The sequence below is a fragment of the Amborella trichopoda genome, chromosome 4 (assembly GCF_054954075.1).
Source record: "Amborella trichopoda isolate Santa Cruz 75 chromosome 4, AtrichopodaSantaCruz75HAP2 v2.0, whole genome shotgun sequence".
In the NCBI taxonomy this organism is placed as follows: domain Eukaryota; kingdom Viridiplantae; phylum Streptophyta; class Magnoliopsida; order Amborellales; family Amborellaceae; genus Amborella; species Amborella trichopoda.
The window spans coordinates 16,611,575-16,683,663 of NC_142339.1; the positions used below are offsets into that span (position 1 = coordinate 16,611,575).

A 72,089-nucleotide genomic window follows, 5' to 3' on the forward strand; every position below is an offset into this window, starting at 1 on the left:
AGATGTTACGACAGGGGGCGTTTCGGTGCTTACCTTATCGTTTTAGGGTTTGGAACACACCCGGGTAGTGTGCCCTCTTAGAACAATTACAAAGCCCTCTGGTTATCTACTAGCGCTGTTTGGACACAGACTCTCCTTAGGCTTTTCAACTTGTTGCTTTATTCTCTCTCGCTAGAAACTGCAATACAGACTTGGTTGTACTCCTCTATAGTGGCTCGCTCACATGAGGGCTGGCTGATGAAAGGAGGGGATAACGGAGAGAGGTGATGAAGATGCCCCTCTTCTTGCGAACGTTGTAGGCTCGGGTGATTAATGTAATCAAAGGATTAGAACCCTCTTGATTTTTTGACTCAGAAAGACTCCTCCCGAGTGACTGAGGGAGAGAGCGTAAGCGTCTCCCATAACTTAACTCGACTGTACAAAGAGGAAGTTAGAGCGATGATCTGAGGGTTGCAATCCTTAGGTTGACTTTGAGAGGCATTGGGTCAAGCATACATAGGATAGCAGGGTGCTATACGTCACTACAGGTATTACGGCATTTAAGCTAGAGATGAGTGGGGAGAGAGACGCGGCCGTGCATTCTTCGCTGACATGAGTTACTGGATGAAGCAAGTAACAAGTGAAGAGAGACAAGAAAGAAAGAAGAGGGAGAGAGGGTTTTGAGCCACGTGGTTAGCAAAGGCTAGGGATAGTTTCTCTCTTTGAAAATTTTCTCTCTCTTTGGAGCTAGATCCAAGGGTTAGGAGCAAAAAGACAAGTAGAAACGAGCTTAATGACTATATTTCATTAATGAATGATCCGGCCCTTTTACAATTGCCCTAGGTTTATATTTATAAAAGATCCACAAAACAGGGGTGGATGCTCAAAACTAAACCTAATTACAATTAAAAGAAATTACAATAAAATTCTGAATTTAAGAATAAAGACCAAAATGCCCCTAAAACGTTTTATACTAATGAGGAAACCATCCATCTCTGAGGGACCTTTCATCATTGCCAGATCTTGGAAGCTTTTGCAGATGACAATGATGGTGTTTGGGATGATCGATCATCATAGTCTTGATGCTTATTTGATTCTAAATATTTTGACGTCTTTTGATCATCTTACGGTAAAACTCTTTCATGAGCGGTTGAAACCTGGTTAGGTCGTGAACTTTCGGCCTTCGCTGCAATGCAATCTATGGTGTTTTGAGTCTTTATTTTTATTGTAGATTAAATATGAGACTTCCACAGTCGCTTTGCACCAATTTTATCCGTTTTGGTCCTTGCTTGAAGTACTTTCTGTTTTCGAGAAATCACCTGAAAAAGGGATTTCGGTAACCGTGAGATCTTATTTTCTTTCTTCCTTGTATTTTTTGGTTTATCTGACCTTGGATTGAATGTAACAATTATACCAGTTTGTAGCCCTTCCTGATACGGTCTCATCGGACCTATCTTTTTGAAGATCTGATTACAGTTCTCGAGTTTATTGCTTCACGGCGTTCGAGATGCCTTTTTCTTCACAAGCTCTGTTTTCCATGGTTTCGAGCTCATATTCTCTCTTGAAAAACTTTTATTCAGGGTCATGTGACGATGCGTGTCGTATATCAAAATGAGCAGGTCACCTATCTTGTGTCCGAATTTGAGCGTGATCCGACTTCAATCGAGCGATGTGTGGGTGTTTGAAAGTCATTCCGAGAGGTGAAGATCACGACCTCCATGATTGGGGACTGGTTTCGGTGAGGCCCCACCGCAATAGTACACGACTTTTACCCTTTCGAGGTAATTGAGGCCCAGTTCCTGCGATGTCTGATTGAGCCCAAATTGGTCCCTAAGGGTCTTTCGACGTTCTGGATGCAACGACGGTGGTTTGGTACTGTTTTGTATGGTCTCTTTGTGGTGTGATGGTACTTTTCCCATGGTTGCCTAGTGTTGGGCTTATTCTGCAGCCCTTGGACTGGTGGTGTCTTGGGCACCAGCAAGACTAGGTTGTCATTGGCTCTCTTCTTATTTGTGTCAGGGATGTCAGTACATCAAAAATGACATACAACAAGGAGACCCATTGTTGAAGTTGCAACAAAATAAATGGAAAAAGAGAAGATAAGAGAGAAATAAATCAACACATCATATATATAGTTCGGCAATGGTGCCTACATCCATGGAGGTTAAAACAGTATTTCATTGCTAGGGATTACTCTGGTTTACCAGAGATTTATAGAGTTACAACTCTTGTCTTTTAGGAAACAAATCCCATTACAATAGTAATCCCGCAAAATAGGAAGCTCAATATAAGAAACTTTAATATTTGTAATATATAAGATAGGAAACTCAATATCTGGTTTCTATAATTGTCAACACTTCCCCTCAAGTAGGTGCATAGATATCCAAGCAGCCCAACTTGGACAGTATCTGATGGAACTTTGTCTTTGTAATAGATTTAGTAAACATGTCTGCAAGTTGGTCTTCACTTCGAATAAAAGGAGTAAGAATAATGTTTTACTGAACCATTTCGCTCACAAAGTGACAATCAACTTCTATATGTTTGGTTCTATAATGAAAAACTGGATTTGATGCTATATGCATAGTTGTTTGATTATCAAACTTTTCCATTTGATTGACTATTGGGAATCCCATATCTCGAAGTAGGTATTTTAGCCATATCAATTCACTAGTAGTTGAAGTCGTGCTCTGTATTTGGCTTGTGCACTGGATCAAGCAACTACATTTTGAGTAACTAAGTTTCCTCCAACCAATGTACAATCGTCAATAGTGGACCTCCTATCAATTGAGCTACTTGCCTAGTCAACATCAGAATAATCAATAATATTAGTATGACTATTCGGTTTCATCCGAGCACCTCTGCCTAGTGACCACTTAAGATATCTTAGTAACCTTTTCCATATGACATGATCTAGGAGCATGCATAAATTGGCTCACAATGCTAACCACATACATTATATCTAGTCGAGTCACAATCAAATAAATTAATCTGCCAACAAGTCTTTGAAAAGGATCCACATCTTCAAGAAGTTTTCTATTTGTTGAATTAAGCTTGCAATTAATATCAACATGGGTGTCAACGGATTTGACTCCTAGTTTCCCAGTTTCTTTTAATAGGTATAAGATATATTTCCTTTGAGAAATGAAGAGTCCATTTTTTTTATTGTGCTACTTCAATGCTAAGAAAATACTTTAGTTGACCAAGGTCCTTGATGTTGAATTTCTTGTGAAGAAAATTTTTAAGCTTCATGATTCCTTCTTTATCATTTACCTACAACGATAATATCATCAATATAAATGAATATAACTGTTGTACCTGAAGTTCCCCTTTTTATGAACATCAAAGTATTTGCTGCGCTTCTAAGAAACTCGACACTCATCAAAGCTGAGCTGATTTGACATACCATGCCCAAGGTGATTGCTTAAATTCATACAAGGCATTCTTTAATTTACTACAATACCTTTCTCTTTTTCTTTTAAATGGCTTGGAAGAAGACTCATATAGACTTCTGCTTCAAGGTCACCATGTATGAAGGCATTTTTAACATCCATTTGATACAAATACCACCCACAATTAACTGTGATAGACAAATGGCAACTGGTGCAAACGTCTCTTTATAATCAACTTCATAAGTTTGGGTAAATCCTTTGGCTAAGTCTCTCAACAGACCCATCATTATTATATTTGATTTTAAAAGCCCATCTACATCCAATTGTTTTCTTCCATTTAGGTAACTTAACAATGTTTCAATTATGGTTTTTGTCAAGTGCCTAAAGTTCTTCTTTCATGGCTTTCCTCCATATAGATTGAGAAATGACATCTTGAAAATTAGTTGGCCCAGAATTATTAGAGATAGATATCAAAAAAGCAAAATAGACAAGAGAGATATTTTCATAGGAAATACGATTATGAAGATAAGAAACTACATGGTAAGTATAAAAATGTTGAAGTCTTGCGGAAGGTTGAGAGATACGAGAAGACCTGCGCAAGGGGATATCAAGTGGGGCCACGATGGAATCTTCTTCTTCTAAACTAGCTTAGTGAGTTTCAGAGGTATCTTCAACTTTGGCTTGTTCATCGTGACTTTCTTTAACTTTTGCTTTATCATCATGACTTATTCCTGGTGTGTTGGACACATCACTAGCACTAGTATTAGGCAAGGGCAAACAACCTCTTAAGCACTTCCCCTGAGTCCTATTTTTCAAACTACTCTCTAATGTGTCATGAAAATAGGACTCTATTTCAACAAATTTAACATCTTTGGAAATATGCATTTTTTTTAGTTATGGGATCATAGCATTTGTATCCCTTTTGAGTAGAGGAGTATAAAAAAAAAATACATCTACTGGAACGTTAAGCAAGTTTATCGCAGTTGTGTCCATCCACATGAACATAAGATATGCATCCAAATACACACAAATGGGACAAATCATTTTTTTTATTTATCAAAACTTCAAAGAGAGATTTATCCTTAAAAATTTTAGTCAGAAGTCTATTAATCAGATAACAAGTAGTTACAATAGCCTCAGACCAATAAATTTTTGGAATATGCATCTGAAACATCAAAGACCTTGCAGCTTCCAAAAGGTATTTATTTTTCCTTTCAGCAACTCCATTCTGCTGAGGTGTTCCAACACACGATGCTTCGTGTATAATGCCAAGATTATATAAATGCTCAGAAAAAGCGCCGTTCACATACTTTGTGTGATTATCCATTTGAACAATTCTAATCTTGCCATTATATTGAGTGGAAATTAGTTTGAAAGATTATTTGAACACAGGAAAAACTTCTTTTTTTTATTTCAATAAATATACCCAAGTAGCACAAGACCAATCATCAATCATAGTAATAAAATATTTAAAGCCAACATAAGAATCAATTGGGGCTGGTCAACACACCTCAGAATGTGTCAAATAAAATGGTTCATTCGAAACATGCATAGAAGACTGAAAATGAAGTTTTGTTTGTTTTGAGCATTTACAAACTTCACAAGAATGAGAGTTTAAAGATAGATATGGCATTAAGACTTTCAAAATTTTATCTGAAAGGTTTCTACATCTCCAATGTCACAATTTATTAATACCATAATTATCTTGACTGGCAACCAAAGCCTTATTCTCTTGATTGAATAAATATAGCCCATGAGATAATTTTTCTTCACCAATCTTCCTCCCCATGGCCTGGACTTGGAAATTCACAAAGTTGTGAGAAAAAATAACATTGCAATTCATACTTTGAGTAATTTTACTAGCAGACATCAAGTTAGAGGGAAAGGATGGTATAAACAGAACTTCAAAGTTTTGTAACTTAGAGAAGAAATTGGTATTACCAACACTATGAATAAGAATCAAAGAATCATTAACAATAGACACATGGTTCATATTTTCATTATTTTTGAAGTTAGATAGACACTGCAAGTCACTAGTCATATGATCTGTGGCCCCTGAGTCTATTATCCAAAGAAAAGTGTAACAGGAAGATATGAGAGTATAAAGGTTACCTGTATCTTGAAATAAAGAAGAAGGATCATGTGTAGCGGAAAAATCATTGTTGTTACTTGATTGTTGATAATGATCACAATTGCAGTGATGAGTTTGAGTGGTTGCAGTTAGAGCGGTAGATATGTGTGTTGTTTTATTACCATTATTTTGGGGCATTTTTGTTTCAGATTTCTTATTATTAGCAACCAAAAAAGGTTTCTTAATACTTTCTTTAAAGGTTTGAAATCAAGATAAGAACAAGAAACAGCTTTCGACCACACAAGAAAATTAAGTCCATTCAAAGAATCAATAGTAAGTTTAATATTGGATTTAAGTTCTGAATTTGCCATTACGAAGAGATAAAGAGAGCTAGGAGACTGACAAGATCAGGAAAAAACAATTAAAGAATAGAAGACGCCTCAATCAGAACCAACTGAAGTCCCCAATGAACACTATTGTTTCTCTCTCTAAAAATCGCCAAATTTGGTTTGCAAAGGGACGAAATTCTGAATTCCCCAATGGGAAAGTTCTAGAGAGAGAGAGGATGTGTGGGGATGTTCTAGAGAGAAAGAGGATTTGCGGTCATGGCTGTCATCGAAAAGGTTACAGAGGCGGCGAGCAACCTTCATGTGAGTGACTCTCACAAGGGGGTGAAGATCATGACTTCAACTATTGAAGTGAAAGATGAATCGAGAGGGTGACCTATTCAAAAAGCAAAGATCAAAATTTTTCTTAGGAAGACTGCAAATTTCAATGAATTGATAGCCCCTATAGTTTCAATAGTCAATGCAAACTCTCGTTGCAAATAATTTTGGAAAAATTACAAATAACCCCCAAGACTAGACTTTTTATGCAAGTTACCCACAACCAAACGTTTTTTCTCACTTTTTCCCCCAAAAGACACTTTTGTAGCAAATACCCCCTAGTAAAAAAAGTATATTTTTTTGACAAAAGTACCCTTGTTTGTACACAAAAATTTAATTTTGGCCGGACATTCATGTGGGCTTACATGGGCTGCCGAAACACTCTTTGACATTGTCGAAACCCGTCGAACTAAAAAAGCGCCAGACCGCTCTTTGACATTGGCGGAGCGCACTTTGGGCATGTTGCCGGATCGCACTTTGGGCATGTTGCCGGACCGCACTTTGAGCATGTTGCCGGATCGCACTTTGCCCATGTTGTCGGATCGCACTTTGCGCATGTTGCCGGACCGCACTTTGGGCATGTTGCCGGATCTCACTTTGTGCATGTTGCCGAACTGTATGGGCCTATTGCCTAGCTGCATAGGCCTATTATCGGACCGCTCTTTGGCAGTACCGGACTGCAAGGGCCTATTACTAGACCATTTTTTGTTAGTGTCGGACTGCCACTTTCACTGCTAGACCCTCCACTATTATTTACTAGACCGACATTACACTGTCGGACTGCCCTAAGAATATGTGGGACTGCCTTTTCGTGGGAAAGAGGAGTGAAAGGCGGGGTAAAATTAAGGGAGGGTAGTTTAGAAATTTTTTTAACTTTTTTTGAGTTGAGTGGGTATTTGCTAAGAAAGTCTATTTTGGGGTAAAGAGTGAGAAAAAAAATTTGGTTTGGGGTCACTTGCATAGAAAGTCTAGTATTGGAGGTTACTTGTAATTTTTCCAATAATTTTTGAATGGATGGTATGAGTTGCAAATAATTGTTGCATGTAATCGTTGAGAGGGGAAAAACATAGAAGGTGCAAACAAAGGCCAAAGGTTCAAGTGATACCATGTTGAACTTGCAACAAAATAAATAACCAAGAGAAGTTAAGAGAGAGATTGATCTACACATCATATATGTGGTTCAGCAATGGTGCCTACATCCACGGAAGGTAAACAAATATTTCATTCATAGGGATTACTTTGGTTTACCAGATATTTATAGAGTTACAACTCTTACATTTTAAAAAACAAATCTCATTATAATAGTAATTCCATAAAATAAAAATTCAATATAGGAAACTTTAATATTTTGTAATATACAAAATTAGAAACTTAATATATGGTTTCTATAACCGTCAACACCCATCTCCTTAAATTTAAATTTCATTTGATCCTTATTTTGATTTTTTCAATGTTCAATAATTCTTAGGCTTATCCTCTTAGGCTTACGATTATCACCAACATTTCATTCAACCAACCATGGTAAAAAATGATCAAAGGTAGAGTTTCATCAAATACACCATAGGTTTTGTATGATCCCATCACATGTGGTGAGAACTTCTTCACATCATACAACTACAATGAACAGTAGTGAGAACTTTTCACATGCTACAAGGAATTGGGCTTGGGTCAAGACGGTAGAGATTGGGTTTTCATACTATATCTTTAGTTCCATTCCTATATAACCTTGTTAAAAAAATAAAAAAAAAAGTAAACTTCTACACACCCAAATAGAAATTATGGTTAATACCAATGATTTAAAAATCCGTGAGTCGCAACGGACTCGCCCGAGTCAGCACGGTAATCGGTTACCCCGTGCCGATTTCAGTGTAAAACCGGGAATCGCCCGGTTTTAGAATAAATCGGCCGGTTCTGCATAGTGAACCACTTGTATGACGTCATACACGAGTAAAAGTTGCCCGTATGAAGTCACATGGCGAGCCATCACCCGTATGACGTCACATGGCAAGTCACATAACGAGTTAACAGGCGGCAAAATATAGATTTTCCATAGTTCACACGTGGAAGACCTCCTTCACCCACCGGGCAAATGTGGATGGCAACCTCGGGGACATGCCCGCAAACCTCAAGAAACTTACAAAGTAATTTATAGAAGCAAAACTAAAGCTTGCTGTTGGATGTGGGATAATTCCTACAGTGCATTAAATTACAACGGAATTTGGATAAGTATTATTAATGTAAAAAATAACCACACTCGTGCTGATGTGGCGGAGTGGTTATCACTTCTATGTTAAGCCTTCATGTTTCAAGTTTGATTCCGTCCGGATACATTTTATTTTATTTTATTTTTATTGACAATAAAAATAAGCAGAAAATAAATTTTTTTTTTAAAAATTATTATTTTTGAAATCTCTCTCTTTCTATTAAGAATCTTTTTTACTAAATTTATTCTATAAATTTTAAAAATTATAAATAAGCAGAAAATAATTTTTTTTAAAAAAAATTATTTTTTTTGAAATCTCTCTTTCTATTAACAATCTTTTTTACTAAATTTATTCTATAAATCTAAAAAATTATTTGTTTTAAAGAAATTTATTTCATTGACATCTCTCTCTTTCTATTAACAATCTCTTTATTAAATTTATTCTAGAAATTTAAAAAAAAAAAATTTTGAAAAATTAAAGTGTTTTTTCGAAAATTGGTATGTATTCTAATAATTTATGACTAAATTTTTATTTTATTTATTAACTTTTTGCATTATAAATCATGTAATTTATTATCTTTCTTACAATTCTCAATAATACATTTTAAATTAGATCGTATTACAAAATATTTTAGATTTGTTATTATTTGTATAATAAAATAATTATAAATTTAAATCAACAATTTTAATTTCAGCATATAACATTATAGTTAGTTAAGTTGTAATAAATTTGGATTACAGTTGGTTAGTTCGTAATAATTTGGGTATTTTTAAGGGATTAGGGCTTTCTACCAATTTGAGATTTTAATGGTCATTTTTTATCGATTAAATCTGCTCTTTATAGTAGTTCAAGTATGATTATATATTTTATCCATGATAATTATATAATTTCTTTTATGTGTGATGTAAATCTCTCTCTTTCTATTAACAATCTTTTTTACTAAATTTATTCTATAAATCTAAAAAATTATAAATAAGCAGAAAATATTTTTTTTTAAAAAAAGTATTTTTTTTTGAAATCTCTCTTTCTATTATCAATCTTTTTACTAAATTTATTCTATAAATCTAAAAAATTATTTTTTTTAAAGAAATTTATTCCATTTGAAATCTCTCTCTTTCTATTAACAATCTCTTTTACTAAATTTATTCTAGAAATCTAAAAAATAAAAATTTTGAAAAATTAAAGTGTTTTTTCGAAAATTGGTATGCATTTTAATAATTTTTGACTAAATTTTTATTTTATTAATTAATTTTTACATTATAAATCATGTAATTTATTATCTTTCTTACAGTTTTCAATAATACATTTTAAATTAGATCGTATTACAAAATATTTTAGATTTGTTATTATTTATATAATAAAATAATTATAAATTTAAATCAACAATTTTAAGTTCAGCATATAACATTATAGTTAGTAAGGTTGTAATAAATTTGGATTACAGTTGGTTAGTTAATTTGGGTATTTTTAGGGGATTAGGGCTTTATGCCAAATTGAGATTTTGATGCCCATTTTTTATCGATTAAATCTACTCTTTATAGTAGTCCATGTATGATTATATATTTTATCTATGATAATTATATGATTTTTTTTATGTGTAATGGCTAACATAAGTTTATACAGAGAAAAAACACATCAATATTTACAAAATGATGAAAAAAGTGAAAGTTAACAATGAATACCCTCATTTATTATTGGATTCCTAAAAGACAATATTTATAATTAATTTTAATAATGTTTTTGAATTTTTTTAGAGCTTAATTCGATCGAGTCGGCCGATTTTCGATCCGAATCGTCAATTCACTGATCCAGATGGGTTTTTGAAATGCCCGACTCGGAGCATAGATCTATTTTTTAAATCACTTATTAATAATGATGATAGACATGTAGCATGGTGCCTTGGCATCATCCATGGTTTCGTCCTTTCTAACCACTCGAAGTGGTTGGAATGGCGGGTCCGTCGTGGGCCGCTTGAGGCTCACTGTATTTGTAGAGGTTTTCCGTCCGTTGATGATTCCAAAGATGCGATTGCATCTCATTTGAAAATTTCGTCTCCGATCTTTTTTGATGACGATATCTACGAAGTGCCGTTACTTTAGCGTGTAAACCGATGTCTCTTTTTAGTAAGCCAAATTAAGATGAGACCTATAGCCTATACTAATTTTTTTGTTAAAATTTTCTAGTTAAAAGTTAAAAAGTTTGTAATCATTCTTTAATTTAATTTAATTTAATTTTTTTTTATGAGTAGTTGGCCACCTTTATCCACCCAATTTCTACCGCAGTGTCACCCTAATGCTCTTCTTATTCTCAGCTTAACCACGTATAAATTTTTTATTTATTTTTGGGTGTGGAAGGGTGTTTAATTACGGGTCCCATTTTACTTGGTTTGCTACCAAACTAGTTTTTTTGATATTTGGGACTTTTGATCTGGTTTGCTAATCTGGATGAGAATTGGTCAGGAAGGAACTGATTCTGAAATGGTGTAGATTTTGACTAGGTTCTCCCCCAAAAACCGCCTATACATATTTTTTTTCTTTTTAAACTTATATTATATTACTTAATTCTCCTCTAAATCCCTATACCATATGTTTTGATTTTGATTTTATTTTATTTATTTATAATATATTTAGATCACTTGGACTGATCTACACCTAATTTGGATTGCCAATCCAGCAACCCAACACAGATACGAGTGAATCATGTTCTTTGTTTTTTCAAATTTTAAAACATTACCCAAAACAAAATCTCTTTTTTACACGTATTTTAAAAAAAAATGTTTTGTAAGTCGATCGACTTATAATATTCTTCGGTGGTCTCCCTATAAAATATATCTTAATGATATATTTTTTATTCAAAATTTTAAAGTTCAATAATCTCAACCATAACAATGATGTAAATTTATAACCTTTTTTTTCAAAAAATATAAATGTTATTTTTGAATTTCTTTTTTTACCGTCCATCTCAACTTTTAGTAGATTTAAGGCATCTGTCCTAGAGGTGGAAGTTAGACAGACAGGGAGTGTACGGTAATAGGTGAGTCGGCTGACTCACCAAAACCGTGTCCTTTTTTTTTTTTTTTTTAATAGAAAAGTTCTTTACAATTTCCAAGTCTTTATTAGTTTGCAAAATTTTAAGTATAATTTTCGTGATTCCAATTGTTTGATAAAACTTTAAGGGCAAAAAGCGTGAATCTTCTCGCTTTCAGCGGATCATCCCTTCCCTTTCTTGCTTTCACAGAATCATCCTTGGCTCCCCTCTCTCTTCTCTCTCTGTACATTTTGAATCTCTCTCTCTCGACGAATGGAGAGCGTGGCTCTGAGTTCAGTTACCACAGTCAGATTTTACCCTTCTCTCTCCTCTCCATCATTCAGACGCTGGATTCCCCCCTCATACAAGGCGCCACCATTGTCCCCCTCTTATCGCCGGCCCCTCTCTCTCTCTTACTCCTTCATCTCCTACCCCTCTTTCTATCTCTTCAATCTCTCTCCTCATCCCCCATCTCTATCCTCCATTCGCAGCTCGCCTCGCTGTGTCTCAGCAGTTGCAGAGGCCAATAGAGAGAAAACCACAACGCACGGAGCAAAGCCCCTCCCCTTCATCTTATCGGTGGCAGTTGGCCTCGTAGTTAGATACCTTGTCCCCAAGCCAGTAGAAGTAACAACGCAGGCATGGCAATTGCTTTCTATTTTCTTATCCACCATTACAGGCCTGGTGCTGAGCCCTTTACCAGTTGGGGCGTGGGCCTTTATGGGCCTCACCACCGCTGTCATAACAAGGACTCTCTCCTTCTCTTTAGCATTTGAAGCCTTCACAAATGAGGTGATCTGGTTAATCGTGATATCTTTCTTCTTTGCTCGTGGGTTCGTTAAGACACGGCTTGGTGATCGAATTGCCAATTACTTTGTGAAATGGCTTGGAAAAAGCACCCTTGGGCTCTCTTATGGGCTCACAATTAGTGAGGCTCTGATCGCTCCTGCTATGCCGAGCACTACAGCAAGAGCGGGAGGTGTGTTCTTGCCCATTATAAAGTCACTTTCCCTTTCAGCAGGAAGTGAGCCTGGGCAACCGTCTTCAAAGAAGCTTGGATCCTACTTGGTCCAGTCACAATTCCAGGTTGGTCACAAAAGTGTGATTATCTTTTGGAAATGAATTGAGAATACCCACATTTGTAATTGTTTTTTGCCGCCTTCAATTGCTTGTCCCTTTTGTAAATCAGTTCAAAATTCAAACTGCGGAGCTTGATTTGTTTAACCACTTAAGTTTTAATGTTTTAGTTTTATGCCTTCCATTGATATTATCCAATTTGGGTTAACATAAGTTTTATGCCTTTCACAGATAATCCAATTTGGGTTTGAATTATGGGTTTTTTTAGCCTTCAATGTGGTTTGTGAAGCTTGATTCTTTTTCAGGATGAATTGGAAATTGATGAAAATTAGGTTTGATTCTTTACAAATCAACACCTTAAGTCAGCACCTTAATTCACAGAGAGATCTAATAGATAATAAGTCTTAAAGAGAATAAGAATAGAGAATAAAGGAAAACTCACAAAACCAAGAGGAATCCACCTCCCAAGGTTTATTTACTAAAACTAAAGGTATTCACTAAAGGTTCTCTGTAGAAAATAACAAATTGAACTCCCTAAACACTTCAATAACAAGTACTGAAATAACTCATAACCCTAAAAAGCTCGTACAAAATCTTGGATATCCATCCTATTTAATCATTGCCACCCATTATTAACTTAAAAATAAACGAGTAAGCTTGCCCCTAATAAAATCATAATAACAATTGAGATAGAAATAAAACAAACCCAAAATGACTTCTTCAAATTACATCACTGCCCCCTTTTGCCCCTCACGGTCCTATGACCCTTGGCTTCCTAGCCATGAAGTATTTTGGGCCTTCTGGCTGAGGCTTGGTTGCGTCATTCCCCCCCTTGGTTGAAAGGAACTCAACTTTGGCAAGTTGGCTTTAACATAGAGGTAGTATAAATTTGGATCCACTCTTTTGAACTCTTCCTCAAAAATCCACGTGCTATCAGAATACTGCCTGCCATTCCATTTGACTAGATATTGGCAATAGGAACACTTTCGAGTTTGAAAGCTTCCAGTCTTCAAAACTTGCTCAATTTCCCCTTCTTTCTTTCTCGGCAATTGCTTCATCATATCAACAACTACTTTTTCTTGGACTTCTAGGGGTTCTCCATGAAATTCAAATAAATCAACAACCTTAAATATTGGGGAGATATCCAATGCTTTTGTTAATTCCAATTCATATGCATTATTTCCATATTTCTTCAAAATGCGCCAAGGGCCACTTCTTGAACTTAAGCTTATTATAGGTCCCAATGGAGACCACTCCTTTCGCGAATACACCATTACTAAGTTACCTTTCGCAAATACACCATTACTAAGTTACCCTCCGTGGACTTGAGCTTATTATAGTGGTTTTGGCTGTGGCATAGCTCTGTAAAAAATGCTCAATATGTGTGTAAGCACGTGTGCATGCTTGTCAATATATGTGTGCATGCTTGTCAATATATGTGTGCATGCATGCATTAGTTACATGAAAAACTCTCATGCGTGCCCATGTGGGTGTGCATGCTTGTCAATATATGTGTGCATGCATGCATTTGTTACATGAAAAACTCTCATGCGTGCCCTTGCACGTGGGCATGTGGGTGTGCGTGCATGTTCATATATGTGTGTGTGCGCATTTGTTACATGTGGCGTGTGTGTGTGTATGTGTGTGTGTGTTTTATTCTTTGATTCATGTATCCACTATTTTTAAGGTTTGTCTCCGCTCATGTTGAATTTCAGATGATTGATTCTTGTTAAGGGATTTCCCATTTAATCTTCTTGTCTTTTTGCATTGTGATGTGTTTCTATTACTATGTTAGGAAGTGACAGAAGTGGGATATCTAGAGTGCAAAGCTAAGTTTTATATTGAGCTTTGAGAGCGGAAAATTTCAGAATTTTGAATTGAGAAATGCTAGAATAATTTTTAAATTCGCTTATGAAATGCAAGTTAAAAGAAGACACATGAATTGCCTTCTAAATCTTGGAATTTCTCTTATTTATTGGTTTAAAACAATGTGTTACTGCACTGAAAAAGTAAGAGGTGGCTCTTTTTGTACCACTCTTACCAGCACATTGGTTTTTTAGTGACTATTTGATTATGGTTTGGAAGTTTAAAAAAGATGCTGTGTAAGCTATTTGCTATGTTCATTATGAGTTGGTATTCATAGTTCATACTCATATCAGCACAAATGTGTTGTTATTCATATTCATATCAGCACAAGTAAATCATTTCTTGCTTTGTGGCATGGGCATGGTTGTACATTTATTTATTCTACTTGGTGAGATTAATAGCTTGTAGCGATGTGACCTAGAAAATGGAAAACTTGAAATGCTTACAGTATGGTAAGTTGTCATATACACATTATACTGCAACATTTTAAGGGGCAATGATTTGTAGAAATCTTTATCCTTGTGTGCTTTAATCCTTGCTCCTACATGTTCCTTGAGCATTTCCAGTAAACAATATCTTAACAAACATTCTGTCCAATCTGATAATGATACATCATTAGTTTCTGAAATTATCAATTCCTTCCTATATATTTTCCAGGTTATTCTGTATAATATAAATTTACAGTTCAATTCCCCAGATGGTTAAAAAACATGATAGCTGTTTTTTAGTTTTTTTAGTTTTTGGGTAGTTCAGCTGTAGGAATCGAACTTTGAGATGCAGCTGGAAAAATATCTGATTAATGGTCTCTTGTATCAAATATATTTTCCCGTAGTATTCGGAATCTTTTGTTGTTTGTCTTTGATGCATAGAAAAAGAGCGATAGTGGCATTGCATCAGTAGAAAATCCGGAAGACCCAAACCCTCCTTAGTCACCTGTAAACTGTGGTATGCTATCTGCAGTATTGCTTGGCCCACAGGTAGTGTGTAACCTAAACCGTCACAAGTGATCATCTCATCTTTCTCAAAGAGAAAACTAAGAAACCGATCTATAACTTAAATGATCACAAAGCTCTTCAAACATTCCACGGAGTCTCCAATTGCACCTAGAACCCCACCATAGCCATCTGACAACATTAAAAGATTGCGTTCAACAATTAGAGCTAGGGAAAAGGCATATTGTAGATCCAAGCATCTGCTAGTGGCATTGGAGACTCTGTTTATCCATTAAATTGTGGTGATGGGTAACAGCACCAAGTCAAGACTGGAAAATATTTTCTACCTTTTGACCTCTGCCAACCACTTACTTGACCACAATTTTTTCCCTAAAATATAAAATATAGTTACTATGTCAAAACTTAGGAACAGGGCCTGAGTCTAAAAGTAAAGATTTAAAATCTGAAGGGCAGGCTTTCTGAATTGTTCCCATCAAGGTGGTTTCATGTTTGCTAATACATCTGCAACCTGATTGGCTTCTCTAAAGACGTACTTAATATGGTGATCCTTGGTCAACCATGGGGGAACAAATTTCATTTAAATTTTTATGAGAACATCCATAAGTGGCTGAAGAAACTTGAGACTTAAAACTCATGTTCAAGAGTTTTATGAGGCTATGGTATGAAGTATGTTCAAAACTTCAAAGCACCCACATCCACATTCTAGAAATATCATGTGTGTGGAACTGGATCATAAAACAAAAGAATCTTTCATGTTCATGTGTTTTTTAATATCTGTAATTAGCTTTAGGTTGTCTTGTACATCACAGCAGTTCTCTTAGAGTCTATTCATAAGGTTTCGGGGCAGTTAGTGGTTTCTAACTTGAAAATACTGCTCAGTTAAATTCTCTGTCATATCAATTTTGCTTAAAGTACTCAGAGGATAAAATTCCATATTGAAGGTTAACTATTCATGCACTAACCTAAAAAAGAAGTCTATTTATTCAGTTAAACCTTAAACATATTCTGGTAGAGCCTATATGCAGTTACAGAGTAGTGATGCTAAGCAGTTTATGTTTGTATACAAAGTTTATACATTTTGTATTTCTTTTTATGATTTCTCTATTGCTTTTGTGTTGTTTGACAGTCTGCTGGCAACTCAAGTGCACTTTTCCTAACTGCTGCAGCTCAAAATCTATTGTGTCTGAAATTAGCAGAGGAACTTGGTGTGAAATTTGCAAGTCCATGGGTTTCCTGGTTCAAAGCAGCAAGTTTACCAGCTATTGTTTCCCTTCTGGCTACTCCATATTTACTGTACAAAATCTTCCCTCCAGAAATCAAAGACACGCCAGATGCACCTTATATGGCAACAAAAAAGTTGGAAGAGATGGGCCCTGTGACAAAGAATGAATGGGTTATGGTTGCTACCATGCTGCTTGCTGTGTCCCTTTGGGTCTTTGGGTAAGTTGCACTCGTTCATGCTAAGAAGCCAATATTTTAATTTTTAAGGCCCATTAGGAGAATAAACAATAATGCAATGGACTAAGGGAAATATATCATCACCGTCCAATTGGGTGACAGAAAGAGAGTCGGACCTACCATAATAAAAAATGGCTCCAACAGTGGGGCCCTTTCTTTCTCCATCAATTCGCCATCCTTATTTTCCATGGATGGTGATGACTCCATTGGATAATAATTTTTTCAGCCTGAAGGGTTTAGCTCCCAGTTATCATTAAGTACCTCAAAACTTCTAGCAATGTTTAACAGTTACCAAGATGTACTCTTTATCTCTTTGTCACTATTCTGTTAGCTGGATCGTGATACACGTAAGAATCAAAGAACAAATGTTTGCTTTTGTCCCAATAGATGTAATAAGCATCACAAGTTTCTTGTGATATGCTTGAAGTAGGTTATTAGTGCACATCAATTTCTTGTCATGTCTTTGAAACTTCGAATTTTGAAGTAATGCATAATAACTTCTTATGCTTGTAAAGGTTAGTTTTATGTGCTTTGTGGTGCTTATTGATGGTAAATAGATGCTTTATTTTCCTTTATCGAGCAAATATAGAGAAATCTCCTTTTGTTGATGTGCAACGATAGTGCAGTTGTATTGAAATTCCATGATGCATAAATCTGGACAATTCATCAATGTCTTACCATTTGTTGCTGTAGCTTTCCTCACCTCAAATGCTCACCAGTTTAGCTTTTTGCGATCCAATATTTTTTGAGTATTTTCTGTTGAATTCTTTGCATTTTCTCATTCATGTATTATTTGTTTTCCTGTTGTTTTACCCTTCCATTAGAGTGATTATTTTGTAATTTGTGGTATATTTGGTATGCATTGTTTTTCTTTTTTTATATTTTTTTTATTCTTTTACTTATAAAAAGAGATAATTACCTTCTTGAGGGGTATTGAAAAATTTCAATTCCTTGCAAGAACTCATAGGAGTAATGCACTTTTATCTCCTGAGACATTTAGGGCTTATTGGATTTGCTTCTAAAGCACCATGGAATTGTAATACCAAATTGAAATTTGCTCAAACACCATGTTAGATGTTTGATTTTTCATTTTGAATTTAGTTGAAATACCATTTGAAGGCCTCATTTGGGACTTAAGGAAATTCTTTTGTGACTGGAACTTGCAATTCCAATATGTAATGTGAACTTCAACCTCTCTTTCCCTCTCTCACTTTCTCAAAGATAGTATTCTCTCTCTCTCCCCTCCATGGCAATCTAGAGAGAGGGAGATGCATAACATCCTAGAGGGAGAAGTGGAGTGGTATGGCATTAGAGAGAGAGAGAGAGAGAGAGCGAGAGAGATGACGGATGTCCTATAGAGAGAGTGGAGGGAGGGCATCCTAGAAAGAGAAGGAACAAAATGGATGCCTTAGAGAAAGAAGGAGCGGGGAGCATCTTAAGATTGTGCATTGGGCATCTCAGAGAGTTGTGCATTGTAGAGAGAGAAAGAGGGTGACATTGGCTTCCTAGAGAGTAAAAGAGAAAGATATGGGCCTTGTAAAGGGTTGACATGGTAAAATTTTTGCATCTGAGAGAGAGAGAGAGAGATGAACTGGTATGGTATATCTTAGGAAATTGAGAGCTCTATGGTGCCTAGACAGGAAGGAGAGATGTGTGGGGTGCTCCAATGACATGGGGTGACCTAGAGGGGGAAATATAACTTGGCATAACATGGAGACAATGAGAGAGAGGAGGGAGAAGTATATACGTGCCCCCCCCCCCCCCCCCTTTTCTTCCGTCCCTTCTGTACTAGGGGGGCATCTAAAAGATGAAATCTATAGATGGATAGAGAATAGGCGGTCCTAGAGAGATGTGGGGCATTTTGAAGAGAGAGGGAGCACAACCTAGAGAGTCAGGGCATCTTAGAAAGCGGCATCCTAAAGAGAGAGATGCAGAGTACCTCAAAAGGGAAAGAGATGGGATATCCTATAGTGAGAGACGAGATATGATTAGAGAAAAAACCGAAGCAAGATTTGAGAACTTTTGGAGAGAAGAGAGATGTGATGCAAGATAGAGAGGAGAGAAAAAATATTGTTGTGGGAAAGAGAGTTGGTAGTCTAAGAGGAAAGAAATAGGGTGTCTTCGATAGATATGGAAAGATACGTGGGGCATCCTAGAGAGGAGATATACGGGCATCCTAGAGAAAGAATGTAATAGAAAGTGGGGTATCCTCAAGAAAACGAATGAGATATCTGGGGCATTCTATTGATAAAAATAAAGAGAGATATGGGGGTTCTCCATCTCCTTGAGAGTAGAGACTAGAGACAGATATGTGACTATTTAGAGAGAGAGAGAGAGAGAGAGAGGCATGATAGAGAAGACTGAGGTGTCCTAAGACAGATGTGGGGCTAGATAAAAAAATAGACAGACCCTAGAGAAATGTTGTAGGGTATCTTGGAGAGAGTGAGAGATAGACCCTCATTGGAAGAATGATAAATTGGGCAGTCCTGGGGAAAGCTACAGTGAGATGAGATCTCCTAGAGAGAGGGACCCAATTCAGATGAATCAAACTTCCTCTTTCAACAAATTAGAATTTGGTCAAATCCCTAAGCAGCCAAATATTATTTCGTGAAATTTTCCAATCAAATGGACCCATTATTTTAAGTAGTTCTATATTGTGTACGAGTAAAAGGGCAATATGACCATGAAAATGGGGTAACTTATCTGTTGCATGTGTGATGCATGATTGGTGCATATTAAGTTCAAAAGGGAATAGTGTTATTTTATTCTACAATTTTTGCTTTTCGGGGACTGAAAACTACCGATTTCAAAATAATCAACCCGCTAATTGTTTCCTTAGCAAGATCTAGAAAAGGTTCACATTGAGGTTTCCCCTGTATACTACCAGCCCAGTGCATGATGTTTGTTGCTATTGTTTTACACACCCAAAAGCAACTGTCATAACAAAAACCCTGTTGATTGCCTCAGAGGCAGACAAGTATTGCAGAGGGAGTAGTCTGTAATTGTAGAAGGACTTCGTAACTCAAAGTGTTCAAGAAGGCAGATTTGGCTGCTTGAGCATACTCCTAGATACCTTGGCAGCCTATAAAAGGGGGGCTTCTAGGTCATTGAGCATTTTTTTTGTTCCTTTTCTTTTTTTGTGTGTGGGGAAGGGGGGGGAGTCCCCTGATTGTGTGCATAGAACATCTACTCTTAGAACATTGTGTAATAGTTTTTTTTGTGTGTTGTTTTATTGTACATTTCGAACCTAGACACTTAGACACACATGACTTTGAACTATGAAATTGAATGACTAAAATATTAAACAAGTGCAAATTGCCCAAGATTCATCCATTATGCAACAATAAAAACTGTCAATTAATAGCACGTGTTAATTTTCAATTATAAGTCACAACTCACATCTCACAAAAAAAGTCACAACTAAAGGACATAAAGTAACAAAACTTAGAATGAGGCAACAAATATGATGAACTAAAACTTGAGGTTGATTTGATCATCAGCAGCAGCAACACATCTATCTCAATGACAAGCATCAAGTGCATTTGAATCAGACGATGATGCCTACCCATCATCATCAGTCATCCTCCTACTACTCATATTCGTCTTCTTCACTAGTCTCCTATGACTCCCTCCTCCTCCTCCTACTCATATGCGTCTTCTTCCCTAGTCTCCTATGAGTCTGCCTCCTCCTCCTCTTCTCTTACTGTCTTTGGTCTCCTGCCCTTCCTCTTTTCTTTCCTTTGAGTTTTGAGATCTAGTAGCCCACACAAGGCTCGATGCAATACCGTCCACCACATGAACTTGGATCCATGTCATGCTCACTCCTGAGAATGCTGGTTCATCCCCAACATCCTCCTCGACTGACTACTCGCTCGATTCATCCATATCACAAGGATGGGTTTGGTTTCATTGCTCTAAATGATGCTTTTTCAGCTTCTGATTATACTGAACGAAAGCAAGGTCGTTCAATCTCTTTTACTAGAGCCTATTTCTCTTCTTAGTATGTATCTGTTGCATAATTCATGATTTTTGTATTAGTTTTTTAATTACTTAAAAAATATAACATTAGGGTGGCGAGAGAAGAGGGGAAATTAGGAATTTACCATCTTGAATGTGCTAAAATTGTGCCTTGCAACTGGATGACGTACAAGTCAAGTTCAAAATCCGTTTAGCCATCTCCTATATGTGATTGGTGCTTTGTCCATGATTGGCCCACCATGAAGCTACAATACATAAAAAATACATAGCGTCTAAATATATGAATAAATTTAGAAGTCAAGTTAGAAGTTAGAAGTTAAAACTAGAATTAAGAACCTAAAGAATAAATATGTCATCAACTTAAATGGATAAATTTTCATCCTTTGCTTCTAGTCGAAGCATAGTTGCTGGGACTCCCAACCTAGGTGGCTATCCTGCTCCGGAATCTCACTCCCACGTTTTGGAAAAGGGATATTTAAAGGATCTCAATTTTAAATTTTGGCATCTCGACCCCCCTGTCAGGGATCTCGATCCCCACTACTAGGGATATTGATAACCTTAAAGATAAAAAAATGACAAAAATGATGATTTTCAAGCTAGTTAGCAATGCAAGATACTTATAATATAGTTACTTTGCTTGCTGGCTATAAACAAAGAGATCCCTACTTTAATGGATATGTATTGTCCCAGACTGTGTATACTGTTTAACCTTAGAGGAAGAATGTCAAAAGGTTGGGATAGGGATCCCAAAGGCTTGGATTGAGATCCTTATGGGACTGCGATTGCTAGTGTATGCGTTGTTCGTACAACGATCGCAACTATAGGGATCTTCGAGCCATTCCTTTGCTCTTGATCCCTAACTTGCTTCCGATTCGCACCAGAGCCCAACAACTATGGTCCAAATTGTCCCCATTGAGTGCTGATACTTGTCAAACTCTATTGACACTTCGTCTTGGACATTCCCATTAGGGTTGAGCTTCACATTATATTGGTTAATTCATTGCATGAAACAACCCTTGGACTTTATCTCAGGATCAGTAAAGTAATAAGCAGGGTTGAGATAGTACACTGCTAGGTGGAGGGGCCTCTCTAGCTGTAAATCCCATTTGCCTTCTACAATCTTCAAAATAAGGGCATATCCACTTTATTCATCTTTAAGTTCCTCTTGATTTCTTCTTTTGCTACCTCCATTGCCTTGTAAATATGCTCCATTGCTGGTTGCTTTTCACTATCTACAAGGCAAAAACCTTCTACAATTGGCTCAAAAAGATGGAGGTAGTAGCAAAACCCATTCAAAAATAGGGGTGCCATAACAATGTCACACCCTTTTTCCCCTTTGTATCCTTGGACCGCTTTCTTTGCTTCCCATTTGAAGATATAAACATGCTCCTAAGCCTGTCTATTTGTTACTTAATAGATTTCAAAGACAAGTATGAAGTAGCAAACCTTGTCGCCAATGGCCTCACTAACTCTCTTTCTTATGTATACTTTCATCATGGCTAAGACATTGGTGTGGCTATATATGAAAATTGTAATAGTGTTCGCTTTCTCAAGCACGAGGTGAATGCAATGAGCCACACAAGGCATCCAGAAAATGTGCGGCCTCCTTGCCTCAAACATTCTAGCAATCGCCATATTGGGCCTAGACGTGCCAGTGACAACTTGCATTACATATGCCTCCCCACCTTCTCGATACCCTTACTTACTAATTCAAAAATGAGTTTGGCATAATTAATCTTGTCAGATATGTCAATGGACCTCAAAAATATTGCTCCCATAGGATAATTCAATATTAATTTCATAATGCTTATAGTCCTCTTATATGTCCCAGTATCCTTCATAAGGTGATCCCACTCTTATCCTATGCATCCTTGTGGGTATTGAGGTACCCATTTATGAGCTCCACCTCCTTCAGCAAAGAAACCTCGAGTTCATAAGGTATAGGGGCCTTATATCTTGGCCTAAACTGCCCCACTGCTTCTAATATAGCTTGGAAGCACGTCAAACTAGTAGTATTGAATGTAGTGTTCCAAAAAGCAGACCGCCCAGCACTTGGGCGGTCGCCGAGGCGGATCTGGGGGCTTGGGCGCATCACCCAGGCCTAGGCACCCTAAAAAAGCGGTCGTCCCTGGGCGCCCGCCTAGGCCGGCTGCCCAGCGCCCATACTTGGGTGGCCACCCAGGGATTGCACTCCGCCAAGAGGCGGAAAACAATTTTGAATGGGGCATTTTTTGCCTTTTGTTTTTATACTCAAGGGCCAAAAATGGGTGTTTTAGGTCCATTTGAAACCTAAAACGTATTGGAGCCCATTTTAGAGAGAGCAAGCCCTAAAAAAACTAGTTGTTTCGTGCTTTCTTTAGGATTGAAGGGTTTCTCAAAGTTATGAAAAATTGATCAAAACATCACCCATTGATATTAGATTTAATTTTTGATGTTTTATAAATCTATTGGGGGGGGGGGTTTTTAAAAGATTTTGAGTCCTTAGAAGCATCTTTGAGTTGGAAGTTTGGAGATTGAGCAATCAAACTCAAAGTAAGTGATTTTTTTTTATTGCTGGTATAAATTGCATTATTTTGAGATGTCTTCTTCGGGATCGAATAGGAGCGGTGATCCCTGTTGGAAATATGGCCACAACTAAGATCCTAATGATAAAAATTGATAAGATGCAAGTTTTGTGAGAAGTGTACAAAAGGGGGCATAAACCGGTTCAAGAAACATCTTGCTGGTATCAGGGGAGATGTTGCCTCATGTAAAAAGACTCCTGATGCTGTTAAAGAGGAAACAACCAATTTTTTGAATATGGTAAAAATGAAAAAAGATGAGAGATTTGCGTCTATAGTAGAGATTAGTTTTGGGGTTCAGGTCAATTATGATGATGATGATAGTGATGAGAATGGGATTGGGGAGGGATGTCAAGAGGTAGAACAATATATTATTAGGGGAAGGGAAAGGGAGTTGTAATTGATTATTGTTCTGGTTTTGGGAGTAAGAAGCCTCGGGTTAGAGGCCCTATGGATGGTTTTTTGCCTCGGCCATAAAATATAGAAGCAAACCACCATTGAAAATAGAATGAAGAAGGAAGAAAGAGATTTGAGCTGCTTATTATCTTGCTACATGATTTTATGAGGTGGGCATTCCTTTTAATACTGCTTGCTTAAGCAACTTTTATGTCGCGGTAGAGGCAATTGGCCAATTTGGGCCTGGGATGAAACCCGCAACCCCATATGAGCTTTCAGAACCTCTTTTGAAAAAAGCGGTGAGTGTCACGAAGGAAGTTGTAGAAGTTAAGAAGGATGCATGGGCTCAGTATGGGGTTTCTATTATGACTGATGCTTGGAGTGATAGGAAGAGAAGTAGTCAGAGGAATTTGCTTGTGAATTGTCCTTTAAGGATTGTTTTTTTGAGGTCTATTGATGCCTCTGATCATATCCATGATGCCCATTATATATTCCAAGTTTTAGAGAAGGGAATTAAGGAGGTTGGGGAGCATCATGTTGTACAGGTTGTCACAGACAATGCTGCTCCTAATGTTGCTACAGCTAGTTTGTTGCGCATAGCTTATCCTAGAATCTTTTGGACACCATGTGCAGCACAATTGTATAGACCTCATGTTTGAGGCTCTTGGCGGTTTAACCGAGATATCAGGTGCAGTGAAGAAGACAAAGTCAGTTACAAATTTCATTTATGGCCACCATCTCACCTTCAGCATGATGCGTAGATTTACAAAGAAGAAAGAGATTGTGAGGCCTGGGGTCATGAGATTTGCAATTTGGTACTTATGCCTAGATAGCATACATTCTATGAGAGTGCAGTTGAGGCAGATGTTTACCTCGGATGACTGGAGAGCATGCAAGTATTCCAAGGATCAGATTGGGAAGAAGGTAAGAGATATTATCCTTACCAAGGCTTTTTGGCGAGGGGTGAAGGGCGCTCTTAAGGTATTTTTTCCTCTTGTCTAAGTCCTTCGCATGGTTGATAGTGACAAGCCTTCTGTGGGCTATATAGATGAGGCTATAGAGAAATACAAAAGAGAGAGCTCAAAATTTTGATAATGATGAGAACTGCTACAAGCCTGTTTGGGAGATTATTGATGAGAAGTGGGATAGGCAGCTACATCGGTCATTGCATGTAGTTGGTTATTATTTGAACCCAGCTTTTCTTTTATGTTGACAAGGATATGCACACAATGACACAATTATGGCTGGATTTAATAAATGTATAGATGTGCTAGTCCCTGATCCTTATATTCAGGATATTATATGCACTGATGGGCTGATAAATTACAAGTGCTTTTTAAAGCCTTTTGGGAGTCCAATGGCAATGAGGCAAAGGACCAAAATTGATCCAGGTAGTAATAATATTCTTAAGTTCGTCAAGTTCAAGAAATCACGTTTCATTTTTGTAATTCTATTAGTTATTTATGATTTTATTCTATATACAACATGGGTGTAGTTCTCCAAATATACAAAAGTTGGCCATTCCAATCTTAAACCTAGCCACTTCCTTATCCGGTTGTGAGCGCAATTGGAGTACTTTTTGAATGGGTAAGGTCGTAAGGGTAATTTGTATAATTGTATTAATAATTCATGAACTATAGATTTTAATTAGTTTCATTTGATTTTGTTAGATTCATACAAAGAGAAGGAACATGCTTGAATCAAATAGGCTCAATGACCTAGTCTATGTCAAGTATAATCGATTCTTGAAAGACAGGTTTGCAAAGAGAGATAAGAGAGACCCCATCAGATCAAACAATATGGACAATACTATGGAGTGGTGAGTTGATGATGATGAGGTCGAGGGGCATGAAGGATTGACATGGGACATGGTCATGGATGCTTCAGGGACATCAGTTGACCCTCCTAGGGCCACTAGATCTTCTGCACAGAGAATGAGGGTGGAGGAGGAAGATGAGGAAGAAGAGGTAGATTCAGAAGAGACAGAGGAGGACGATCAATATGTCGAGGAGGGTGACGACTCCAATGAATATGATGCCAATACAGCTTACCCTAATTTTTTTGATGATGAATGATGAATGTTGAATAATTATTAAACTTGGAACTTTGATTGAACTATGAATGGTAAATTTTCAATTGGATATGGATTATGACTGACTTGTGGTTATCTTATGGAGTGTGTGCTAATGTGTAGTATAATTTCATTTCTGATGTGCCCTAAATACCTAATTCTTATATTTTATACAATATATAACTGTAGAATCCTTTTTGGATTCCGCCCAGGTTCTGGGCGCCCGCCTGGGCGCTCGACTAGGTGTTGGGTGGCCATGACCGCCCAAGCCACCTAGGACCCGCCTAGCGCTTTTTGAAACTATGATTGAATGACAAATTTGCTTGATAATACCATGAGGATAGAAATTGAGGCACTCGATCCATATCATCCTTCTTAAAGTGGATCCCAATACCAGTCTGCCCCCTTTCTCGAACTTCCTCCTCAAGATCAGGAGGAGGGATCTAAAAATCAATAGGCCCCTTTCTATGAGGCCTCTTATGCTCAAATGAACTTGGCCTAGAATAGAGCCACCTTCACGAGCATGTTTATCTCCATTTTCTTCTCTTCGAAAAATACATCCAGATCTCACAATGTCCATACTTTTTCTTTGCTTCTTCTCCCTTTTTTTAGCCCCATGTAAATGATCGTACATCTCTTTCCTAATATCCATTTTTAACATCACTTGAGTACATGGGGCTACATTCCCTGTAATTCCAGCCAAATGCTTATTCAATCGATTAAGCCAATCCCTGTTCTTGTCATTTGGATTGGGACAAAAACTATGTTTCGAACCTGGATCCCCTTGTTTATTCAAATAATTAGAAGACATTGTCATCTACAACCTTAATTATCACCTAAACTTAAAAATTGCTCAAAACCACCAAAACTGATATTGAATACATATATTATAAGTCTAGTTTCTAGATAAATTCACAAAAGAAAAAAAATCAATTACCCAAATAGCCGAATCCAATTCAAGAACTAACTATAATAGCCCAAGCAAGAAAACTTTAATAATATTCAAAACCGACGCTAGATAAATTAACAATAGAAAATTTATGTTACCCAAATATTGAAAAAGAACACAACCCACTACAAAAAGGGCAATAATTTATGTATTTACTATCTATTAATGTACTAGACCATAATTACCCAAATCTCTCACCGAAGGTTGCAATACTGTTTGGAAGCCTGATTCTGCGATTCCTACTAGGAATCTTCACGGAACCCGTTTCCATGAAGCCTAAAATCTCGATTCTTTATTTTAGGAATCTCAATTCCAACACCTATGGAATATCGTTTTCAATGTTTATTGATTCTCGATTCCGTAATTGGTGATTCTTGATTCTACACTTGTTGAAACTAGTTTCCACATTTACCAGAATTCTACCACTCCCCCCTCTCTTTTTTTTGGCCTTTTTGCTTTTTTTTAGAAGTGATGGTTATAAGTTTTCAAGGCATCAACTTCACGAGCTAGACACTCATTCTCAAGCTACAAGGTGTAGTCATCTTTTTTGGCATGAAATGACCAATAGAAACCAAAGTGGTGGTCCACATTCTCTAATTAATTCTTTATATTGTATTGATCCAATGGAGAGATTGCAACACCAAGATCTTAGAAGTAATGTAATACAAATAACGTAAACGTGCATGTATGGCATGTCGATCAATGAATGGCATTGAGACATGTATTGTCTCTTTCTAAGCTCCCTTTCGATTCTAAAGATGTCGGAATATCGATTCCATAACTGAAGAAATCTCGATTCCATATTGGTCGATTCCAACTAGGTTGGAAACCTGATTATAAAGAAATAGGGATCTCAATTCCATCTATGTAGGGATCTTGATTCTATTTTGTTTGAATCTTGATTCCTAAAAATAGGAATCCCTGTCCCCCATGATTCTTCTTGTATGGACGTCTATTTTGAAAATAGAAATCTTCTTCCAGTTGACGGCGATTCCACGCTTCTGATTCCAAAATAGATTCAGTCTCGAAATCGCTTTAGGTTACTATTCAGTCTAAAACAAAAAACGCAAACTCAATAATGAATTAATAACGTAATCACAATCACCAAAATATGCAATAAAGCAAAATTGTAAAGGGGCAATAAAATAAATTTCTTTCCCTTGTTCAATATTTGGACAATCTAAGGAAGACCAAAACCTAGCATGCTTGAGAGAGACAAAAATAAATGTCAAAAAACTTAAAAATCCGCATAAAATATTAACCAAATTGAAAAGAACAAAAAATCAATACCCAACATGCATGCATAAATATCACAAATTCGTAAACCAAGAAATGAAATACAGCAAGATTTTAAAACCCAATTGAACTTGGCTCGAATCAGTGATCTTTGTTTACCAAAAGACCTCTTTTGTGGCCACCTCAAGTCCAAAATGATTTGGATTGAATACTTTTCGACATTGTAAGAATCAAAAAGTTTGATTTTTTTTTTTTGTGTGGAAATCCTAAAGTCTTGTTTTTTGGGCTGTTTTTCAAGCTCCAAATCAGTATAAATGGGTTCTGGAAGCTAAAATGCCCCCTAAAATCCTACCCCCGGCCCCTTTTGGGGGGGGGCGAAGGGCGGGGCTGGTTGGGCAATTAGATGGCCAAATTTTTATTCACTGGTATCTAAAGGACTTCGTCTTATCTTGTATGGGTTTATCATGAAAGTCTTCTTTCATTGGGCACTTTGTAAGACATATTGTAGTGATCACAAGGGGATTAGGTAGCATGCATTGTTAGACTTCATCAGGCATAAGATACGGATGAAAAACATGCACATTGAGAAAGTAAATACTGAATAGAGTGGGGGGAATGTGATTAATTCTTGAAGCAGAAAAGACTGCACAACTGGTACAACGATTGGAACAGCACCATTCTCAACTTTGTTGATGCCACCACTTGCGAATAGAAAACGAAAAGGCCCAATGTAACAACAATGATACCCATAGATATGGCCTAGGCCCTGCTCTAGAGAGACAAAGAACAAAAACATTCATATAAAATAAGTAACTGTTAAAGAGACTAGGGGACTTGCTATCCAATTCTAGAGAGAGAATGAAGTGTATGGACCGTTGAACTTTAGAGAGAAAAAGGACATTTTAATTTTGTTGTTTCGGGTAGCAAAAATAGAGAAAAAGGCCTGGCACAATCGCAACATTATGTGAGGCTCAAAGGAGGAAAAATCTTGTTGGGAGCCATGACCGCCAGAGGCACGAGCAGAGCCATGACCGAGAGTATTCTTGATCCCATCATGGCTTTGATGGAGGGATCTAAACATGGCGACGATCCTCCCATGGTGAATCCTACATAAACAAAACTCTCTAGCCCTGCAGATGTTTTCCCTTCTTTTTTTTTTTTACTAATCCTTCAAAGGTATCTTCTTCCATAGGAGAAACTGGTTATTGTTCTCTGTGTGAGAATGCAGATCGGATTTCACCTATAGATGTTTCTAATGCCGTGCCTAATCTGGATAGTGAGAAACCTAGATCTGGAACATCTCGTTGTTGAACGAAAGATGTTTCGGCGGCAGATCTGTTGTTTGGAAGCTATGGTGAACAGAAGGGCGTTATCTATTGCATCCATCAATTTCATCCTAAGGCACAAGATATTGATGGCCAATGCATTATTGAGATCGATTCAAAACTGTATGACGTTGGGTGTCAAGATGGAAATAGTTTTATTTCCAAGGAAGGAGTGCTGAATGGTTCTATATGAAGACCATGCTCATGAAGATGTCGAATATTAAATCTGTGTTAGAAATCTTCACTCTCACATATGATTTCCTCCTGTTTAGGTTTAACGAGCTGGGAGATATGGAGACTGCCATGACAGAGGACCTTGGTTAATCGACAAAGGGTGTTTGGTAATGCAAAAATGGGAGCTAGACCTACGACCATTGAAAAAACTAAAGGAGGTGCTGCTTGATTGGATTAAGTTCCCTGGTTTGCCAACACTTTGTTGGGAGCCTGAGATATTTTCTATTGCATCTGCTGTTGGTAGACCAATCTTTATGGATAGACCTACAAGCTTGCGATCTAGACATGAAGCAAGGGTATGTGTGGCCTTGAACACTGCTCAAGAGTATCCAGAACAGGTTTGGATTCAATACAATGGGAAAGAAATAAAACAACGTGTGATATATGAGTTTATCCCTAGCATGTGTTCTAACTATCACGTTATGGCACATAGTCGTATTCCTGTAAGAAGCGTTTTGCTAACTACTGGAAATCAGATGGGTAAGTCTGGATCCCCCAAACAGCAAACCCAGGGTAAACAAAATATGGAAGACGAGGTTTGGAGAGTGGTTCAAGGCAGGAAAGAAGAATATTATCGTAAAAGGCATTAGGTAAACAACTTTGAGACATAAATGTTGCTTGGATCCATGGAGTATACTGGTGAAGTTCAGGAAAAGATTTCTGAGGATACCTTCTTCCTCTCTGCTGCTTAAACAATTCGCAATGAGTTACTTCCAAGAGACCCCTCCACCACAAACGCCAACGTGGAAAATCAAGGGCCTTGGGACTTGCAAGATATCCCAATTGACAGTGACGAGAAACATGCACACAAACTGGTGGATCTGTTATCAGAAACCGTCATGATATTGCGGCTGAAGAGCAGGAGGTAATAACAGGATTTTCTAAAAGAATTCTGCCGGGGTGCAGATTTGAAAAGCACAGGTAAGGAAAGCGTTGTGGATGATAACGAAAATGAGTTGTTGCATCATTTAGAGGCTTGTGATGAAATTTTGGAGGAAAACATTTTGGTAAATAGCGGCTGTTTTTAGGGATTTCATTGGATAAGTCCAGTTACTGGAAAAAGTTGGTCGGAATTAAAGAAAGCTCCCGGAAGGAAGTTTCATCAACTTGCAGCAACTCAAACAAGCTTGTGACTATAATGGAAACTTCAAATTGTACAAATAATGTGGAAAAATGAAAGTTATCCAGCTGGAAATCTTTAGCCAGAAATTTGCACGGTGAATTTTTCATCGGCTTGAGGAGAGTGGAAAGTATGCCATCGGCTGCAGTAGATGGACGTGGCATTGATGTTGTTGGAGTGCCTGACACGCATGCAGCATAAGCCAAAAAGAGTGCACCCTTAACTTGCCTGATACTGGCTGTCTGCAACTAGCTCAAATGAGGAAAGAAAGGTTAAACTTTTAAACAGGCTGGTGTTGGGTCACGAAGCCACTTTATGGTGGGAGATAAAGAATGTTGTGATGAAGCTATTGATCCATAAAAACACGACACTTGAGGGTGCAATTTATCTTTAAAAGTAAGCTTTCCTCCATGAGTGCCCATTCTTCCAATTCGGGTACACTTCATCTGTCTTAATTATATGTCTATTATATCTTGCAACACTTGGAATATTACTGCCCATGGTAGATTGTCGAACATTAAAAAACTCTTGTTTGACCATGATATTGGTATTCTTTCCTTTTGGAAACCAAATTAAATTTTGTTAATGTCGAAAGGTGGTCTCACAAACTTGGTTTCAATAAATCATATGTTGCTAATGGTGTTGACGGGAAGTCCAAAGTTTTCCTCTTATCAAACCCCCAATATATATTTAGTTAATGTTATTGACAGTTTTGATCAAGTCGTTACTGCCAAAGTATTCAAGCTTAGCATATGATTTTTTTTTAGTGTCACTGAGGTGTATCGGTGCAATATTGTTGCCAAAAGGTAATTTTTATAGAATCATCTGAATGACTTATATCTTAATATTTCTGATCCTTGGCTAATCTTGGGAGATTTTAATTCCATACATTCACAATTCTGAGAAATTGGTTGGCAGCGCAAAAATTTCGACTGATGTAGAGAGTTCTCTAAAGCTATGGTGAACTATGATCTAATGGATTTGGGATCATCTCGTGGTTGGTTTTCTTGGACGAATAGCAGTATCGGCAGCAGAGGTATTAGAGAAAGATTGGATCTAGCCATGGCTAATGCAGACTGGATTCTTTCCTTCCTAGAATAAAGGGCTGAGCTATTACCAAACGGTACTTTAGACCACTGTCCTCTTATGATCTCTCTTTAAAATATTATCTCTATAGGTCCAAAATCTTTCAAAATATTTTGTGGCCTGGCAAACCTTACCTGATTTTCTTGATCTTATCAAAACTTCTTTGAGGGGGGGGATTGGAGGTACTCCTAGGTACTGCTTAATGGGCAAATTGAAATGACTTTGAGCTGATATTTCAAAGTGGAATAAGTCAATATTTGGAAGCATTACTGTTAGAATAAGGGAGACTCGTAATACATTATCCAAATTACATGACCTTCAGAGTTTCCATTGTTGCCTTGGCTCCGAGAAGAGAATGACTGCAAACCCTCCCAACTCCTTTTTGCAGCCAAACTTCTCCCAGATTGAAAATTCAGATACCCATGGGTCTGTCCAAAATTAAAAGGAATTACAAATGTCCACCACCCATCTGACATTAAGCTTTAAACTGGTGGCGATACCCTTTCAGCATGGGAACAATTCTTACTTTTAGATAGCCATGGAGGAGATTCTGAAGTACCTGTGTTGAAAGAATCTAGAAATCAAGGAGGAAGGATTTGCAGCCAATCTCTAAGCTAGCTTCATCATGCCAGCTAAGTTGACATCCTGGAAGTTTCTAATGCCAAGCCCGCCCTCCTCAAATGTAAGGCAAATTGTTTTCCAATTTATAAGATGTAGCCCTTTGCTATCAGAAGTACTAACCCAAAGAAAGTTCTGTTGGCATTTCTCGAATATATTGCATGTGCGAGTAGGCAAAAGAAGGACAAGATCGGTATATAGAAGATGCACTTAAAACCGATTGAATCAACTGGAGTCTCTTGTAAAAGATAGCGTTAACCCTATTTTGGGGTCGGCTACATAAATCTTGTTCATTCATTCTTCTCAATCATTTGGGGTAATGTACCTTCCACAAAATGAAGAATATTTTTAATTGCTGACTTGAGTCCCGCACTGCCACCAAAAAAATAAAAACTTACTTTTTGCAACATTGTTCATTTGACCCATGGCACCACAGAAAGAGTCTAGTATATCTTTAATTGAATTTACATCCTTGGGCGATGCCTCACAAACGATCAAAACATAATTTGCATATTATAATAAATGTGAGACTCCATAATGCGAACTAGAAGGGAATGGGAATGTTGTGGCCAATGAACCATTTTTACTCCTCCAATGTCTAAGGAAATCCATAACTATTAGAAAGTGGTAAGGAGATAAGGGATCCCCTTGTTGTAGACTCTACTTGCTTATAAAATACCCTTTAGGCGAGCTGTTAACCAGGATTGAAAAAATGCAATGCATGATCCATGTTATAAAAATGTTCGGAAAACCCAAGGCTTGTAGTCTCTTTAACAAGAAGTCGTAGGATTCCTTGTCATGGGCATTGCTAAGGTCTAGTTGGAGGCACAGTTTGGGTCTAGAGGCAGCTTTGTGACACATGGAGATACTTTCATTTTCCATTAAAACATTGTCAATGATGAGCCGACCTTTCAAGGAAGCAGTTTGGCAGGGGTGAATCAGAGCATCCAATACCACACACAATATGTCAGCCACAATTTTTCTCATGATTTTATAGAAGACATTACATAGGCCAATCAGCCTGAAATCTTTCAGAGAGTAGGGAGATATATTTTTAGGGATCATGCAAATGAAAGTAGAGTTGACCTCTTTTAAAAATTGCCATTTTTTTGAAGAAATCCTTAAGTGCTGAAAATATGTCCTGGCATATAATTTCCCAACTAAATTTGTAGAGTTCTATTCTAAAACCATCTAGTCCAGGTGCGGTTTCACTCTTCATGCTCCAAAATCGGTCCCTAATTTCTTCGATCAAAATACCTTTAGATAGATCTTCTCTTTGCTGATTGAAACTAAGACTTTTGGTAGAAAATCAAAGGGTGGGGGACATTTTGAAAGGTAACATGCTCTTTCGGTGCAAGGAGACCTTAGAAGAAAGATATTATATGCGTTCAATTGCATAATAAGCAGAGATAACATATACCAGCTGTATCATTGAGAGAAAAAATCTTGTCAGTTTTGCATCGCACAAGAGTAAACATATGAAAAAACTTGGTATTTGAATCACTCTTCTTATAAGAGGGCTGTAAGACCAGCCATGCTTTATGGGTCGGAATGTTGGATGGACAAGAAACAACATATCAGTAGAATGAATGTATAGCTGAGATGAGGATGCTGAGATGAATGAGTGGCAAGACAAGAAATGATAGAATTTGAAATGAATACATCCGTGGGGACTTAGGAGTGCCTTCAATAGGCGACAAGATGAGGAAAAGTAGACTTAGGTGGGGTGGTTTGGTCCAAGTTGAACGCTCTAAAAGGGCAAGGGGAAGGCCCAGAAGGACATGGATGGAAGTAGTGAGAAGAGATATGGTGACTTATAGTGTGATTGATAGAATGACCCTTGATAGAGAAGCATGGCAAACTGGATTCATGTAGTCGACCCCAAATAGTTGGGATAAGGCTCTGATGATGATGATGACACCTCTCAACTCTTTTTGCATTAATGAAATAAACAAAACGAACTGCCCATATAAACTTGAAATAGGACATATAGGTCCTAATGACTTAATTAAAAGAGAAATGATAAAATGACTTTTAATGCAGTCTTAAAGAGAGGGTCCAATATCTCAACCTTTGGGGTGGATTCCTCTTTGATGCAGATAAAAAAACGGTTTGATTCAAAATGTAATTTTATTTTTTAGAGATGTGGGTAGATTTTTGGTTAGTTTTTAGGACTTATATTTATTTTAGGAGTTAGGGTTACATTATTATTTTTTTTGGAAAAATCTTCTTTTGTTATGGTATCGTTTATTATTTATTTATATTTTTATCAGGGTTAATTGTTATAAATAATTTCAGTGTAGGTTTTTGGTTTAGTTGATAAAGTTTGTCTTCTTAGATTGACTCCATATTTTTTTTTTGGCAAAACAATCTTTCGTTTGATAAAGTCAATCTAGAGTTTAATTAGTGGTTATTTTTATAGAGTCTATTCTAGCAAATCTTTAGATCGTGTTGTAGAGTTTGCTTCTTAAGATTAAGGTGCTTAGATGGCTGTCAAGTTGGAGAGAAGTGAGATGGAAGAGATTGTGAAGAGTGGTGAGATTGAGGTTCGTTCCTACCTTTGGGTAAGGAACATGGAGATAAGGATTTCTTTTATGGCTTGGTCTTTAGAAGATAAGGAGATATTTTAGGAGAGAGTTGTTTTATAAGTAAATAAAAAAGGGGACGTGCATTGTAAAAAGGTGGTTAATTTTTATGGAATAAATAAAGCTTTTTGTAGGGAGAGAGGCACTTCTTGTGGGTGTTTTTTCTTCTATCGTGCTTGTGGGCTCATAGCGGATGACTTGGATCCGCATGTTCATTTCTTCTGCTTGTGATTTCATTCTTGGTTTTAATTCTCTTTCTAAAACGCGGTTAGTTTGCCGGTTATTGGCGGTCAGTAATTTTTTCAACTGCGTCTGGTGGTATCAGAGCATTAATCGATTCTTGTGGATCGTGGTGTTCGTCAATAGGCTTTATAGCTCGTGGACGTGGTCTATCGTTAGGTAGCGGGAATGAGCCGATCTAGCGAGAGCAGGACCTTCGAAATGTAGAAGAGCTGACCTTGTGCTTGGCGCAAAATCTAGGCTTGACATACTATGATGACGGTAGTCAGTTGGAAGCTGCTTTCTAGAACTTGTTCCATGCACACGCGTTGCGTCAGGAGCCTCTTAGTCGGGAGAGTGATCTAATTAAGTTTGATGAAGAATCAGTAAGCTTGGATCTTCAATTGGAATTATCATTTTAAAGTGATCTTTTCTTTGATGAAGGTCCTATATTTGATGAAGAGCAAGATAAAAGTGGAGAAGTTGTCTTTGAGGCAGCAAAGATATCTAATTTTCTCATCAATGAAGAGATGGAGAATCAGGATGTGACTTGAATTAGGTATTCGTCAATAGGCTTCATGGCTCGTGGACATGGTCTATGGCTAGGTAGCGGGAATGAGCCAATCTAGCGAAAATAGGACCTTCAAAATGTAGAAGAGCTGACCTTGGGCTTGGCGTAAAATTTAGGCCTGACATATTATGATGATGGTAGTGAGTTGGACATTGCTTTCGAGAACCTGTTCCCTGCGCAGGCGTTGTGCCAGGAGCTTCTTGGTCGACAGAGTGATCTAGTTAAGTTTGATGAAGAATCAATAGGCTTGGATCTTCAATTAGAATTATCATTCCAAAGTGATATTTTCTTTGATGAAGGTCCTATATTTGATGAAGAGCAAGATAAAAGCAGAGAAGCTGTCTTTGAGGCAGCAAGGATATCTAATTTTCTCATCAATGAAGAGATGGAAAATAAGGATGTTGACTTGAACCTAGAGGAGATTGGGCCTACAGAAATATTTGATGAAGAGAAAGAGGAAGACCTCAAAGTAGAATAAATAGGTGAAATTGTTTCGACTGCTGAATCTAGTTTTTATCTAAAAGAAGCATATGTGGTGTGCCCTAAGGTTAAGTTTGAGCAATTTCAGCAAGTTTATGTTGCTAAAAATTGACATACACTGACCCTTTCCTCGAAGGCTTATCATTTTCAATGCAGTAACCCACAGGTCGCAGGATTGTGTTTACAATGTTCAAGTTGAAGAAGGTTGCGGGAAAAATTTCATCTTATTGCATTTTAAAACTCGAAGACGAGTTTTCTCCAAGCAGTGGAGAATGATGAAGATAAAAAATGGGTTTATTCAAAATCTAATTTTATTTTTTAGAGTTGTGGGTAGAATTGGGTTAGTTTTTAGGAATTATATTTATTTTAGGAGTAGGGTTACATTATGTTTTTTATGGAAAAATCTTCTATTGTTATTTTTTTTGCTATGGTATCTTTTATTATTTATTTTTATTTTTATTAGGGTTAATTGTTATAAATAGGTTCAGTCTATGTTTTTTATTTAGTTGAATAAGTCTATCTTCTTAGAATGAGTTTGTTACTTTTTTTGGTAAGACAATCTTTAGTTTGATAAAGTCAATCTAGAGTTTGATAAGTGGTTATTTTTTTAGAGTCTATTTTAGCAAATCTTGGAGCAAATATTTAGATCACATTGTAGAGTTTGCTTCCTAAGATTAAGATGCGTAGATGGTTATCAAGTTGGAGAGAGGTGAGATGGAAGAGATTGTGAAGAGTTGTGAGATTGAGGTCCATTCCTACCTTTGGGTAAGGAACACGGAGATAGGGATTTTTTTTTATGGTTTGTCTTTAGAAGATAAGGAGATATTTTAGAAGAGAGTTGTTTTAGAAGTAAATAAAACGAGGGGCGTGCATTGTAAAAAAGGTGGTTGATTTTTATGGAATAAAGAAAGCTTTTTGTAGAGTGAAAGAGGTCGTTGTGGGTGTTTTTTCTTCTCTTGTACTCGTGGGCCCATAGTAGAGGACTCAGATCCACACGTTCGTTTTGCGATTTCCTTCTCGGTTTTATTTCTCTTTCTAAAACGCTGTTAGTTTGCTGGTTATTGGTGGCCAGTAATTTTTTAAAACTGTGTCACTCTTCAAACCTTGAGAGGGTATATTCTCTCATTTTTTTTCCTTTTAATTTTTTAGGTTTAGGTTAGTTTCTTTCCCCCTCTTTTTCTATTTCACATAAAAGAGCCCTGTTATGGCAAATGTACATATAATACCCTAGAACAAATCATACAATGGCCAAAGAATGTTATATACCTATGAACATCAGATTATGTTAAGTATAATTTAACACTGTTTAGATCCTAAACCAGTTCTTCCCCTCCTGCTCTCTCTTCGTTTCTCTCTTTTAGCTAGCAAGAAATGAACTTTACATAAGTTGGGGTTTTTATGGTTGGGAAAAAATGGTAGTCCTCTCTGAAAGGCTGAGAAAGGGGCGTGAGAGAGGGTTGGCGTAGAGTGAGAGTGTAAAAGGGGTGGAGAAAGAAAGATTAGAGAGAGAAGGGGTAGGGAATGAATTGGAAAGGGTAGTGAGAATTCCAGGGGGAAATCACTTGATAGTAAAGCAAGCACTGCAAACTCTACAAGAGTATGGGCAGTCTTGAGCTTTGATCTTCACTATTGGATCTACACCACAATTTCACCTGGGAAAGTACTAGAAAAATCACCAGAAATGGAAAAGAAGAAGAGAAAGGAGAAGCCAAGCACTCGCTTGAAACATTTGGTTTCGATTTCTGGTGACAAGAGAGGGAAGCGGTGAAGGGGGGGGGGGGGGGCGCAGAGAGAGAGAGAGAGAGAGAGCAAATGTCCCCAATAGTTAGATTCCTTCTCTCTTTCTAATTCCAAATCCAAGAAATACAAAGAAATAGGCTTCAAGTAGGATTTTGGATTAAGAAAAAGTGGCACAGCTTTGTCCAAATGAGAAAATCCAAGATTGGAGGAAAAAGGGGGGAAATCCATGGAGTTTAAAAGTCCATTGGAGGATTCCTCGTTTTTACTCCTATGTTTTTATAAAAACATACAAATTGAACAATGTAGTACAATTTTGATAAACTCACTGATGCTATGTGGCCGTTCTGACAGAATTAAGTAGTTCTGCATCGTCAGTGGTGGCACTACGAAAGTACTCTCAAACAGATTTATTGAGGCTTATTTGGATATTCACTTAATTGTACATGTAATTGTATATGTATTTTTAGAACAAATCATACCCTGTAGATTTCCCAATTGCCGTATTATTGGATATCCACTTGTGATTTTCCCCATAGTTCTCCGATAGATTCCGAATCTTCTTTACTTGCTGTTTAGAACAAATCATACCCTGTAGATTTCCCAAATGCCGTATTATTGGATATCCACTTGTGATTTTCCCCATAGTTCTCCGATTGATTCCGAATCTTCTTTACTTGCTGGACTGGTTTTCCTGCTTCTATTTTTCATTTTTTATTGTTTGGATAGTTAAGTGTGAAGTTTAAGAATTCCATTCTGCTGGGCAACAAGCTAATACTCTTCTTTTCCGTCGAGCTAGTGATCAAACCCATATCTCATGCTATGTTAGCTAGAAACTGATGCACATTTCACATCAGCTATGTGTCTGAGTCAGATTCAGCACCCAAAATTTGAGACGTGGTGAGATATCTATACATAATAATAGGCAGATTATATGTTTATAAAATAATGGAATATTCTGTTGAAAATGTGACTGTTGAAAATTCATAAAACAGTCAAAGTAAATATAAAAAAACTAAATCCTTAAAAAAGTACATAACTGAAAAAAATTATTAGAAACAACTATGAAAGAATATGTTGGAAAAATAATGCTCATAATGGATGACCCATGTAAAACCTGCCTTCTAGTAAAATGTATATGAGGGAAAATAAATTTTTTTACTTTAGGGGGCTCGTTTCAGTTGAACGCTGATGCATGTAAAAGGAAGATTTTACTGCCCCTTGGTGTACAAGGACCTTCTGGTCCTCCAAGTTAAAGGATGTTACTAAATATCATTGTCATGTGCCACCTTTTCACAGTATAAAGTTGGCTTTTTATTTAAAAAAACTGGCTACATAATCAAAATGTGATGAAACGTCCTCAAAATGTCATGTACGTACTGGCAATGTACTACGTGTTTGAAAGGATGACACATGCTTGTAGGTATCTACACTTGTTGACTCACGAAATTTTACTCATTTTGGAGTGTGGGTAGCAAGTGACTTCAACCAAAGCTATGGCTTAGATCCAATTCAGAAAATCAAAATTTATACTCATTAAAACAAATATACGTAACATGACTAAAAAGAAATGTTTTCCACAATCACAATTTACAAGTTTTTAACTTTCGGCTTTAGAAGAGTGCAGGTAGTGCATCTGGTTCAGTCAAATTGGAAGTTCTCATTTCCGATGTCCTAAACTTTAGGACGCGGGATTATTTTGTTCTATGTGAAATCATTAGAGCACTGTTCTGTTGCATTGATATGTATTCCGAAAGTGATGCAGATCAACCTCTCTTTGTCAATTAGGAAAAGCATAATTAAACCTCCTTTACCTGAGGTTTTCTGAAAGTACTGTGTTCAGACTTCAGAGATATGCATGACCTCTTAGATTGGTTACTTTGTTGAAATTTCACAAAGTATCATCGAGGTTGGGATATCTAGAAGGATATTTAGTAGTTAAGTGTTCTATTATACTGATGTTGTATATTTGTCTCAACTGGTGGGGTTTGAGATTTCTTTAATGGGAGGCAAAAAAAATGTTCTGTGATCCCAAGGACTTTGTGTCTTTAGGGTCATGACCATCCTTTGAAATAATGGATGGCGGGGATATGGTTTTCTCAAGGAGCTCAGAAGTAAGCATCTTTTCCTTAACTTAGGTAGAAGTGACAAGTTTCAAGAAAAACCTTATTGACTTGGTCTTTTGTACTTCAATATCCTGGCATTGATGCAGTTTCTTTGTGTACAGTGAATCTCTCGGTATACCAAGTGTGGTTGCAGCGATGCTTGGGTTATCTTTGCTTTTGTTACTTGGGGTGCTTGATTGGGATGACTGCTTGAGTGAGAAATCTGCATGGGACACATTGGCTTGGTTCGCAGTCCTTGTGGGGATGGCAGGTCAACTGACAAACCTCGGAATCGTGTCATGGATGTCAAGCTGTGTTGCCAAGTCTCTTCAAGCTTTCTCATTAAGCTGGCCTGCTGCTTTTTGCGTTCTACAAGCAGCTTATTTCTTCATCCACTATCTATTTGCAAGTCAAACTGGACATGTGGGGGCCTTATATTCTGCATTTCTAGCCATGCACTTAGCATCTGGAGTGCCTGGTGCATTAGCAGCGCTTGCATTGGCCTATAACACAAATCTCTTTGGTGCATTGACTCATTTTAGCAGTGGTCAGGCTGCTGTGTATTACGGAGGTAAGGCTTTAACTATGTATTAAAGCATCTTCTTTAACACACGTTGTGTTTTAGAGGAACATCTGGTGTTTTGGAATGAAGAAGCTATTTGCTTTTCATGGCAATTATTGCAACATCTGATTATTCTGTTAAGCATCAATAGCATTGGAGCTGCAGATTTGTGAAGGAAGATCCTGGCCCCATTCTTAGAACCTTTATCTTGGACATATGTCACTTCAGTCTTTTCCCTCATCTTTCTTCTCTCTAATGAAATCTTCTTAGCTCGTTTCAATTTTATTTATCACCTTACCACTTGTTCCAAAATTAATCACCATGCTTTTATGGGTCTTGTAATTTATTATGATTGACTCCATTGTGAGAGTTGGCCATTTTGGGAGGTTGTCTTTTTTCTGCATAGGTGAGCTTAGCAATTGAACCTGGGAGTTGCAATTGTCATCACCTTAGTCAATCAAACTAGTGCCTAAATCCCATTTGGGGAGAGTTTGACTTATTTGATAGTATTATGCAATCTTTTTCTAAAACCATTTTTTCCATTGAGATTTTACCTTTGCATCCACAGCTTGGCTATTGTTTCATCTTCCCTATCTATTCATGGTAATAGAATGAATGAGTTTTATTTATGTCTGCCCTGTTTTTTATGCTTAGTACAATCCAATGGACATGCTTTGGACTTGTAATAGTCTTTTGGAATGAGTGTTGTCCAATGAAATGGTGGATTATGATGGAGATAGGTGGGACCCACCAGAAGATGATGTGGCCATGGTGGGTCCACTCTTTCCATTGCCGTTCCATTTCTTTGAATGGTTATGACTCTGGATGTGCTAGGGTTTTGCATACTCTGTTTAAAAATGGTGTACTTTCCCATTTTGTGCTCCCTTGAATCTACTCATAAAGTATAGTGAGTCTTAACTGTGCTGTTATGGTTTTATTGGACCTCTTTCTCTTTAAATTCTATGATTACTACTGAAAGTGGTGGCATCGTCTTTGATATGCAGCGGGCTATGTAGAGCTTCCAGACGTTTTCCGGCTTGGCTTCATCACTGCCATGTTCAATGTTCTTATATGGGGAGTCGTGGGTACATTCTGGTGGAAGTTTTTGGGACTCTATTGAGCTTGCCTCTCAAACAGATTCTTTCTGTTAACCAAAGGTATCGGTCTTGGCTATTCAAATTTGGAGGCATTGAATTATCTGAAGAATCTGCCAATTTTTTGTTTTCTAGAGATTCATAATCCAATTGAGGTTTTTCCTATTTATTTCTACCTCCAGCATGTTGTGATTGGAAGTGAGTGCCTCGATACAGATTTATTTGCAATATAATTCAATTTTTCTGCAATAAGATGGTCATCTGCATAATGCACGGTGATTGTTTGATTTGATGATATTATGTTATTATATGGGCTGTCTTGATTCGGATTTAGTTCTCACCTTTCTGAAAGCCCAAGAGATGCTCATGCTGTGTGTGTGCTCTTGGGCAAGTGTGTGTGTGTACATGTGTGTGATGATCTAAGTTTCTTATTCTTTGAAGAGTGAAACTACAGCTACAACTTCTAACCTGAAATACTCCGTCCTCTTGGGGAAATCATTTTTGGTCAACAAATTAACATGATATTTCTTCCCTGGAGTGTTGCACAAGACTATGATCCTGTTGACAGTGAAAATTCGGAGTCATGATGGTCCTTCAATCTATGGTCCACAAGTGGGCACAACAGAACTTGACATGACTGCAATGGTAGGTTTGAATTATTTCTCCATGACTACATATTCATATTCATATTTATGTATGACTACATATTCATATTTATGTATGACGGTGCACCCGCTAGCTATTGTGGATCGTGCATGGGACTGGGGCATGTGTTTCTACATATCCGAGTGCGCATGTACATATGTATGCATGTTATGTTTGTATTATATATTGTTGCCTATCTAGTGTCGATACCTAAGAGTAGTGCTCTAGTTCTACATGTCCATTTTTGTCATGGAAGAAGACATAGTACGTAATAATTTAACATTCAGGATGACTCTTTTGAACATTTGGTATGAAACTGGAGTTACTAGACTTTATGCTCTCATTTACTGTGATTCTTTAGGAGCATTCTTCACTTTGTCATTATGTTGGACTCTGGTTTCATTGAGTGATTAAGAAGACCCAAAGCCTGATTTGGGTCGGGTTTAAGTCGAGATAGTGCACCTATACATGTGCCTTCCTCATTATGAGGCCTATATGTCCACACAAATCAGTAGATGTTGCAAGAAAAACTGGCCTTGATGTCCACACCCAAACTATAGTCAAGTTTTTATAATTTATCTACTTGCTTCCTCAGATAATTGTTTAGAACAGGAGATAAAGAGCAAAGAAAATAGGATGGAGTTTTCAAAGAAATATGTGTTCAAAGAAATGGCCAAACACTCAAGTTTGCGTAAATTACAATGCCTTCCAAAATTGGGCACATTGGGTATAAATATTTCTGTTTGTCTTTCTATGGATCGGCTGCACCACGTTTTGGAAAGGGAAGAATAGTGCATAAAGGAGCCTTTGAAAATATGTGGAAACCAATTAAGAGAGAGATGGAAAAGGCAAAGCTATGAAGTTAGCTCACCTTTCCAAAAGCATGCTAGAAATGGCCAAGGAGTACCACCCTACCTAATGACCCCAGCTATCACCAAAGAACTCGTACATCTTATAAGTTTGGCACACCAATTCTAGCTATGCTAGAAATGAGGAAGGGCACGACGATTGAAAGCATATGAAGCACCCTTCTTTGTATTAAAGGTAAATGGTCTTTTTGTATATTTTTCTAATTCTTCGAATTCCATTAGCAAGAATAACTCAGTGGTATCCACTATTGGGTAATCGTGAGGCAGAACTTATTGAGATCGAGAGAGAGAGAGAGAGCACAATAAATCTAAGGCTAGAATGGGCACACAGGCAATTGGGGTCTCCCAGGCTGATAACAACCTAGACCCAACCAAAATATATGACGCTTATACTTCCTTTATATGCTCGTAGGCTATTGACTTAGGTTTGGACCACGATATTTAACTTGGACCACAAAACTTGATAGTTATGGACTGTCCAACCATTTCCTTTGCCTACTTTCTTTCTTTTCCTTGTCTAACATAAGCCGTTATGTGTTCCATGCAGCTTCTTTTTAAAAATGGGGAAACAATTTGGCTCAATAAAATTGACTACTTGAAAGCACAAATGCATTTGCTCATTGATACAAATATACATCATGCCTAAAGATGTTCTACTCCCGCGGGAGTAGAATATCCTTTTACTCCCTTAGGTAAAAACCTCACTAAGTATATATTAGGACCTAAAGTTTTGGTGGTGTAATCTCTTCAACTCACTGATTAACTTCATTAAAAAGAAATGTCATAATGTGTTCTCTATGCATCCAAATTTTAGATGGTGAGATTTAAGTGTCAAGAAACTCAAATTTCATTTTTTTATTGTTTTTATGAACAATCATCAAGTAATTCTTAAGATAGAAAAAATCTTCACAATTAGGTCTGATTGATGGTGTAGAAGTAAACTATGCTCCCAAGGGAGCATAGTATATGTGCGCATACACCATACATGTGATTAGTAATTGCAGGTTTGGGTCACAGTGACAAGGATAGACAGGAAGGTGGTGAAACCTAAATTCGGACAATTGAGTGAGATGGGAGTTGAACAAAAATTGAAGTTTGTTTCACTTCCCTTGGGAATAATTAATAGACTTGTAATGGTAACCCTTCACGTAGTACAACTGTCCAGGGAAATCAATGACTAAGAATTCTTTGGGTGGGGATTGGTTTCCCACTTTGTATAGAGAAATGGATCATTTTGGAGTAAAGGTAGCAATGGGCCGGGCTTGGGCGTGCCAGCCTTCTTCCTGGCCTGGCCTTGGCCTTGTTAGGGCTGGGCTAGGTTAAAAACAAATAAAGCAAAAATAAAAAAAAAGAAAAAGAAAAAAAGAGGGTGGTGTACAGGATTGGGTTAGGGCCACAGTTGCCCAAGCTCTAGCTTTTTAAGTGCGGGCCGGGCCGGGCCGGGCCGGGCCGGACCATTGCCGGTCCCATTTTCAAGTGGACTAGGAGAGATCATCTTGTCCACCACGAAACCAACTCATATCAAGAGTCCAAGTTTAGAGAGAGATTAAAGCACACCCACATCCATGCCTCTTGGGTGGTGACATGCTTTTCAACTACTCCACCTCCACTGGTTTTTTATAGTTAGATTTCTTTTGTATTCTCGTTTTCATTTTAAAACCCAGGTCCAGATTCTTTATTGGAACACTCAGCCATCCACCCTCCAAATACCACCAAATTTGGACCACTCAAATCCAAGGAAGGCCCCTCAAATCAAATCAAACCAGTTTTGCATATCGGAAAGATTGAAATTTGGAGGAGCATTATAAATGCATATAAAAAAATATCTCCCTTGTTATTTTGATGGTGTTTCTTAAATTTGAGAAAGTTGGTGGAGGGGGAGCAAGCCCTCACAGATCCTTCTTTCTTCAATGAGGGAAAAAATGTAGAACACTATAACATGGAAAAGCAGACATGAGAAGAGAGAGAGATGTTGACAAGGCATGGGGTTCACTTTCCTGTAGAGAGAGATAGAGTGATCACAAAATTTAAAATTCGGACCAAGACTGAAAGGCAGCTTGGAAAAAAAATTTATAAAGTCACGTTGACCGATTTTATTTTGTAGTTTCTGCCTATAAATAAAGCATTTTGTATTTTAGAAAAAAAAATTTAAGATCTATATGTAAATTACTCTAACAACTATAAGATATGAACTATTAACTATTTTATTTGCCTTTTGTTTCAATTTCAAAATACCTATAAAAAAATGCATGATCATAGCATGGAAGAATTACAAAAGGGTAAGATATTAAATAGTTTCTCTTAAGGGTATTTTGATAAATTATCCGTTTTTTTTTTTTTTTTGAATGGTAACGTGCGACTTTTTCATTCCTTGTATTGGTTTTACAATTGTATCAACCAAATGCAACATATGAATCAAATTATAGTTACATCTTGAATGGTTTGGGTTATACCAAATCTCACATGAGAGTCTGTATTTACGTAACTCTCCCTATAGCAGTGTAGGATATCATAACTTCGACTTAAAAGATGCTTGATTCGATCAAAATGGGTCAGTCTCTATGCAATATGCTGTTCTCCTTTGATCATTTTCACTACATTAAATCTAATCTCCTTCCATTAGAATTTTATCCTCACTATGATCCAACTACTTTACGCTTTGCAGCAAATGCTACTTAAAGGATTGTGCTATGTCCGGGTTGGGCCCGACATGGTTTACAGAGTGTAGGCTAGGTTTGGGCTTGAAAAGTCAGTTCTAGGTGTCCGGACCCGAAATTGTGATAATGAAGCTGCCATGCTAGCACCTTGCTTGGACATAAAAATTTGAATGAATCCACGAAAAATATTCAATATATGTTATATATACATAAAGAACTCCCGGACTAGCCTGATAAGCCCAAAAAGACATAGTTGGAAGTTATGAAAAAAAACATTGACGATAATAAAATCTCGAGTTAGGCCGGTGCGAGCCCAGACCCGGCTAATGAATTTAACATGCAGCCCCAACCAGCTTGTAACCATCCATAGACACCCAGACCCGGCTAATGAATTTAACATGCAGCCCCAACCAGCTTGTAACCATCCATAGACAAAATACTGGCTGCTAGGTCACGGCCCATAAACATCCCTAAGTAGGACAAGACTGGCGGCTAGGTCACGGCCCATAAACATCCGTAAGTAGGACAAGTTTTTTTATGGGTCCACTTTATAATCACCGAATGAATGAGTATTTCAAAAGAAGAAAAAATTAGAATTTTAAGTTTCTAAATACTTAAAATGACGGATAAAAAATTGGACACTCGTCATTCAATCTTGAGTAATTTTACACAATGGAGTTTGATTTTTTACTTTTTAAAGTTGACGTTAGTCGCTCGGATGGATGTTACACTTGGTTCATCTGCGAAGTATTTTCTTTTGGAAAATTCTTTCATGCTGGCTCTGGACCACATTGCTACAAAATGCAGTCCAAAGGTATAACGCATCTATTTTAAAAGTAGATGCAAATAAGTGGTCCATCTAAAAACAATTGTAATTGATGGTCCAAATGTTTTTTTAATATAATTTTTCTTCCTAGTTTTTATTTTTTATTATTTATTTTTTTTAAATTTTTTTTTTTCATATCGTGATCTCCATGTTAAGGATTATATATCCTCTGAAAATTGAGATCAAATTATATTTTTAAAAACATATTATTTTCCCAACCCGCATTTCTACATAATATGGGTTAGCCGCATAGAAATTGTGTCTTGTACTTTTCTTTATAAAACTAATGCACATTGGGTTTGATTTTTGTTTTCTTAATTAAATTTGGTCGTTTAGTTAAGGAATTTACACCCCATGAATTTGGGTGCTTAATATACTCCTTCAGAGAGGTCACAAACATTCTTGTCCATTATATTTCAAATGGGGTACTTGTGAGTCTATAAGACTCAAAGTTAAAAAAAAAAAAAAAATCTCAAATATCGTGATACACTCTAACCATCTAATTTGAGATCTAATGGCTAGTGGCAATTGTGACCTCCTTATGACAAACATAAATATTATGAGATCTAATGGCTAGCGGCAATTGTGACCTCCTTATGACAAACATAAATATTATGAGTTCTAATGGCTAGTGGCAATTATGACCTCCTTATGACAAACATAAATATTATAATTAGAGTAATTTCATTATCATCATCATCAAAACATTTTTTCCAACTAATTGGGTTTGACTACATGAATTCTTGTCTGCCATTCTATTCTATTAAGAGCGATATCCTTAGTGAAGTCATAAGTTCACATATATTTTCTGAATACTTCCAACTATGTTTTTTTTTTTCCTTTTCCTTTTTTTTGAACGGTAATATACGACTTATCATTAATTCAACTGTAAAATACAAGATGTTCAAGCAAAGACACAAAATTATATAAATGAAGTAACCAACAGAAAGAGAGTATGGACTCCTTCTTTGGCAAGAACATCGGCATCTTCATTTGACTCTCTATAACAATGTTGGACCGTTCACATAGAGGTTGACAAAATATCCCAAAGTTGATAAAACATAGTAGTTAATCTCCAAGGAATATGGGCCTTTCTATTACTCCAAGCAATGACATTTACCGAGTCTCATCCGATAATCCTGTCCCCTTCCAAAGTGAATAGCAATTTTAAACATTCTAATAAACCTCATACTTCTGTCGTATTTGCTGTTCTGATACCATAAGGACCCGAGTAAGAAAATATAATGTGACCCAAATTATTTCTGATGAGTCTACTATAACCAGCTGACACTGGATTGCCACGTGAGCTTCCTTCAAAATTAAGTTTGAATGAATTCACTAGTGGTGGTATCCAAACAACCTCACTACGAGTGTTGGTGTTAACACCCATAGTCGCCACAGCCAATGGATTACTAATGATAAGACTTTTAGGAATAAAGGCACTATCCTTATGTGCAAGGAACCGATCAGCTATAGCTTCCAAAATATTCGATTTTAATGTAGACAGATTTGTACTTATACTATCAAAGACTATTCTATTTCTTTCATTCCACACATTCCAAATAAGGCTAACCCAAATAGATCTCCAAAAAGTAATTCCCATATTTGAAATACCGAGTGTAATCCATTGGTCAAGAAGAGCCCTAACATTTCGGGGCAAAGGTAATGACAGATTGAGGTATTGTCGAGCCCAATCCCAAAGATATGTAATAAAAGGGCATAAGAGGAAATCTCAAATAACGCTATCAACCATATTTGGAATCAAATATGTGTCATTCAATAATTTTATCAATGTCTGATATTCCTCAATGAGTATATATGTACCTCTCCTATACTTGCAAAGAATGGACCAAACAATATTAGTATAAACACCACCACTAGCCTCCTTGACAGATACTAGAGAGTTTAAATCTTTTGAAAAAACCTCAGGGAAAAGGTATTTCAACGAGTCATCTCCAATCCATGTGTGAAACCAAAAGAGAGTAGATTCTGCATTCCGCACTATTTTTTGGAATTATCGTAGATACACATATCTCTCATAGTCAATACCTCTCCAAACATGGGACAAACTTATCTTACTTCTTAGACTTTTCATGAGGCCAAAGTTCCAATCAATTCCATATTTATCCTGCAGAACAAGCAACCAGAAAGACTCAGGTTGTATATGGATCCTCCACCACCATTTTACTAAAAGTGATGGGTTCATATCTTTCAGTTTTGTAATACCCAATTCTCCCTCTTTCATTGGTTTGCAAACATTTTTCAACTCACTCGATGAAATCTTTTCCTTCTTATGTCATCTCCCCACAAGAAATTTCTCATAATTCTCTCTAGTTGCTTTTCAACTTATTTTGGCATCTTAAATAAGGACATAAAATATATTGGGAGGTTGGATAAAGTGGATTTAATCAACATATATTTTCCCCCATATAAAGAGTTATAGCTTTTCAAGTGCCCAGTTTCTTGTCAAATATCTCCACCATCGGATCCCAAATTGATCTTGAAGACCTTGAATCCATTAAAGGAATTGTCGAATTTGTACAAGGTAAGGACTCAATCCTAAACAACCTAATAAATGTGTCATTATTGATACTACCATTTGTGGACAGCCAATACCAATGAGTTTGGTTTTACTCAAATTAACTTTAAGTCCAGTTGAGAGTTCCAAACTTTTCAAGAAAATCTATAGGCAAGTGATTTCTTTAACCATGGGGTCACAAAATATAATGGTATCGTCAACATGTTATAAATGTGATACTATAATACCATTATTACCAATATTAACATTTGGTATGATCATTTATATTGTCAACCCATTAAGCATGTCACTAAAGCTCTCAGCTACCAAAATATATAAAAATAGTGAAAGAGGGTCTCTTTATCTCAATCATCTTAATCCTTTAAAAAAAACGGTTGCTTTTGCCATTAACAAGAACTAAAAAATAGGTAGAAAACATGCAACCATCAATCCACAATCTCCACCTTAAATGAAAACCCAATTTAGCCTTGATGCTTTGTAGTAACCCCTAATTAACCTTATCATATGCATTCTCCAAGTCTAACTTAGAAATAATACCCTATTTGCCATCATTGATTATTGAGTGGATACATTCTTGTGCAACCAAAATAGTATCTATAATTTGCCTATCATTCAAGAATGCTGATTGTGGTCCTTTAATAACCATGTGAATCACCTGTTGCAGACTATTGGCTAAAATATTTGCTATGATTTTATATAGACTACCAATAAAACCTAATAAGCCAAATATATTTGATCTTCGCAATGACATTTTTCTTTGGAATTAAAGCAATAAAAGTGGAATTCATGGAATATCCCCAACAATAAAATTCTTCCAATAATTGAACAATATCATCTTTCAAAATATCCAAGAAAGATTGAAAAAAAGTCGTTGGGTATTCATCTGGGCGAAGAGTCTTATCTCTGCCTAGGCCAAAGATTGCATCTTTGATTTCTTGCTCTTCAAATTTTCTCTCCAACCATTGAGCTTGATCTAATGGCAACCTAGTAAATGGTAGATCTTGAATGGATAGTTGAAACCCATTATTGGCCTCATAAGAATTCTTGAAATAATCAACCAGTGCCCTTTCAAATTTTGACATGTTGTCACAGTCTATTCCTTCAATACGGAGGCTTTGAATTGAGTTTACCCATTTTACTTGCATTAGCAATAACATGAAAGAATATCGTGTTTTTATTTCCCTCGAGCCATTTCACACGAGATATTTGTCTCCAATGAATTTCCTCCAAATTAAGCAATTGTTTATATGTAGCCACTCATAAGCTTCTATCTCTGAATTGATCATGTGTTAGAGCATCTCTCATAAATTGAACATTCTCTAACTTCTCCATATGAGACTTTGCTGCCCTAATTTTAGATTTCAAATCTTTCTAAACATTCATCTTCCATGTAATAATCTTTTGTTTCAATAGTTGGAGTTTTTTTGAAATTTGAAAACCTTTTCAACTATCAATGACAATATTTTTCCAGAAATCTTCAATCAGGCTGAGTAAAGATTTCTCTGATGGCCCCACCAATTCAAATTTAAATGAGGATGTTCCAAACAAGAAACCGTCAAAGTTACGGAGAAGACGAATATGATCAGAATAAATTTTTGGTACGGTTTTCACACTTATTTTTGGGAAACGAGTAACAAACTCAGAAAAGACAAAAAATTTGTCCAACCTTATTAAAATAGGATCTTGTAAATAATGATTGAACCAGGTGTAGTTAACCTTAATAGAAGGAAGATCAATCAATTCATGGTGTTGTATAAAACCTTCAAACAATTTCATACAAGAAGACATAGAAGGAGAATATGTAGATTCACTTGGGCATCTAATAATATTAAAGTCACCACAAACAAACCAAGACATATTTAAATTTAATTGAATCTTTGCTAGTTTACCAAAAAAAGCAGATCAGTCAGCAACTCTGTTAGACCCATATACCACAGATAAACACCAAGAAAAATTATCTAAAGGCCCATGGAAAACAATGGAAATGTATCTATTTGAAAGAAAGTTTTGTGAAACACTTAAAACTAAAAGGTCCCAAATACCACTAAAAGAATCAGAAGCATCTACTTCCAAAAAATGCAGAGATTTATTTCTCCAAACCAATCTGGCAATACGAAGAGTCTGAGCCTCCAATTTAGTTTCCTGGAGAAGTAAATAGATCAGGTATTTTATTTCTACAAAAAGAAAGAACATCTCTTTTGCGTTGAGCACTATTGATACCCTTGACATTCGAACATAACATTTCATATAGACTGTTAACTATATCAGTGTTTTGTGACCCTTGAAGGACCAGCAAACATAGGCATCAAAGTTTCATAATGTACGTCATGATCATAGTTAATATGACATACTAAATTGTCATTTTTTCTTTGAAGCTTTCATTTATTATTAGATTTTTGAATTTTGCTCACAACAAGCCTTTCTTCTAATTCTTTTTTACGATCTTCCTAGTTCCAACTATGTACTTTTGAGCCTACCAATTACTCTTTTTAAGCTTTCCACTTCAACTAACTTGTACCTTATAACAAAATGTTATATTGAAGCCTGTAGTACACAAATAATATCACACTATAAAATCCTGGTAAAATTTTACCATTAAAATAGAGAAGAGGAGCTGCACTCCCGCATAAGACATAATTTGTTCACAAGAGCAAAACATGAGAGGAAGAGAGAGATTGTAAGTAGGACCACCGGCTAAAATATGTAGCGCCCAAGCCACAAACTGTTGTGGTGAAGCCCTATTTTTTATCTAGACCTTTTGTGTTTTTCATTATTTATTTGACCTGGTGTGACATGGCCCGGGACCAAATGGGGCAAGGGGCGGTCTGATGCGAGCCTTATGAGGAAGGGGTGGAGGGCAGGCTTGTACCCGTTACCAACCGCGCAGTTTGTACGCAACGATACGCTGACGTCGCCTAAATCTGAACCCCTCACTGCTCCTCTCTCTCTCTCTCTCTCTATCTTTCTCTCCGAGGAAACGAAGTAAGAGTAGTGAGATTTGCAGGGGCAAATCATTGAGTTTACATCACTTAGTCTGGAAAAAAAAATAAAAAAAATGAAGGGGTTTGGTCATATAAGCATTACAGAAAGGTTGGGTTGCACTGGCAACATCTCTCAAAAAATATCTTGAACAAAAGGGGGTGTAGGTCCCACATGGAACGGCAACAGGGTGGATTCATTTGGTCGAAATTTGGGTTTCATTTCATTTGGGAGAAGAAGAATCAACCAACCCCGGTTGCTCCACCTTGGTTTCTCTAACCCAATTGGTTAACCCACCTTGGTTTATTTATAGAAAGAGGGAGAGAGTAGAGTATCAGGGCCACCCTCATATAATACAAGCCCCAGTTGGCCCTTTCACTGGTTTTTCGTCTCTTTCTCTCTCCTCTCTCTTCCTCCCACAAAAGGAAGAGCAGGAAAAGGGTGGAACTGATAGTTCCCTCTTTCTCTCTCATGAAAAGGCGAATTGGGTGTGGAAGAATATTACTTTTCATGGAAGTTTTTCATGGTGGGTAGCAAAAAAACAGGGGTTAGAGACCTGCAGCTAGTTGCAGGTTGATGGGTTCAGAAGCTGGGGAAGAATTAGGAGAGAGAAAGAAAGATGGGGAGAAGGTGGGGATAGTGTTTGAGTGGAAGCCATGGGCCTGTAACTTCTTCTTGAACAGGAGTCCCAAACCATGGTTGATCTTTCCTGCTCCTTAAACAAATAGGCCAGGCGACTTGATCCCCTCAAGAGAAGAAGGTCCATACTTTCTCTCTCTTCTCTCTCTCTCTCTAAATATTGTTCTTGTTCGGTTATATTGAATTTATATTTGAGGGAAGAGACCATGAAGAGGATGGAGAGCTCGGATTCATTGGGTGCCTTGATTTCAATGTGTCCCTCTGCAGGTATTAATCATTCATAACTAACTTCAAAATGAATGTTTCCTTCTCTCTCTGTATGCATATATGAAACAAATGCTTATTGGTAGTTGCACCTGGTGTTATTGGTGCAAATTGGTTAAAATAAATAATTACAGTCAATTTCTTGGGACCTGCAATCCCTGTCTTTCCTCTCTTTGTTTCTTGTTATGGAAGGTATGAGAAAGAGATTTAACGTTAGTAAGTTACTGACGGTAAGTAGTGGATTTTGCTACTCCAGTTTTTATTTTCAGAGGACGTGGTTTTAGAGAGAGAGGGAGGCTTCATATAAACTAAGAGAAAATTAGAGATAGAGAGAGGGTGTGGTTTTTAGCGATGATATGTGATTTCGTTTTGTTTGTGTGGGTAAATTAGAGGAGAAGAATGGTGGTGGGGGTTACAGTAGCAGGGGATTTCAGAGCATATTGGATGGGTTTGAAGAGGAGGAGGAGTGTGGGCAAGCTTCGGAGAAGAAGCGGAGGCTCAGCGTCGATCAGGTGAAAGCTTTAGAGAAGAATTTCGAGGTGGAGAACAAGCTGGAGCCCGAGCGGAAGGCGAAGCTGGCTCAAGAGCTCGGCCTTCAGCCGAGGCAGGTGGCTGTTTGGTTCCAAAACAGAAGAGCCCGGTGGAAGACGAAGCAGCTCGAGAAAGATTACAACCTGCTCAAAGCCAACTACGACAATCTCAAAATCAACTTCGATAATGTTAAGAAAGACAAGGAAACTCTCATGGCTGAGGTAAGAGAGATTGTATAGAATCCATGAAACTTTAGAGAGAGAGTATGAAACTTTTAGAGAGTGATTGTTGACATGGGGTTTTTGGTGTTAAAACCAGCTGAGAGGTGTGAAGGAGAAAGTGGGCGGTAGAAAGAGCGGCGGTGGTGGTGGTAGCGGCGGAGGAGACGCCAATAAGGAGGCGTTTCCGGACCCGCAAGACGCGCTTGCACCCATTCCCACGAGCAAAGACACGGAGGATTTGAAGGGCCACACCATGGACGGCCAGGATCGCTCCACAGGCATATGCCCCGACCTGAAGGACGGCTCGGATAGCGACTCAAGTGCCATACTAAATGACGAAAATAGCCCTCTCCACCACCCCCAAAGCCACCACTATCATCGCCCCCAAACACTGCTCTCTTCTGTCTCTTCTTCTTCGGCTATAATAGCAGAGGCGGCGCCACCCACTTCACCGCCTCCGCCTCTTCCATTTTTATCTCTCCACCACCATCACAGCAACAACTACCACATCTTCTCTTCTTCATCCTCGTCTTCTTCTTCAACAAATGGAGGGGTCACTCGCTTTTACCCGTCTCCATTCGCGAGGATGGAGGAGCACAATTTCCTGAACGCCGACGAGTCCTCCTGCAACTTCTTTGCAGATGAACAGGCCCCCTCTCTTCCATGGTACTGTTCCGACCACTGGAATTGAGCCCACCTCTTTCTCTCTCTACAAAAACCCACTTTTCTACCCTTTTCCATTTGCTTTGTCCTCCTGCTAGAGAGAGAAAAGCTTCTCTGATTCCTAAGTGGGATTGGGTGCATGGGAATGGGTCCTTTCATCTTTTCCCTTCTCTCTTTCTTTCTTGAATTAAATTTTATTTTCTTGTTTAAACTCTGTAAAATGGAGATGCATGTAGTATATAACCAGCAAGCTTCAGCACTTTAGTAGTCAGTGTAAAAAGGTTTTTCATGTTAGAGAGAGAAACTCGAAAGGGGAGGAGCACGAAAGAGAGAGTGTGCAATGATATCAAATAAAAGAGAAAAAAAAAAGAGCAGCTGGGTCTCGTCAAACTACCCAGACTTTTCGTTTCTCCAAAAACGGCAACTTTTTTTTTTGCTGTTGTTTTTCTCTCTCTTTCTTGTTTTATCTCATGGGTCATTGTTGTGTGCAGAGATGAGAGAGAAAGAGGGGAGAGAGAGTAGAGAGCATAAAGGCTGCACATGGTTCTCGTAAGCGTGACGTCGGTGGATGTAGCCGGTGATTTTAAATGGAAACAAAACAAAAAAGAAAACCCTGTGAAGTAATTACTTTGGCACTTTCTTTCTTTAATCTTGCTGCTCAGTAACGGCGGTTGTTTCTTTTTTCTGTTTAAAAGATGTATGAATATAAAAGACGGAAAAAGTTTATATAAAGATGCTACCTTATAATGTAGAACCACTCAAAAATCCATCCGAAAAAGTAGTTTTAATGTTGAAAAATCTTTTGATTGATTATTTTTGTGGTGTGACAATGGAAAATGAAAAGACTTTAAATTTTAAAACTAGTGCATTTTACAATATATTATCAATACTGTCCATTTTCAAGATTTTCATATGTTTATAAATCTATTTGGTTTAAATTAGTTTTGAAATTTAAAATTTTATAATTATATATAAAAATAAATTTTAAGATAATTTTAAGAATATTTTATATCAAAATTATATATCATGATAAAATTTGAAGGTGCATATGACCTCTATAGCTACGGATGGTATGCCAATTGCACCTTTTTAAAATAATCCAAAAAGTTTTTGTACCAAAATTACATGAAATGATAAAATTTAGAGGTGCAGGATTGTTTAAGATTGCAACGTTAAATAAACCACACCCAAATTAAAAACATGTCAAATCTACTCCACCTTAGGGGAGTGTTTGGCATGTGCTTTCGGCTGTTTCCTGTGCGTGGATCAATTACGTCGCAGATAATTATTCCTTTAAAGACAATAAATCACCTATTCTTTTGTTCAAAATGATGGTGCTACCTGGTGAAACATTTTGTTCAGTGAGGCCTCGGATGCACCAACTGTGCTATTGCAAGTGGCCACCTTCTAAATTCTTTAATGGAAAACCTTGGGAGGTCTATCACGGTTTCTATGAGGCCAGCCTGCTTAGTGTAGAAATATTGGCTTGATAATAAATATATTTTTTAAATATAATTTGATTTCAAGTCATGAATACGAAAGACAAAAATTGAAAACTAGAATAATAATGTTATTAAGAAAACATTTGGACCATTAGTTACAATTGCTTTTAGATGGACCACCTATTTGCATTCATCTTTATAATGAATGCTTTATACCGCGGGATTGGATATTGTAAAAATACCATCCAGCCTGAATGACAACCATTTTTCAAAAATAAAAAAGGAAGAGACCATTTACCTTTGGTACAAGGTAGTTACAATTAATCTTGATCACTGGAGGTGAAGTTGGGTGGTTGCATTTATTTTATTGACCAAGCTTAAAGTTCGAATTTTTTTTTTCGAACTTTGTAACACACCCAAGCTATCAATTTTCACATCAGATGGTTGTAAGTAATTGCGACCTCACAGTATCAAAGGTAATTAGTATCATTGTATGCAATTCCAAATTAAAATTTTTGGTCCTAAATGATATCACCTTGTACCTTTTTTTTGGTTAATTTAGTGGGGATGATGAGCCCCTACCCGTTTTTTTGGAAATTGTTAGTAGTTTTCGAATGCGTTACGTGAGAATGGAAGTCTAGATCTTAGTTGGGGTACAAGTGATGCTACCACCATGACTTGAACCCTATTCTCAAGTGGTAAGTCAGTGGGGATTTGGGCCGCTACCCTTTGATGAGAATGGAGTCAGATACCTCACCATGAGGCTCAGCAATACTATCGCTAAGGCCCTAAGCCATTCTCCTTTGCACCTTTCCTTTAATAACAATTATTTCAATGAAAAGTGGTTTTATGTGTTGGGGATGCAGTATTATATGAATCGACAACTATGATTGTCCATGCTACAATGCCATGGCAAGCATTGTTCTATTTATTTATTTTTACATAACCTTTTTGGATGAAATGTTAGGCAATCCCATCATAAAATTAGGATGAACCGGAAAAAAAATATTTCTATAAAAATAAATAACCAAAATGGCCTTAAAATTTTTGTCACTAGAAATATTTTTTATTACTTTTATCAATTGCATCCTTGTTGAATCTATGCATGCCCCAAATTTTGTTTCAAAATGATTTATAGAATAAACATTAAAAATACAAATCTTTGAGGCATAGGATCAAGATCTGAGAGTTAAGAGCCAGCTTGTGACATTGTGAATTAAGCCATCTCAGCCACCTACTCAAATATGATGATTGAGATCAAAGGTCACATTTACTATATTATTCGGGTGGGGTCACACAGAAAGCTTTCTCCTAAGGGAAAAAATTAATGGTTCAAAAATTTTCTAAATAAATTATCATTTTTAGTATTTAAAATTTATTTTTTATTTCACATTTGTGATTCCCATGTTAGACATTATGCAACATCAGGTACAAAATACATCTTAAAAACGGATCATGAAATGGGGATGCGTACCTACATATGAGTTCTAGGACTCATGTCCTATTTGATGGACTCATAGAAAGTTTTTCAATTCTCCAGTGATTATTTTAACTAGATTACTTTTTGAGCTCTGAATTTATGGGCATAGCCTGAGGAAAGAATCAAACTTTTAGGATGTGTTTGCAGCCATAGGACCCTTGAAAATTAGTGTGGATGCATGTCACATAAAAGTTATGATTAGTATGCTCTTACTTTGGCTTTCTCCATTGGCCCATTTTGCGTAATTATTAACATTAAAGAATCATTAATATCAAAGAATTGCGATCCACATGAGCATACGGTATATATGGTCATGAGGTTTATTCATCTCCAATCAATGGGTTGGATGGTGATGTAGAGGGCCTTAAGTGAGGTCTTCAGATGCACCCCATTCTCTCCGAATTATGATGCATTTTTCCTTTCAAAATGGGGCCCGATCCCGATGCAGGCTCTATAATCTGCATCGTCTAATATAATCGAGTGATATTGGATGGTGCGGATCTCATGGCCTGTACAATCAAGAAAGGTACGTAATTCGCCAGCTCACAAGACTTTAGGTCAACTATATATGCAAGTAGTCTCTAGAGAAAGGTTGGCTTAAATGAACTGAGCACTCACCTTAAAACCAGTAAAGAATATGCCCTTAGTTGTGAATATATGAGGGGGTTTTGGCATGGTGCTCAGAGATGGGGGAGGGGGTGTGAATCCTTGATGAAATGAGCTGGTTTTATTTGATTCTACCTTTTCTTAAAGGGAAAAAGAGATGTGACATGCTGGTGGGACATGGTATGAAGAAGAGGGGGAAGAGGGAAAATAAGATTTTGCACATGGATGGACTGACTACTACTACTTACTCAAAACTACTAACTGTGTGAGATAGAGAGAAGGGGGGGCAGTTTTTGTGGGCCTTTTGAGTTTGTGTGTTTGTATAAGTTTATGGGGAATCTGTATTCCCCTTGCCCACTCTTTACTTTTTCATATAGCTTTGATAAGAGGTTGGTCCCCACCCTGTCCCATGTGGGACCATCCTTGACTTTATTAACAACTATAGGTGTAAGTGGTGGCCCTCTTTCTATTCTCTCTCTTTAAAAGCAAGCAAATGGTGAGAGTGGTGCCTTCTCAATTCTCTCTCTCTTCAACTCACTTTCTCTCTAAATTTTATGTAAGTTTGCTGTCGTAATATTTTAGATGACATGAGAATCTATTTTAATCTTTAATTATAAAATTTTAAACGTCCAAAATAGTTCAAACCAAGTAGATACATGGGTGTGGTTTCTATAAGGTTGCAAACTTAAACAGTCCAATTAAAGCACACCTCCAAATTTTATCATAACGTATAATTTTGTTGTAAAAATTTCTTAGGACTTTCTTAAAAACTATTTTGATATCTAATTACAAAATTTTAAACTTCAAAAATGGTTAAAATCAAGTAGATCTATAAACATATGGAAATCTTGAAAATGAACGGTCTAGATAATGTGTTTCAAGATGCACCATTTTAAGGACTAAAAAATCTTTTTGTTTTTTTTTTTTAATATTCATATATCTCGATGTCGAGATGATCAATTAGAAGGTTTTTCAACATTAAAACAACATTTTTGATAGATTTTTGAGGTGCATATGTGATTCTATATTTTAAGGTTGCAATCAATATAAAATTTTCTCTTTATATAAGAAAATCTTGAAAATAGATGGTCCAGATAAGATGTACTATTTTTGAGATTCAAAATCTATTTTCTTTTATTTCCATACATCTTGATATCGAGATGACCTATTAGATGGTTTTCCAAAACAGCCTTTTTCAATGATTTTTGAAGTGCACCTTAATTCTACAGTTTAAGGTTGCAACCTTGTATAAACTTTTATTTAAATAAAGTCAAAATATTTTACATTTCTATTGGAGCATAACAACTTTAACTCATTTGGTTTGTATGAAAACTTGCATCATGAAACAATTTTCATATGAAACATGTGGTTACACATATTTAGTTCGTCCGTAAACCTGATGAAAACTTGTTCTATAGGAATTTGTTTTACCACCACAAAAAGCAAATCGTGTGAAAAGAAATCCCAATCACACAAGGTTGGGAGTAAGTTCCCGGGGATCCATTACTCGTGTGATTTAGAAAAAATATTTCATTCGAGTTTACTGCAAAGGGCTGAAACCAAAAAAAAAAACAAAAATTTACATCTCTCTCTTCCATCCACCATCTCTCTTTGTTTTGGAGCTGGTTTCTAGAGAATGAGTGGGTTTTTAGAGAGAGAAAGAGAGATTAGATTTATAGAGAGAGAATAAGTTTTTAAATAGAAGGAGAACTTGAGTTTGTAGAGAGATAATAGGTTTTTAAAGAGAGAAAGAGATGTTGGGTTTCTAAAGTGATAATGAGTTTTATAGAGAAAAAGAGAGGTAGGGTTTGTAAAGAGAGAGTGAGTTTTTAAAAAGAGAAAAAAAGATTGAATTTATAGAGAGAGAATAAGTTTTTAAAGAGAAAGACAACTTGAGCTTCGAGAACGAATTTTTAGAGAGAGAAAGAGCGATTGGTTTCCTAAAGTGAGGATGGATTTTAGAGAGAGAAAGAAAGATAGGGTTTGTAGAGAGAGAAATTGTGTTTATAGAGAGAATGAGTTTTGAGGGAGAGTGATTGGGTTTTTAGAGAGAAAAACAATCAAATCAAGTTCTATTTGTGCCCGGAGGAACAATGTCCCAACGTTTAATAGAGATGATCCAAATTTCGGAGGGTAAGATATAAGTTTTAGAAAAAACTCAAAGTCCGGACAAATCTTTTGAAAATAATAATAATTTTGTACACTAAACCCAAAATTTAGACTAAAAAAAATTCCTCCCAACCATATCTTTTTCCTGAGGTAGTAGCCGCAGGTAGATGCTCCCACAGTAGCATTTTATAAGCACTTTAGTATAAAATATTTTTATATATAAATAATTCTTTATTTTTCATGGATTTTTCCCCAGCTAGTACCTGGGGGGTGGCATGTTCCACTTTGCCCCCACAAACTTTTCTAAATTAAAAAAGTGAAATAAAATAGTAGGAATATGCCCCTACAAGGGAAAGTGGGTCGGCTTTCCATACCGCACCGCTCTGTCCTGCGTCGTTAGTTTAACTCACACGTTCGCACTCCGCTTCTCCCGGCAACTAATTATGGCATTCTCTGTGTACGCACGTGTGTGCATCTTTCAATTAATTGTGTTTTTTTTCGGGTGTCAGTCGGAAGAGAGCTCCTATCTTTAGTAAAAATGAGGTTCGGATGTAGCGAAAATTGTCAAACGCTAACCAATTAAACTGAAGCTCTTTTTTTTAGTTAAGTGTGTTTGCTTTCATGCATTCATTCATGCTCTCTCTCTTCTCTCTCTCTAACTTCTTTGCACCAATTAAACTGAGGCTCTTTTTTTAATTAAGCGTGTTTGCTTTTATGCATTCATTCATGCTCTCTCTCTTCTCTCTCTCTAACTTCTTTGCACCAATTAAACTGAGGCTCTTTTTTTAATGAAGTGTGTTTGCTTTCATCCATTCAATCATGCTCTCTCTCTCTAACTTCTTTGCTTTCTGAGTTAAATGGCAAAGGTGTGTTTTTGCTCGTCTATGTAGAGGTCTTCGCGTGGATTAGATGGGGCGAGACGATGGGTCCGGATCTGGATCTAGGCATTGAATCCAATGCGTCGGGTCTAGATCCACTTCACCTTCTTTAGATCCAAGTCCGATCAACGTCTATATCCACCATGGATCCTATTTAGTTGGGTTGAGTCTATGTCAAGATCAACACGACGAGGCCCTGATATATATTAGTATAAATTCATATATTTTATATTTTATATTAATTATATAATACAAAATATATAAAATAAAATTTTGGGTGAGTTTATATAAGGCTGAGGCCTTAAAGACTCAAAGTAAGAGGCGCTTTCAAATAGCATGGAAAGATGTTTTAGTTTTGAAAATCTTTGTGATGGCCTAGAAAATTAATTTTATCTTTAATTATAATATTTAAAACTCAAAAAACAGTGTAGATCGAGCAGATCTATGAACATTTGAAATCTTGAAAATTGACGGTTAAAAAAATACATTATAAGATGTACTATTTTCAAGACTTGAAATCTATTTTTTCTCATGTCCATACATCTTGAGGTCGAGATGATTGATTTGAGGATTTTGGAGCATCCAAAACGCCTCTTCTAGTGAAATTGCCTTAATTTGATTGATCGGGGAATCACCCTTATACATACTTTGTCCTAGTTTTTTAAATTTTTATTTATAGATCTGGACCCGACCCTACCCTCCAATTGACTGGGACCCAACCCTGGGCTGGGCTGGGTAGGGTCCGGGTCCGCATTAGACCTAGTTGGATCCCCCAGTGGACTTGGACCTTACCCTAGTTTGGGTCGGGTTAGGGTTTGCCTTAGACCTAGTCAGGCTGGAGTTGACCTGGACTTGACCCGACCCTTTCCCTGCCCTATGCCCAATGGCACTTTGCTCTATAGGCGGAAACTTATTGTCGGAGATTTGAGCGCTTCTACGGCATGCGAGCTCTTGCATCTACGAAGAACAAAGATCGCGTGGAAGAAAAAAAAAATGAAAAAAAGGTAAAGATACTTATTACATATCTTCTGAGTTATTGAGTTTACCCTTTAGTTCATAAGTTTAGTAATTTTACTGTGAGGTTCTACTCCTTTGATTTTTTTGTTTCAATTTTAACCCTAGGTGATATTTCAAACATCGAACTTTTTTTTTTCTTTTTTATGTTTTTTTTTTTCTAATTTTTGACATTTGTGGGGCTGCTAAAGTCCAAAGTATCGAACCTCCCCATTTAGAGGGCAGTCAAATAATTGCAACATTGCACTGCCCTGCATTTTGGCCCATCCTTTGTATAGGGCAGTCCGACGTTACAAACATTTCATGGTATTTTATATTTTAGTGGTCCAAGCTTTTGAATATTTGATTGCAGATACTTGGGAAAAAAATGTAGTTAAAAAACAGTTTGACGTTCGAAAGCTTAGACCGGTAACATATAAAAAAGTTATGAAAAATGGGCAGCCCAAGGTTTCTTATATCAGACAGCCCCATAGACAATGGTGGGCACAAAGTATAAGGTGGTCCAATGTTGCAGTTATCATGACGTCGACAATGGTGGGCACAAAATATAAGGTGGTCTAATGTTGCAGTTATTTGAAATATTATTGCCCTACAATTGTTAAAAAATTAAAAAGATAAGTTATTCGATATTTGAAACATCAAAGCATGTGCAAAATTAGACAAAAACTGAAAAGTAGGACCTTACCGTAAAATCACTGGATTTATTGCCCAAAGGGTAAATTGGTAATTTTACCACGCCCGAATGTAAAACTCCCAAAAGTAAAAGGATGTCAATTTTCAAAAATTACTACAAGTTTTAAACTTAAAGGAGGAGAAAGAAGTAATGGAGCACAAAAAGTGATGGTGGCTTCATCTCAAAACACAATGGAGGAGAAAGAAGTAATGGAGCACAAAAAGTGATGGTGGCTTCATCTCAAAACACAATGTGTTTTGGTACTCCTTGAGCTCTTGGCAAAGGCTTGGCGCATCTGCACATGAATGTTTAGATGACTTATTGTCATATCTTAATTTAAAGGGATTGTTTATAATGAAATCATTTACTTTTAGTATAGGGATGTCACAATTACTTACTACCATCCAATGTAAAATTTGATAGCTTGAATACGTCATAAAGTTTGAGAAAATTTCTTTTAAACTTTGAGCTTGGTCAATAAAATAAGTGCAACCACTCAATTTCATATCCAATGATCAAGATTAATTATGACCACCTTGTACCAAAGGTAAATAGTCTCATTATATATTTTCCCTAAATTAAATCTTATTTTCATTAATGTTCCCAATAATAAAACGTATTGCTAGGGTACACTGCAACAAAAGAAAAGCCTGATGCATGGTGGTTCTACTCGAATAAATGATAAATTCTTGTCCTATAAGCCAAAATATACATAAAGGGACTTTTGGTGGCTTAAAACAATTACAAGACATCTTTATACTTGGAGAATAGGGCCGGGTCATAGTGGTAGTACCACTTGAGCCCTAAAGATCACGGCCTTTATTTTCCTTAACAGTTTCAAAAAATTTGACTCTTTCTAAAATGGATAGGTGCCTGTAATCCCCATTAATCTACTTAAAAAAAGAAAAAAAAAAAAAAAAAGAAAAAAAAAACTGTGACCTACAAAAAATAGAAAGGCAATTCAATGTTGCTGCCCATAAGCATCTCGTTACATATCCAAAACTGAGCCTTAGCTATTTTCATGGGTATTGTAACGTTAAGGAGCAGGGTATCTTAAAAAATTGTTGGTTTTGTTCTTGAAAGATACATCTGCCAAAGTAATTATTACAACTATAGTTTTCAACTTATTATTAGTCAATCAGAGTTGGTGGTAAGAAAATAATAACGAGCCAATTATAACTATTACTTTAAACCTAATAATTGTAATCTTTATAGGAGATTGAGCGGTTAATTATACAAAGAGGCATATTTTCTTTAGTTGCCACGTAATCAACCAGCACCCCTTTTTCAAATTGGAAAGGATCCCTTCTTCAAATTGGAAAGGGCAAGCTTTATGTGTGACCCCTACCGCATATAAATGATGTGTGATCTCATTTCTTAGCCATTTGATCTGAATCGACAGTTATAATTATTTATGTCACATTGTCATGCCAAAATATTGTTTGATTTTTAGTTTTTTTTTTTCTATAAAACCTTTTTAGCGGAAATTTGGGGCATCCCATCTCCTTACTGGGCGACCCTAGCAAAAATAATAAAAAATTCTCATGAAAATAAATGATAAATACCCCGAAAAGTTTAAAGTGTATTTTGGTAATTTTTCATCACAAGTAATATTTTTTTATTGTTTTTATCACATGTGCCTCAGTCATATATATGCATGCCCAAATTTTGCCGCAACATAATTTATATAATAAAGGCTAAAAATAAAAAATAAAAAACTCAAAGCTATCAGATCAAGATTCGATGCCCAAGAACCAATTTATGACATTGTGACTCAAATCATCCTAGCCATCTATTCAGATCTACACCTGAGATATGGGGTCTTATTTACTATATAGGTAGGTCGGGTCACATGGAAAGCGTTCCTAAATGTAAAACGCGTCTAGTTACTTTTAGCCAAGTCGAACACATAGCCTTTAGCTAAAGTCGAATCCATACTTCAGGATAGTTTTCCTTTTATTGGGTGGACAATGGCCTTCTTAGTATATTCATGGGTATTGTATAGAGCCATTTATGCTCCTCAAGGGTAGAAGCATAGGCTTCCCAAATATGCACACAGACTCACCCATCAATTATATGCCCATTACGACATACAACAACATCATCACCCACCACCTTGTGTAGCAATAACAAGCTCAAATTCCCTTTCTATGGGCCATGACTGCCCATGCATGCTCATTCACATATGCATAGGGCTAGCCACTTATATGCCAATTATATGTGCACTGACCTTCTCTCAAAAGATCTATGGCCATTGCATAAGCTCATGTTTGAGGCAGTTACACAACTTGAATCCCAAACTTGACTGTTATTGGTCAACAAGCATATCGAATCCATATGTATGATCAGTCATACCTCTTGCACAAAGGTCGTGCCCGTGTTGGGTTGTTTATGGTCATGGATTAACAATCTAAGCCCTGGCCAATTGGTCTTAGTGGTCCACCAAGTTATACCTCGAGAATAACCACCTTGCCTATAGTCATTGTCTATGTCCCACTTTGGTCCCATGTTTAGTATTTTTCCAAGGCCATGCATGTCGAAAGATGGGGTATCTTGGGAACAGAGCCAATACCCCTCTTTGTTAGCTTAAAAACGCATGAGAGATACCTAAATTCTCAAAAGTAGTAGAAATCCGTACAGGATTAAATCAAACCAAACCTAGACCAAATTGTATGGTGCCTAGCTTAAATCAAACTCAACCAAAGCTAGGCCAACCTTCCACAAATAAGAGGATTCGAGGAAATGGGCACACATGACAAGCACAAAAAAAAAAATATTGAAAGGGCCTAAAAAATATATACAGAGGGCCTCAACCCACTTTGATTACCTCTGTATGCTTAAAATATATAGCAATAGATGCTCCTCAAGGGTTTACAAAGCCGCGAGTATAACATGGCCATTGAGCCCCACTCCAGCACTACTGCCCACCATCTTGTGTGGCAGTCACAAGCTCAAGTCCCTTCCATCAAGGGAATGCACTTAAGTGGGTAACTGGTGTGGTCAACCCACTCTATGGGACATTACGGTCCCATGCATACGCATTCAAACGTGCACAAGTGTTACATAGTAGCTATTCGTAGTTATGCACGCCTATCATGTGTGCATTCACCCTCCAATAGCCTACGTAAGCCCATGCTTAAGGTAGTTACACAAATTTGAATTCCATACTTGAGCTGTATTGGTTGACACACTTAGGCATACAACTAGTCATGTTTTTTGCACATGGGTCATATGGCTGTGTCTAGCGAGGTCATATAGGTTTTGGATTCGACCTCTAGGCCTCAACCTATTGGTCTTGGTGGTGTACCATGGCTAACCATCAATCCATTGCCTGGACCGTCTTGCCTATGGTCTCGCTCCAAGGATCAAGCCATATGCTTGGGCCGACTTACCTATGGTTTTGCTCCAATGGTCATGACCACTAGTTCGCACCTATCTCATGTGGGCAGGGCTACCAAGGCTTTATGTGTGCAAGGATGGGATGAATTTTGGGAATGGCTAATACCCTGGGCTATTGCTACTTTGCTTTGTCTCCAAGGGAGGTTCCACATACCTCACTTAGCCCGAACATTGATGATAAGGAGGTTTGACAGTAGATAACATCTTAAGCACCGTTTATTCAATCCAATAGTTTTGTCCGAAGTAGGTCAGTTTGGAAACAATGATGTCTTGTCCTTTCTATAACTAGGCCAGGAAACGAATTATTGTCATCTAAAGTGAGCAGGGAAGAGAAACTGGTCTTACTCATGAATAACTAAAGTGGATGAAACATTGCCTGAAACTATTCACTAATGGGCTGGGGATATATAAGCCTTATGTAACTTCTTTTAAGCAATAAAATTTTATTACTCTTATCAAAAAAAAAAAAAAAAAAAAGAAGAAAAGAAGAAAAGGGCAGGGGAGATAAGTAAAACTATCAAGACTGCATGGCCCATCCAAACAAGCAATAAATTTTTGTTACTTAATTGGATTTCTTATATGATAATACAAAGTACTAGTACAGACTACTGGAAATCGGCAACATTATTTTGAAAATTGATGGTTGACATATTTACTATATAACCAGTGTTTTGAAAAATATGTTGGGTGACTTGGTCACCAACTGGGTTGATCTGGATTGAAGAATTGGTAGGGAGCCACATACTAATAATGATAGTAGAGTAAAAAATGGTGAGAATCGAGCTCCATCCTTGGTAGTGGATCACCTATCCACCGATCTTGAGTCTTGGTAGTGGATCACCTATCCACCAATTTTGAGTCGAAACAAGCGATTCCGGTTCGACCTGGCACCTTTTAGACTGCTGACTATAATTATTAACAGGGTATAATCATGGCATACAATTAGAATCATTCCATACAATTAGAACTCATTGCTTCAAAAAGGGAAGTATATCATACGAAAGTACAGCGATTTCGATACATAGGTGAGGGATCTATAATTTGTCTTCAACAACGAAGTATGGAGATGAATCATGGTTTCAGTTATGGAGTGTTAATTAAAGTCACTGTTAGTACAGGTAAAAAAGCTTGTTATTTTTCATAAAAATGAATTTAGGGAACATTCTGATGCCCGTGATAAAAATAGTGGCCATCATTTTCTAAATGTCAGAATGAGCAATGTTTGTTTATAGGATACCAAAAAATGTATTATATAAAAAATAACCTTTAAATAAGCGTGTGGTTTCTATAAGGTTGCAACCTTAAACAATCCAATTAAGGTGCACCTCCAAATTTTATTATAACATGTAATTTTAGTGTAAACAATTCTTAGGATTATCTGAAAATCTATTTTCATATTTAATTATAAAATTTTAAACTCCAAAAATAGTAAAAATCAAGTAGATCTATAAACATATGGCAACCTTGAAAATGGACGGTGTAGATAATGTGTTCAAAGACACTATTTTTAGGACTCAAAATCTTTTTTTCCTTTCATATTCATACATCTCGATTTCTAGATGATCAATTAGAGGGTGTTTCAATATTAAAACAACTTTTTTGGATGGATTTTTGAGGTGCATCTTTATTTCTATATTTTAAGGTTGCAACCTTATATACACGTTTTCCTTTAAAAATTCCAAATATTTTCACATAATTTCCTCCATTTTTGTATTATTATCCATAGTTTTTGCTATTTGCGCCTGATTTCATCCCCATTGTCCATTTTCTTGTTAACCCCTTCTTTGGCCAAGAGTCACATCTTTGAAAGCTGAAAGTCTGTGTTTTCGCATTCCATGTTCCGCGAGTGGGATAAAGCCCATATTTCATGTAACCGATATTTTCCTTGGATGAAGTTTTTATAAGACCTAGGCTTTATGAAAATAAAATAAAGGCTCACCCCAAATCTTCATCTGGATAGGACTCTCGGCAACAAAAATCTCCATAATAGCTTTGAAATCAATTTTCAACACCCAAAATGGAATTCAAAACTTATAAAATAACATAGATCTTGCGGATCTATGAACACTTATTTTTAAGAAACTTGATCGATCTACATAATTTGTTATAATGTAAACTATTTTTAGAGCTTGAAATCCTATTTTTTTTTCAGAACCGTAATATTCAAGTCAAGATGATCAATGAAAAAGTTTTCTAATGCTTGAATTACATCTTTAGAAGAGTTTTGAGAAAGGGATGATTACTTAGAAGAGTTTGGACAATGAAACTAAAATTCTAACTATATAAAAATTAAAGGGATGATTACCTAGATTTTTTTGTTTTTCTCCTTTAAAACCAAAAAATTATAAGAACTAGATCATTCGCCACTATGTTGTGATTTCAAAATTGAAATGGCATTCAAACTTGAAATGGCATATACGTACCTCAAAACGCAAATATCTCTCTCATCACATCAAACAACAACAAATACATGAAAACCAAGACAATAAGAGCAAAGAGCTTAGACACACCTAAGAACCAACATTTCTTCTCGCATCATCTTTAGAGTGAGAGACAGAAAAGACCAATAAAATAATGGCTATAAAACACAACCGCAATGTTAGATCAACAAACATTCAAACATGAAACGACATCTCAATATCACTTATTTTTACAAGATAATGAAAATTATAATTTATTACTTCCATTTTTTCTTGAAGACCTAACAACATTATTTATAATTTTTAGTATCTTTTGAAAATTTTTTAAAGCCCGCCAATCCACGATCTAGAATGCCAATTCGCATGTCCGGATCGATTCTCTTGATGGCCAATACGGGACACCGATTTGTTTTTTGAAATATTCATATGCACTATTTTTAGGGTTTGAAACCCTAATTTTGTTTTTTCACACCATCATTGTCAAGGTTAAGATGATCGATTTGAAGGGATTTTGGCACCAAAATCGTAACTTCTTGTGAATTTTGAGGTGAGGCTTCACACATTCCGACAGGGCTGCAGCTCTATCAAAACATTTTCATTTGAGTTTCCCTGTTGCGTTGCCACCCCAAATCGGGAGAACTAGATCCCAATGTTGGACCCGGTTCACCGAGGTGGCGATTCCGCTTTTTTTGCTTTAATATTTTAATTCTGACCGTTCAATCACGGGTCACACAAGACAAGAGGCGACAGAAGAGTGTGAGGATGAGTCATAAAGGGTAGGGCCTAAGCCCTAAAAAGCTAGAATATGGAGGCCCACAGAAAGCAGGAAGGGCTCTAGCTTTTCTTTCATAATTATTATATGTTGGATGAACTCTCTCCAGGCTACTGTCCAAACACAAAGTGATTGCTCCCCATAAACTATGTGATTGCAACTCCCTCACCAAGATTTGGGTATCTTCATTGGGAGTTATTTTATTACATGGAGAGGGAGAGGCACACTTTTTTCCTAAAATGACAACAATCAGCCACTAAGAATCATTGGCCCTACAAAGTTCCCCAAAAAAAAAAAAAAGTAAAAAATAAAAAAGGAGAATCACTGGACCTAGTTATATGGAAGAAAGGTTGTTAAATCATTTGGTGAAATTCGACAGTACGTGTATCAATGGGGTTGTGTTGTAGCATAAATAATAAAAAAGTATTTCATATGGGAGTAAGAGGAGAGCTCTCAAAATTGTGGTCCATAGTCCCCCATCTATATAAAAAACTGACACAATATGAGGCTATTTGTAAGGCACTCATCTCCCCCCAAAAGTCAGCAGAGTGGGTAGCAGTTCAAAAAAAGGTTGTTTAGACAAGGATTCTGTTTTTCAACCTACAAAAATAAAGTCATGTGTTGCACGTGATTTACACTTTACCGTGGTCATTTTAGAGTGCCTCTCTCTCTTTCCACTCGACTCGAATGTAATAACTAAAATATATTACATGATTGCTCACGCAACGTTTGTGAAGGGAACACTAGGACAAATACGCCACACCATTGCTTCATTCATAAAGACCCTTTATTTGGCTAAAGAGTAGGCAGCCATATCAATTTCTTTATAAGCGTGTTGGGTTATCTCTTGATTATCAGTAAAAGATGCAAGCATTGGTATATAGTTTAGCCAAAATTATTCGAAACAACAAGAAGCCTAGAGTCCCTTTCAATAAAAAAAAGTCAATTTAATTTAATTCCCTTGCTAGGGAAATGCTTTTCTTAGTGTTACTAGAAGGTAAAATGCTCGTGCATCACTCTCTCTCTCTCCAATGACAGTTTACTTGGTTGTAGGAGGAAATCCTATGTCAAATGATTGTGACCATTTACCCCATTCACTTCTTGAGGTAAAACAGTACAACCTTTTCTTGGCGTGTCTCCTATTTTGGAGTATAACCACCAATCGATTAATTTACAAATGAAATATAGCATAAAATCTCTCACATTCATTATATGCATGAGAAAAACATCCTAAAGGGAGACTTTTTAGGCAGTTGGATTCAATATTTTAAGAGCTCAAAATCTAAAGTTTTTTTCTTTTTTTTTAAAAATAATCATCTTGTGATTCTTTGACGCCAGGATTGTTGGGTTTATGTGGCCTTTAAAGGCCTTATAAATGCGTAATGAAAAACTTTTATTATAGTGGAACATAAACTCAGTGGTAGTATGGTCCCTTGAAGACCATACTAAGCAAATGATGTTTGTTGATACCGAACTGTGCTTGACGATTTAAACTAGTCGGTTGGAAAATCGAAGGTACCTGGTCATAAAAAATAAACCGAGAAGGGTTTTTGGAATAGCCCTTGATGAGGTCGGAGCTTATCCATGATCAATCACACAATATACATATCGATAGATCATTCGAGAAAGCAAGTTATCCACCTTTTGGGTGAAGCGTACGCATGTGCGAGAGATACCCCTGTATACCAAAGAGCTATGGTCACATAAGGTCGTGGTGACCTTGACTCGTCTCTAGGGGAGAACCTGTAATCCACAGACTGGGATTGCGACCCTTTGACTCATCGGCCAGACTTTGGTGACCCGCTAGTGAGCCCCTGCTTGGACTGTGGGTCATGAAAAACATTGGGTCGGTTCGATAAAGCAAGTGTGATATGTAGTCCACAGTTGAAGGTGGAGTACCCCATAATTACAAATTGAATTCCTAAACCATATGGATCATTTTCCCATCATATTAATTTAATTGTGTTCATTTTATTATTAAAATAATTTTAGTTTTATTATTTGAATTTTTATGAATCTTTCAATATTTTACTTATGATTTTTGGACTTATAAAAATACAGTTATTGATTTTACAAAGTTATAAAAAATTCAAATATATATTAAATTATTTTTTATAAAATTCCATGGGCCTATAGTACACATGGACCCACCATGTGGCATGTGGGTAGGGCCCACATGTGCCACATAGGGGTGGCACGCTCCACCCATTTGGATTCCTTTTAATAGCTTTGTGTTCAAGTTATTTAAATATGAAAAATGTATCTTATGACATATGGTCAATTTGTAATATAGTAAATATTGACCATATCTTATCTATTTAAGATAGTAAATATTAACTTGATATTTCTTGATATATTCTTATGGAATATATGAGATGGATAATGCAATTTTATGGAATGCATGATATCCTTAATAGATTTAATTTATTTAAATATATTGATGGAAAAATGGTTTAAGGAAAGGGGGATAATGGTTCATGCACAACATAATGTTGATGACCCATCTATGAAATGGATGGCTCAGATCTCTCACCCCACAAGTCACTTTGATCAACGGTCTATATTCAATATCAAGAAAAAGACAAACTATGAGAAACCCTAAAAAAACCCTAGACCTAAATTTTACTATAAATAAGGGTGCTCTCTCCCCATTTCTACACACCTCTCTCTTCCATAACCTCTTTCTCTGCCATAAACTCTCTCTCTCCTCCCTAGGGGCCACACCCCTCTCTCTCCTCTCAAGCTTTCTCTCTCTAACCCTCTCTCTTTTCTAAGACCCATAGGGGGCATGCCCCAACCCTTGGTCTCCTTTCTCTCTCTCTTGACCTAAAGATTTAAGGGTTGAGA

The 72,089-nt window shown here is 36.8% G+C and overlaps 2 protein-coding genes across 4 annotated transcripts; both read left to right on the forward strand.

The window, feature by feature from the left end:
• Positions 1–11,286: 11,286 nt before the first annotated feature.
• Positions 11,287–41,865, forward strand: DIT2.1 (dicarboxylate transport 2.1). 2 transcript variants are annotated; one of them, XM_006827906.4, is made up of 4 exons: positions 11,287–12,421; positions 16,358–16,671; positions 40,083–40,531; positions 41,527–41,865. In XM_006827906.4, the coding sequence occupies exons 1-4, from the start codon at positions 11,609–11,611 to the stop codon at positions 41,640–41,642; spliced, it is 1,692 nt and encodes a 563-aa protein (XP_006827969.1). In that variant the 5' UTR covers positions 11,287–11,608; the 3' UTR covers positions 41,643–41,865. The 2 variants fall into 2 exon arrangements, with proteins under 2 accessions (XP_006827969.1, XP_088721127.1); XM_088865001.1 differs by lacking the exon at positions 40,083–40,531 and having other exon boundaries at positions 11,321–12,421.
• Positions 41,866–52,467: 10,602 nt separating this feature from the next.
• Positions 52,468–54,867, forward strand: LOC18423305 (homeobox-leucine zipper protein ATHB-16). 2 transcript variants are annotated; one of them, XM_006827907.4, is made up of 3 exons: positions 52,468–53,037; positions 53,425–53,786; positions 53,884–54,867. In XM_006827907.4, the coding sequence occupies exons 1-3, from the start codon at positions 52,977–52,979 to the stop codon at positions 54,475–54,477; spliced, it is 1,017 nt and encodes a 338-aa protein (XP_006827970.1). In that variant the 5' UTR covers positions 52,468–52,976; the 3' UTR covers positions 54,478–54,867. The 2 variants fall into 2 exon arrangements, with proteins under 2 accessions (XP_006827970.1, XP_088721129.1); XM_088865003.1 differs by having other exon boundaries at positions 52,468–52,891.
• The last annotated feature ends 17,222 nt before the right edge of the window (positions 54,868–72,089 follow it).

Bases quoted from the DNA above. Each gene is read 5' to 3' on its own strand.
- LOC18423305 (XM_006827907.4), top strand. From the start codon at position 52,977: ATGAAGAGGATGGAGAGCTCGGATTCATTGGGTGCCTTGATTTCAATG. The intron at 53,038-53,424 runs GTATTAATCATT...TGGGTAAATTAG, and splicing joins TTCAATGTGTCCCTCTGCAG to AGGAGAAGAATGGTGGTGGG. The intron at 53,787-53,883 runs GTAAGAGAGATT...TGTTAAAACCAG, and splicing joins AGGAAACTCTCATGGCTGAG to CTGAGAGGTGTGAAGGAGAA.
- DIT2.1 (XM_006827906.4), top strand. From the start codon at position 11,609: ATGGAGAGCGTGGCTCTGAGTTCAGTTACCACAGTCAGATTTTACCCT. The intron at 16,672-40,082 runs GTAAGTTGCACT...CTTTGTGTACAG, and splicing joins GTGTCCCTTTGGGTCTTTGG to TGAATCTCTCGGTATACCAA. The intron at 40,532-41,526 runs GTAAGGCTTTAA...TTTGATATGCAG, and splicing joins GGCTGCTGTGTATTACGGAG to CGGGCTATGTAGAGCTTCCA.